Here is a 71038-nt window from a genome sequence, read left to right as displayed (position 1 = left end):
CAGGACCCTGGGGCCTGCTTAAGGGAACAGATAAGAATGGTGTGTAAGTTGCCCATCAGTGAATAATTCAGAGCCCCTCAAGTGTCCGAAAACCTCTTGTTCTCTTCAGTAACCTGATTTCTAATGTTTCCTTACTTTGCAAACCTTTAACTACTTTAAATTTTAATAAATGTGCATTTAACATAAAATAGTGCAGAGGGCTGTTTAGACATGGGCTGAGAGATGGTGGGAGAGACACAAAGGGGGGGAGGGAGGGTGTGATGGAGGAGTTAGCGAGAACACTCCCTAATAAATGCAGGGGCCAGTGCGGCTCAGCAAGCACAAAGTCTGGTGTGAATAATTGGTAAAGTGTAAGAAAGAAACACTCCCCAGACATTGGCACTAGGAACCTGGCCTGTGAGTGGAAGCCGTCCAACCCTGAGGCTGTAAACCTCAAGTGCACATTTCAGTCTCGCCAAGTAAAGCTTCCAGCCTTTAATCTCCTAGGATCTGAGGACAAGATCAATGCCCAGTCTAACACTTTAGTGGTCATCTACAGGAGACAATGTGTTGCACAGATGCGCTAATAATTTACACGCCTTTCAAAATATCACCTCCACATGGGTTCTCAGCAGGGGCAATATCACACCCAATGGGCAGAAATTGGTCCAGAAGCAGGTAACAATTATTCACTATTCCAAATGGTCTTTGACCCTGCAAAACTCAACTTTACCTGACAAAATCTTACTCTTTAATACTAATTTATCCCTGGTGAATACAGATGCTAAAACCCTCAACAAACGATTAGCAAATCAGATCCAGCAATATATTAGAAAGATCATACCAGATGTCCAAGTGGGATTTATTCCATGGACACAATAGATGCAGAAAAAGCATGTGACAAAGTATCATTGTTTGTGTATAAATATGCCATCGGTGCTTGGAGGTTAATTTTGTATTATGCTCTTATTTTCAAAGATTCATTAAATTGAGCAGTTTTGGGCGCAATCTTAAGGGTTTTCAGTGCACGATTTCATGTCATCAGTGCACAATGCGGGTTCTAGTCCCTCCTGCTCGGTCTGGAGGCCTTTTATGTTTCCTCCCTGTCTGATGGGGGTGGTCGGGCTTCCAGTTCTGTGTTGAATAAAGGTGGTGAAAGTGGACATGCGTCTTGTTCCTGTTCTTAAGGGAAATGGTTTTAGCTTTTGCCCATTGAGTCTGACGTTGGCTGTAGGTTTTTCATATTGGCCTTTATTATATTGAGGTATGTTCCCTCTGTTCCCACTGTGCTGAGGGTTTTAATCAAAACTGGGGGCTACTTTGTCAAATGCTTTTTCTGCATCTATTGTGTCCCTGGAATAAATCCCACTTGGTCATCCGGTATGATCTTTTCAATGTGTTGCTGGATCTGATTTGCTAATCTTTTATTGAGGATTTTAGCGTCTATATTCACCAGGGATCAATTAGTATTAAAGAGTAAGGTTTTGTCAGGTAAAGTTGAGCTTTGCAGGGTCAAAGACCACTTGTAATAGTGAATAATTGTTACCTGCTTCTGGACCAATTTCTGCCCCTTGGTTGCGATGTTGCCCCTGCCAAGAACCCATGTGGAGGTGATATTTTGAAAGGCGTGTAAATTATTAGGGCATCTGTGCAACACATTGTCTCCTGTAGATGACCACTAAAGTGTTAGACTGGGCATTGATCTTGTCCTCAGATCCTAGGAGATTAAAGGCTGGTAGCTTTGCTTGGCGAGACTGAAATGTGCACTTGAGGTTTACAACCAACTTTATTTTTTCTACACTCATTTCAAAAGTGTAATTTTTGAACTTTATTTTCAATAGTTCCTGCTGAGGCATGTATTTCAGAATCATAAGACTAGCTCATATTTTAAAAAGGAAAAATGGATTTATTTACAAATATGAACTTGTTCTTGGAACTGACGTCCTGGCTGGGGGATCTACAGGCTGGGGCTCCAGAGCCCAGCTTCTCCCACTTGACCTCGTGCCTGTTCACATTCAGTTATTTCGTCCCCCTAAACGCTGGATGCAGCTAGGCTGGATGGACTGTCCCTAGGGACAGGTTCCACAGCCTGTCTTCCCACCACTGACAGGCAGCGGGGAGGGGCCGCTGTGAGTCTGTGAGAACACTGAGTTCAGGCCGCAGAGCAGGCTCAGTGTCTGTGGGGGTGACCTCAGCACCCAGGTGGCCCAGGCCCATGCGGCCTCAGGGTGGGCTCCCTGTGGGCCCAGTGTACCCCCAGCACGTCTCCTCTTGGAGTCCAGGCCCCTTTCTCAGTCCTTCCACTAGAAGCTCTGGTTTCTCTCAGAGCTTTCGCCCCCCTTCCCCTGTGCACTGTGTTGAAACTTCACATAACGGGATGGTTTTCAGGGCAAAGTGACAAAAGAAAAACAACAAGAATAAGCAAGGTTTCCCCAGATTGTGGAGCATGGGCACATTTTTTAGGTCCTCAGCAGAGACGGGTTTTCCTCAGCGTTTCAGGAGCTTATGCCCCGGCCACGGCTGCAGCAGCATCAGGGCAGGAGCAGGGCCAGGCGAGGAGAGGGAAGGGTCCCTGCAGTCAGTCGCCACTCTGGCTGTGACAGGCCCCTTGTCCAGTCCTCTGTGTCCTTCCCATTCTGCCCGGGAGCCGTGCTGAGACTCAGCCTTCAGAACAAAGCTGAGGTCCAGGAGGGAGACAGCCAGCTCCCTGTCCTGCTGGCCAGTCCTCAGGCTCTGACTGCCCAGGCCGCCTGCTGCTGCTGCTTCCGGGGTCTGTGGTTCTGGACCTTTCTCTGCTGTCCTGAGTCCTGCTTGTCGCACTGGGGCAGGGCGGGTGTGGACCTGCTCCATCTCGGTGGCCCCAGAACAATGTGACCTCTAAGAAAGAGAAAGGGAAGGAAGTGGGTCTGGACACGAGTAGACTTTCTTTGGAAATAAGGGGACAGTTTCTTTTCTCATGGTCTTTGAAGGCTGTGTTGCTGGGCATGAGCTGCTTTTATTTTATTCTCTCTGGATACTCTTCCTGAAGGTGGTGACAGTGTAAAATGAACAAACACGGGGACGGAGGGTGGGCTGCTGCCCCGGGTCCCAGGGGCACAGTGTTCCTGCTGCTTTGTTTCCCAGCCTCTCTCTCCCTGTGAGGCTCAGGCCTGGCTGGAGGTGGGACCAGCCATTTGAGTGGCTCCTCCTGGGCTTCCTGACACCAGTGGTCTGTCTGTCCTGCAGGCCGTTGCTCTGTGCTCACTGCCAGCTGAATGAGGAGGGTCAGCAGGCCTCGGGGCATGTGGTGGAGCCTCATGTCCGGGAAGCCCTGAGTCCCTGAGTCACTGAGTGTGGGGTGGAGCCCCGGTGGCTGCCTGGCCCACATCAGGGCACAGGAGCAAGTAGATTTCACTGGGTCAGGCACTGAAAAGTGTGTCAGGACAGCTCCATGTTAGCGCCCTGAGGGGGACAGTCTTGCAGGGCAAGTAGAAGCTTCCTGGCGTGACCTCTGAGTGTGTGTGGGACTTTGGATGAGTCACTTTCTGTGTCATCTCCTTTTAACCCTCTGCGGTGGGGTGTGTTGAAGTCACCCACCAGCCTTGCTTGTCCTCCTGTCATCCCGTGTCCCTCACGGGCACTGAGCCTACGACAGCTGCCAGGACCCAGCCCAGGTACCAGGGTGAATCTGCTCCGCTAGCAGGACCCTGGCCCAGCCACCTGGGGACACACACCTACCTGTCTCTGTCACCTGTTGGATGTGGTTTAATTAAAGGGAAGGTCCCGGGTGGGGGGGACACTCTACCTGGGCTTTGACTTGTGAGATGGTCAAGACGCCTGGAATCTCCTTCAAGAAACCAGGTGAGGACGGGAAGGAGCCTTTCACCGAGTGATGACATCAGCGTTGGCAGAGACAGGGAGGCTTTGTTCAAGGTGGTGGCACCTTCATGATGGGAGGAGCAGAAAGAAGCTGTGGAGGTCAGGTCTCTGGGTGTGGCCTCGGCTCCCTGACCTCCAGGTCCCCTGGGCAGTTCCTTATTCCCAGCAGGGGCGCAGCCGACCCTCCTGGGCCAGAATCTCTGGGGCCAGGAAGGACATCTGGGTCCACCTGTTGTTCTTCAACTTTTTTTTTGGATATAATTGTAGATTCACACTGTTTGTGAGAAATAATGCAGAGGGGGCCGCATATTCTGACCCAGTTTCCCTCAGTAACAACATTTTATATAAATCTCACCATCAGGATGTTGACACTGACACAGACATCGATGTTGGCAGGTTTCCTGGTTCCCTGAACCGTTTGTGTGAGAGCATCTAGCTCTGTGCACTTTTATCCCGTGTGTTCTCCATGTGGTCCAGGTAGAGACCAGCCCCACCCACTCCCCAGCACTTTTATCCCGTGTGTTCTCTGTGTGGTCCAGGTAGAGACCAGCCCCATCGATGCCCCAGCGCCCAAATAGTGCCAAGCACACGGCAAGGACTCCAGAGTCAGCAGAATGAACCTTTCGGCCCGCCTGGGCATGGCTCCGCCGTTGGGCATGGACCTAGGATCCAGGAGATCACAGTTCCATTCCCAGTCAGGGCACGTGCCTGAGTTGAGGGCTCATCCCCAGCAGGGGCCGTATTGGAGGCAGCCGATCAACGACTCTTTCATCATTGATGTTTCTCTCTCTCTCTCCCACTCTCTTCCTTTCTCTGAAATCAATAAAGATATATTTAATAAAAAAAAAAGAATGAGCCATTCAACTCCCCCCTGAAGAGGCCTGTGGGACTTTGGTGCCAGATCAGGGAAGCGACAAGGAAGCATTTTGTCAACACACCTGGGACACTGTGGACGTGGTGCCAGCCCAGAGCTTTGAAGCGAGGGGCGGTCAGCTGGGTAGACGCGGCTGTTCTCTCCCGAGTGCGTCTGCCTGTGGAACATGAAGCAGGTGCAGGCGTGTCAGTCACCGCACATCACACCGAAAGACACTCAGATCACCTCCAGGTGTCTACCTGTAGCTCTAAGGGCCTTCTCCTCTGGAGTAGCTCTGATGTGGGGGATGGTTGTCACAAGTGTCCTCACGGTGCAGGGACAGGCTGTAGACACCGCAGGATTCAGTCCTGGGTTGCCCCCTCTCGGACACGTGTGAGGTGCGTGTGCTCCCACCAGCCTCATGTCCCTTCTACAAAGGACGGGACAACATTGTCCGAGCTGCCAGGGTTCAGGTGCTGCGCGGCCAGGAGATGGAGCAGGCTGCTCGGGGGCCCAGGAGAGAAGTTCCTGGGGGGAAGGTGCTTGCAGACTCAGTAGTGAGCTCGAGAGGGTGGGAAATGGGGGCCACAAAAGGAGGAGTTGAAGGACAAAAACACTGGCTGCTCTAAAGTTAGACAAGAAGTTACAGTTAGGGTTCAAGTATGGGGCTGCCGGCCAACAAGAGACAGCCTGAGAAACCCCCCCCCAAGCAGAGGAAACGGGGTGAGAGCGCTGTGTGCAGTGCACAGTATCCTGGGGATGGACTTAGTGTTTCTTCTGTCTCAACAAGGGGGGGGCTGTGAATCGCAGGTTGTTGCAGACACAACTGCAGATGCCCTGATGAGGGAGGTGCCCCGGATGCCCCGCATGCACGTGACGGTGGCCTCACGGTCACCTGCACTCCCCGTCCTCTCCTCTGCCGCTGACGGAGGCTGCCCCTAGTGAAGGTGGAGAGCACTTAGTCTATTTTCACTCACGGTTAAGTCCCCTGTGCTCTGCCTGTAGAGTCTAGAAAGCTGAAAGCCAGTTAACCTGAGTGCGTTAACAGGGCTGATCACTAGAGCAGATAAACCCACACTAAAGAGCGGCACCGACACAATCCTGTTTCCTGTGTACCTGCTTCTGAAGGGAAACAGGTGCGAGAGCAGCCGCCAGGGACCCCAGGTGCGAGGCTCAGCCACCCTGACCCATGGCCTCTCTGGCTGTCCTGTGTTGTCCCATTTCAGCCACAGCAAGGAAACCCACGCGTGGAGGCACCTGGTAACAGAGATGCCGCAGGAGGGGGGTCCCTTGGCAGGCCGAACCCCGCAGCTTGTCACACCACATCTGTGTGCCTGGACTGTGTAATTGATCTGCCTCAGGGACAGACCCCTTCCGCTCACAGGCGAGGTCCTAGTGCCAACGTCGGGGGAATGTTTCTTTCTTACACTTTACCAAGAATCCAAACTACACCTTGTGCTGGCTGGGCTGCACTGGCCCCTGCGTTTATTAGGGAGTTTTCCCCCTCCCTCCTCCATCACACCCTCCCTCCCCCCTTTCTCTTTCTCCCACCACCTCTCTTTCTCAGTATAATCGGCCCTCTGCACTGTTTTATGTTAAATGCACATTTATTAAAATTTAAAGTAAAGGTTTGTAAAGTAAGGGAACGTTAGAAATCAGGTTACTGAAGAGAACAAGAAGTTTTCAGACACTTGAGGGGCTCTGAATTATTCACTGATGGGCAACTTACACACCATTCTTATCTGTTCCCTTAAGCAGGCCCAGGGTCCTGGCCTGGGGGCGTCCCTGATGATAGTTGTTGGTCTGTGTCCTACCTTGTAATACTGCAAGCACAGTCCTCTGAGAAGACTCCTGATGTAGAGAAAATGGAAAAGGTGTATGCATGTGATGTCCTCTACTTGAAACCACCCGCCATCTATCTGTCCACCTGTCTGCCTATCTGTGTGTCCATCCCTTCAGCCAGTGATAGGGGTGCTGAGGGTGGGGCCTCATGCCGTGTGCCAGGGACGCAGGCCAGGAGCAGCTCCCTGGTCAGCATGGGGGAGACGGGAGGAAAGGCCTTCATCCGAGGTCCAGGTAGGAAGGGCCCGACTCACTGGCAATGGCGTGAGTGATCCCGGCACTGGTGGTTCCCATATTTGCTGATGGATGACAGAGTGGCTTGGGACCCAGCATTTTGGCTGCAGCGAGGGTCGCTCCATCATGGTAGTCCCCCAGGGACTCATCTGCCCCCTTGGGTGATGAATCCGTCCACCCCATGTCCCAGCATCTGCCCAGCCCTTGCTGAGCCCTGCAGGAGCTGTGCCCAGCAGCCAAGAGTCAGGCTCCACCCCACGCTGACCTTGACTGCAGCCTTACCACCTGAGAAGGCTGTTTAAGCCTCACTTTCCCCATCTGTACAATGGGGTGATGGTAACTGCAACACAGGCTGTATTGAGGTTTAAATGAAGTCAATTCAGGGAAATGTCCAGAACTGGTCTGCCTGTCTTGTACTGTCACTGATGCGTCAGTCTGGGTTGGCTAAGGTGGCACAGCACATGGATGCCCCGTCAGAAACGTGGTCCTGCACCTGAGTCTCCCAGCACTGACCTGTCCAAGGAAGTTCATGTGAAAGGAGATAGGGAGGGAGTCTGCTGGGGCAGCTGGGACTCCTGGGTACGTCCCCGAGGAGGGGGCCAGGCTGAGCCTTTCCCTCCCATCAGCCAGGGCTGGGATTGGGGCTCTGACTTTCTCTTCTCTCAGCAGGACAGCAGGACAGGGAAGGGAGAGAGGGATCCGTGAACAAGAGAGGCTGAAGCCTGAAGGCCCTGCAGGGCCCAGCATTTTCTGAAGAGCCCTGAAGGATCCTCTGGGGTGTGGGTGCCACAACCAGCTTTCTGTTCCGTTCTCTTTCCTTCTTTTTGCGGGGGACTGTCCTGCTGCTAACCTGCCAGAGTGGCCGGACAGTCTGGGGGAGGGGCACCCAGGTGTGCTCTGCTGGAGCTGGAAGGCTGCACCAGGAGGGAGTCTGAGGAAACCCAAGGACACTGCTCATGACCTTTCACAAGTTGGAAATGCTGATGTTGGCCCTGGTCTGAGGAGTGAGTAGGAGGAACGCCTGGGACCAAAGCCAGGTGCAGGGATGTGCCCCTTACAACAGGGGTGTGTGTGTGAGCGTGTGTGTGTGTGTGAATGTATGAACGGGTGGGACTGGGACTGTGAGAGTGTGTGAGTGCATGTGAGTGTGCCTGACTGGGATTGTGCATGTCAGTGTGATGAATGATTGTGAATGGGTGTGTATGAAGGTGGGTGCCTTGGGAGGGGATTGTTTCATTTTAACCTCAAGGTCGTAAATTTGGACCTTTGGTCTCATCTTTAGATGAAGTTAAAGTCAGGGAGACAGGGACAGCCTTGACCAAAGATTCCGCCTGCTTGTAACACGTGTCCCTTAGTGGACACATCACCAATGCAGCCCTGTCAGTCAGTACTTTAGAAGTCAAATTCTACAGTTTTCTAGGATAGCACCATTATCATATGGAATCAATTATTTGGGGTGAAACGTTTATTAATGTAAAGATTTAAAATAGGATCTCAGAGGAAAGGTGGGAAGGAAGGTCGGAAGACAACTTATAACCCAAGGAATTTAACAGCATAAATGAACAGCCCGTGGACACAGACAATGGGCAAGTGTGGGCCTGGGGTGGGGGGGGAGATGGGTGACGGGGGGTAAGAGGGGAAGCGGGGAACACCTGTAATACTCTCAACAATGAAAACATATAAATAAATAAAACAGGCCATCATTCTAAGCCCAGCTGGCACTTCTCAGCTGGCTCCTTCATGGGCAGCTCTGTGGCCCTGCTGGCCTGCGGGGTCGCCATGCGGGGTTCCCTCCGTCAGCTAAAGGTGGCTGTGCATCGGGCGGGGCTGCTCGGCTGTCCCCAGGCCTGAGAAGGCAGTGGCTGGCCTGGCTGTGCCCCTCTGCACACATAGTGGCCGCTCCCCACACACGGCGTCCTCTGCTTGTCTCATAAGCCTGTGAAGTAGACAGGAGGGAACTGAGGCTTGTCCAAGGCTGCTCAAGGCACCTCGGACCCCAGGCCCTTCTCATCACTGTGTGACCCGAGGCCTCCTGCGAGCAGGGGTTCAGGGAGCCTGAGCACGTCCCACCACTGTTCTGTTTTTAGGCCCCGGACCTCTCTCTGTGGATGGTTTGCTCACAGTAAAAGATACACAGTGACATTTACCATTTAAACTTTTTGATGCACAGTTCAGTGGTGTTAAGTACATTATACTGTTGTGCGGCTGACACCACCATCATCTCATCACTGTTCCCATCTTCTCCAACGGAAACTCTGCCCCACCAAACCCCCCATCCCGCTCCCCACCCCTGGTCACCTCCATCTTACCTTCTGTCTCTGACTCCGACGTCCCGAGGGCCTCAACTGAGCGGAATCACACAGTATTTGTGGTCTCGTGACTGCCTCTTTCACTGAGCATAGTGTCTCCAAGGTCCTTCCAGTTGCAGCGTGTGCCACTAGGTACTTCCTTTTTAAATTCAATATATTGGGGTGATATTGGTTAATAAAATTATGTAGGTTTCAGGGGCACAATTCTACATACATCACCTGTATATCGTATTGTGTGTTCACCACCTCACGTCCAGCCTCCTCCGGTCACATTTATTCCCCTTTACCCTCTGTAACCTCCCCCCATGGTAATCACATTCCTGTTGTCAGGTCTGTGAGTTTTCTTTCCTTAATCCCTTCACCCTTTTCACTCAGCCCCGCAACCCCCTCCCCCCTGACAGCTGACAGTCTGTTCTCTGTCAGCCTGTCTCTATTATGTTAGTTTATTTTTTTTCAGTAGATTCCACATATGAGTGAGATCATGGGATACTTGACTTTCTCTGACTTATTTCACTTACCAGGATGGTCTCCAGGTGCATCCACGCTGTCACAAAGGGTAAGATTTCCTTCTTTTTTACAGCTGCATAGTATTCCATGGTGTAAATGTACCACAGCATTTTTATCCACTCACCGACTGATGGACACTTGGGCTGCTTCCAGTCTTGGCCATTATAATAATGCTGCAATGAACACAGGGGTGCATCTATTCTTCCAAATTAGTGTTGTGGGATTCTTTGGATATATTCCCAGAAGTGGAATTTCTGTGTCCTAAGAAAGTTCCATTTTTAATATTTTGAGGAAACTCCACACTGCTTTCCTCAGTGGCTGCACCAGTCTGCATTCCCACCAGCAGTGCATTATGGTTCCCTTTTCCCCAGGTCCTCGCCAACACTTCTTTGTTGATTTATTGACGATTGTCATTCTGCCTGGTGTGAGGTGATGTGTCAATGTGGTTTTAATTTGCATTTCTCTGATGATGAGTGACTTTTTGCATCTTTTCATATATCTTGGCCATCTGTATGTGCTCTCTGGAGAAGTATCTGTTCAGGCCCTTTGCCTATTTTTTTATTGGATTTTTGGGATTTTGGTGTTGAGTTTTAGAAGTTCTTTGTAAGTTTTAGATGTTAAGCCTCTATCAGATATATCTGCGAATATGTCCTCCCATTCAGTGGGTTGTCTTTTTATTTTGTTGATGGTGTCCTTTGCTGTGCAAAAACTCATTAGTTTGATGCAGTATCACTTGTTTTTCTGGTTTCCCTTGCCCGAGGAGATATAGCAGAGAAAATATTCCTGCAAGAAATGTCCAGGATTTTAGTGTGTTTCCTTCTAGAATTTTTATGGTTTTGAGTCTAACATTTAAGTCTTTAATCCATTCTGAATTTCTTCTTGTGTATGGTGCGAGAAGGTGGTCTGGTTTCATTTTTTTGCACCTCTCTGTCCAGTTTCCAGCACCATTTATTGAATAGAATATCTTTACCGCATTGTATGTTCTTGCCTCCTTTGTCAAGTATTAATTAACCATAAATGCCTGGTTTATTTCTGGGTGTTTAATTTTGTTCCATTGATCTATATGTCTGTTTCCATGCTAGTACCACACTGTTTTGATGACTATGGCTTTGTAACATAGTCAGGTAGCATGATACCTCCAAATTTGTTCTTCTTAAGATTGCTGTGGGTATGTGTGTTTTTTTTTTTTGGTTTGTTTGTTTTTTGTGGTTCCATATAAATTTTGGGAATATTTTTTGCTCTGTAAAATACAGAACATTGGTATCCTGATAGCAATTTCACTGAATCCATAGATTGCTTTGGGTAGTATGGACATTTTGATGATGTTAATTTTTCCTTTCCATGAACATGGTATATGCTTCCACTTATTTGTATTTTCTTCAGTTTCTTTCTTCAGTTTCTTATAATTTTCCAAGTACAAGTCTTTTACATCCATGGTTAAATGTATTTTTAGGTTTTCTTATTTTTATTTTTTTCATGCAATTGTAAATGAGATTGTTTTTCGTTTTGCTTTAATCGTTCATTATTGATGTATAAAAATGCAACTGATTTTGGATATTTCTTTTGTATCCTGCTAAGGTACTGAATTCATTGATCAGTTCTAGTAATTTCTTGGTGGAATCTTTTGAGTTCTCTTCATGCAGTATCATGTCATCTGCAAATAATGACAGTTTTACTTCTTTTCTATTCAAATGCTTTTTTTCTTCTTTCTTTTTAATTGCTATGGCTATGACTTCCAGTTCTATGATAAGTGTGCTGAAAGTAGATATCCGAGTCTTGTTCCTGATCTTAAGGGTAATGCCTTTAGTATTTGCCCATTGAGTATAACGTTGGCTGTGGGTTTGCCATGTGTGGCCTTCATTATGCTGAGGTATGTTCTTTCTATACCCACTCTGTTGACAGTTTTTATCATAAATGGGCACTGGGTTTTGTCCAATGCTTTCCCTGCATCTGTTGATATCATTATGTCATGCTTCTTTTTTATTTTGTTTATGTAATGTATCACATTTACTGATTTGCTGATATTGTACCAATCTTCAGTCCCCAGAGTAAATCCCACTGAACCATGGTGTCTGATTTTTTTCATGTGTTGCTGGATCCAGTTTGCTAACATTTTGTTGACCAACTTAGCACCTATGTTCATCAGGGATATCGGTCTGTAATTTTTTTTGTCGTGTCTTTATCTGGATTGGGAATTAGGCTAATGCTTGCCTCATAAAATGAGCTTGGGAGTTTTCCCATGTCTTCGAATAGTTTGAGGAGAACAGGTATTCATTCTTCTTTGAATCTGTGGAAAAATTCACCTCTGAAGCCATCCAGTCCAGCATGTGTGTTGGGAGGTTTTTTTTGTTTGTTTCTATGTTTCTTCTTCTTTTTTTTATTCCTAATTGTCACCCAATATTTTTTCCATTGATTTATTTTTAGGGATTATGGAAGGAAGGGAAGTAGGGGAGGGGAGAGAAAGATGGGGAGGGAAAGAAGAGAGGGAGGGAGGGAGAGAGAGACAGACATCTATGTGGGATAGACACCTCTGTTGCTTGCCTCCTGACCAAGACGACAGATCAAACTTGCAGCCCAGGTACAAGCTCTAGACCAGGAATCAAACCCCTGACCCTTTGGTGTACTGGCCAGTGCTCTAACCAGTGACCAACACTAGGGCTGTTGGGATTTTTTTTTTGATGACTGCTTCAATTTCATTAGTTGTAATTGGTCTATTCAGATTTTCTGCTTCTTCCTTAGTGAGTTTTGGAAGGTTGTGTATCTCTAGGAATTTTTCGATTTTGTTCAGATTATCCAATTTGTTGGCATAACGTTGTTCGTTCTGTTTTCTTAGACTCCTTTGCACTTCTGTGGAGTCAGTTGTCACGTCTCCTCTTTCATTTCTGATTTTATTTATTTGGGTCCTCTCTCTCTTTTGTTCTTGATGAGTCTGGATAAAGGTTTGTCAATCTTGTTTATCTATTCAAGGAACCAGCTCTTGATTTCACTGATCTCTCTCTCACTCTTTTTTGTTGTTGTTGATCTTCAGCTGAGGATATTTTTTCCATTGATTTTGAGAGACAGTGGAAGGGAGGAGGGAAGGAGAAAGAGGGAAACATCAGTGTGGGAGAGACACATCGAATAGTTGGCCCTTGCACACACTCGGACTTGGGCCGGGTATTGAACCTGCCTCCCAGGTATGTGCCCTGGACTGGTAATTGTGCCCATTGCCCTTTGGTGGGTGTGCTGATGCTGTAACAACTTAGGCACACTGTCCAGGGCTGCTTTGATCCCTTGTAATTTTTTAAGACTCAGTTTCATTTAGTTCTGCTCTGATCTTCATTTTTTCCTTCCTTCTGCTCACTTTGAGCTTTGTTTGTTATTCCTCTTCTGGTTCCTCTAAGTGTAAAGTTAGGTTGTTCATTTGAGCTTTTCCTTGTTTCTTGAGGTAGGCCTGTAATGTTATGAGTTTCCCTCTTAGGACTGCTTTTCCTGCTCCCCATATATTTTGGGTTGTAGTGTTCTCATGTTCATTTGTTTCAAGGTATCTTTTGATTTTTGTCCCCTTAATCTCACTGTTAATCCATTCATTGTTTAGTAACGTTATTTATGTTATTTAACCTCCACGTCTTTTTCTGTTTTGCAGGTTTTTATTTTCATTTTTTCAATCCTATAAATAACAATTTTTCTTGTGGCAAAATGTACATAACATAAGATGTACAGTTTGTACCACATTTAAGTCTACAATTCAGTAGCATTAAGTACACTGATATACAACTGTCACCACACCATCCACCTCCATTGTGATGTATCTTGGGGTGGGTTTCTTTGGGTTCATCTTATTTGGGACTCTGGTTCCTGGACTTGTGTGTCTTTTTCCTTCTCCAGGTTAGGGTAGTTTTCAGTGTTTATTTATGTTAATAGGTTTTGGATCCCTTGCCCTTTCTTTTCTCCTTCTTGCCCTCCTGTAATGAGGTTGTTGTTATGCTTCATGTTGTTCCAAAGGTCCCCTAAATTGTCATTAAAATTTTTTTTTCTTTTTGCTGCTCTGGCTGGGTTTCCTCTGCTGCCTCATGTTCCAAACCACTGATTTGATGTTCTGCCCATCAAACCAGCTGATTATTTCTTCTAGTGTATTCATTTCAGATAGCGTACTCTTTATTTCTGACTGGTTCGTTTTTATGCTTTTTATACCTTTTTTATGGTTATCCTCTCTCTAAGTTCTCACTGATGTGATCCATTCTTCCCCTAAGTTCCTTTAGCATCCTTAAAGCCATTTTTTTGGAACTCTGTATCTGGTAGATAGCTTTTATTCTGGAGGTATCTCCTGTTCTTTAATTTGGGGCATGTTCTTTTGTCCCCCCACTTTGGCTGTCTCCCCGTGTTTGTTTCTCTATATTAGACTCCCAGTCTTGGTAGTGTGGCCTTATGCAGTAGGTGTCTTGTGGGACCCAGTGGCACAGTCTTCTTGATCACCTGAGCTGAGTGCTCCAGGAACGTCTTTTGTGTGTGCCGTGTGGGCCCTCCTGTTGTAGTTTAATCTTCTTGCTGCTAGTGGCCCGTTTGTGTGTGGTGTCGACCTTCAGGCTGGCTGACTGAAGCTCAACCCTGACCTCAGTGCACAAGCTGCTGTGCACGTGCTGACCACATGGAGCAGAATTCGCCTCTTCTGGTGTCTGTGGAGACCTCTCTATGGATATGCCGCTTGTGAAGCTCATTGTGTCTGATGTCATCTGAAGCTGGCTACTGGGTAGGTTGGCCTTAGGCCTCCTGGGAGGTACTCTGGTGCTGGCCAATGCCAGACGCTTCCTGTGACTGGCCCTGAACAACCTGTTTGGAGCTACAAAGCAACTCATTGTCTATGGCTGCCTCTGCTGGGCCTGAGTGAGCTCAAGAGGGTCCAAGCAGCACACTAAGGCTGGCTGCAGAGCTGAGCACTGCTGGGGCCATTAAGGCTTTTAGACACGAGAGTGACATGATGTGATTTATATTTTTTAAAGATCACTCTGATTTTTATTAAAAAATTTTTAATTTGTAATAATTTTAAAAATTCAATTAGAATTGATATTTAATATTAGTTTCAGGTGTACAACATGTTCAGTAGATTTTAATATAACTTACAAAGTGATCCCCTTGATAAGTCTAGTATTGAGTCTCTCTGAAAAGGAATTAACCCTATTCCTGAGGACTCCAACCTCATGATCCAATCATGATCAAATATCCCCAATGTTTATTTTTAATTGAATTTATTTGGTGTCATTGGTTAATAAAATTGTATTGGATTTTGGTGTGCAATTCTATAATAAAATATCTGTATGTTGTATTTTGTGTTCACCACCCCAAGTCAAGAATCCTCCCATCACCATTTATCCCCCCTTTACCTTCCTCTACCTCCCTCACCCCCCTTCCCCGCTGGAGATCACTCTGTGATTTGACATTTGAAATGATATTTGAGATATGTCCTTTTACAAGTAGGACTTAGCCAGATGAAGAGGGTGGGATACCTTCAGGTACAGACAGTGGGCATGCGGCCTGGAGGCAGGAGAGATGAAGACCAGAGAGACCAGAGCACATGCCTGTCAGATGCCTGTGAGTGAGGGCTCAGGGCAGGGAAACAGAAGACCCTCCACGGGGGCGACGAGGCAGAGGGGAAGGGGAGCCAGCACAGAGTGTTCAGAGCAGGGGCGATAAAGGCCCATCATGGGCTGGCAGGGCAGGGCGACAGGGGACTGTGGGAGGGGCTGGGCAGGGGGGACAGGGAAAATGGGTCTGGGCAGAGGGGACAGGAGACTCTGGGAAAGGGCAGGGCTGGAGGAAGAGTGGACCCTCCATGGGGGGACAGGGGATCCTCAATGGAAGGGGAAGGGTCCCCTGTCACCTCTTCATCTGCCCCTGCCCTTCCTCCCTTGCTCCTTTCATGGTGGGTCCACTGCCCTCCCTGCCCTCTCTCCTCAAAGGGCTGTCTCCAGGGTTCCCTGCATTGAGACCCCTACTAGGAGTCTCCCCTGTCCTTCATGCCCTGTACCTTCCATAGAGGGTCCCCTGTCCCCCTGTCCTGTACCCTCTTGGAGGGGCCCCTGTCCTTCCGGCCCTACCCCTTCCCAGGGTGGTGTTTCCCACTCGCCCTACCGATTTGCCCCCATGGAGGATCCCCTGTGGCCCCTGCCCTGCCCCCTAAAGGGGCTTCCCTACCCCCTGCTGATTCCCCTCCATTAAGGGTCCCCTGTCCTCCCTGCTCTGTCATCTCCTTGGAGGGTCTCCTGTCCCCCAGCTCTGCTCCATAGAGGATCCCCTGCCTCCCTGCCCTGCCCCTTCACTTGGAAATTTCGTGGCCCCTATGCATTCTCTTAATGGAGGGCCCCTGTCCTCCTGCCCTGTCCCCTCAAAGAGATGTCACCTGTGTTCCCTGCATGTCCCCTCCTAGGAGTGTCCCGTGTCCCTCTGCCCTGCCACCCCAGTTGGATATTTCTTGTTCCCCTGCCCATGTCCCTCCTTGGAAGCTCCCCTGTCTTCCCTCCCCTGCCCCTTCACAGGGTTAGTTCCCTGTCCCCCTGCACATTTCCCCTCATGGAGGATCCCGTCCCCCTGTCCTGACCCTGAAAGGGGTGTGCACTGTCTCCCCCTGCCCTCTCAACTCCATAGAGAATCCTTGCCCCCTGCCTTGCACCATCCATGGGGGGGTTCCCTGTCGCCCTGCCTATTTCCCTCCATGGAGGGACCCTTGTTCCCCATGCCCTGCCCCTTCCATGGGAGGTCCCTTGTCCCCATGCCCTGGCCCCTCCATGGGAGGTCCCTTTTCCCCATGCCCTGCCCCTTCCATGGGAGGTCCCTTGTCCCCATGCCCTGCCCCTTCCATGGGAGGTCCCTTGTCCCCATGCCCTGCCCCCTCCGTGGAAGGTCCCCTGTCCTGAATTCCTTGCCCGCTCCATGGAGGGTGCCCTGTGCTCCCTGCCAATTCCCCTCCACAGAGAGTTCCTGTTCCCCTGGCCATTCCCCTCCAAGTAGGATCCCCGCCCATGACTGCACTGCCCCATCACAGGGGCTTCCCTGTCCCCCTGCCCGACCCTGTCCATGGAGGGTCCCTGTCCTTCTTGCCCACTCACCTTTAAGGAAGGTCCATCTTCCCTGCTCAACTCCTCAGTAGGGAGATCCCTGTCCCCCTTCCCTGAACCCTCTATGGAAGGTACCTGTCCCCCAAGCCCTGCCCATTCATGGAAGGCCGTCCCCCTGCCCTGACCTCTTTATGGAGGGTGCTTTCCGCACTGCCCTGCCTTTTCATGGAAGGACCCCTGTCCCCCATGCCCTGGCCTTTCCATGGCAGGTCCCCTGTACCCCATGCCCTGCCCCCTACATGGAAGGTCCCCTGTCCCCCATGCCCAGGGGACAGGTCCATGGAAGGTCTCCTGTCTTCCCCGCTCACCTTTATGGAGTGTGCCCTGTCTTCCCCTCTCACCTCCACGGAGGTTTCCCTGTCTCCTGGCTTTCCCTCTCACCTCCATGGAAGGTTCCCTGTCCTGCCCTGTCACCTCCATGGAGCATCCTGTGACCTCCCCTCTCACCTCCATTAAAGGTCCCCTTACCTCCCCTTCACCTCAATGGAGGGTTCCCTGTCCCGTCTCTTCCACTCTCACCTCCATGGAGGATGCCCTGACCTGCCCTCTCACCCCCATGGAGGGTCCACTGACTTCCCCTCTCACCTGTATGGAGTGTTCCCTGTCCTGCCCTCTCAACTCCATGGAACGTCCCCTGACCTCCCTTCTCACCTCCATTAAGGGTCTACTTACCTCCCCAGTCACCTCAATGGAGGCCCCCTTGACCTCCCCTCTCACCTGCATGGAAGGTGCCCTGTCCTTCCTGCCCTCTCACCTTCATGGAGGGTTCCCTGTCCCGTCTTCCCTCTCACCTCTATGGAGGGTTCTCTGTCCTGCTGTCTCACCTCCATGGACCATCTCCTGTTCTCCCCTCTCACCTCCATGGAGGGTTCCCTGCCCTGCCCTGTCGCCTCCATGGAGCATCTTGTTACCTCCCCTCTCACCTCCATTAAGGGTCCCCTTACCTTCCTTTCACCTCAATGGAGGGTTTCCTGTCCCCTCTCTTCTCCTCTCACCTCCATGGAGGGTGCCCTCTCCTGCCATCTCAAATCCTTGGCGGTTCTCCTGACCTCCCCTCTCACCTCCATGGAAGGTTCCCTGTCCTGCCATATCATGTCCTTGGAGGGTCCCCTGACCTCCCCTCTCACCTCCACGGAGGGTCCCCTACCTCCCCTCTCACCTCCATGGAGGGTTCCCTGTCCTGCCATCTAGGTCCTTGAAGGGTCCCCTCCCCTCCCCTCTCACCTCCATAAAGAATCCCCTAACATCCCCTTTCACCTCCATGGAGGGTTTCCTGACCTTCCCTCTCATCTCCATCGAGGTTCCCTGTCCTGCCCTGTCACCTCGATGGAGTGTCCCCTGACCTCTCCTCTCACCTCCATGGAGGGTTCCCTGACCTCCCCTCTCACCTCCATGGAAGTTTCCCAATCCACCCCTCACATCTCCATGAGAGTTCCCTGTCCTGCCATCTCACATCCTTGGAGGGTCCGCAGACCTCCCCTCTCACCTCCATGGACTCTGCCTGTCTGTCCTCCTAGGTCCATCGAGGGTCCCTTTCCTACCCTATCACGTTCATGAACTGTCCCTTAACCTCCCCTCTCACCTCCATGGAGGGTTCCCTGACCTCCCCTCTCACCTCCATAAACAATCCCTAACGTCCCCTCTCACCTCCATGGAGGGTTCCCTGTCCTCCCCTCTCACCTCCATGGAGCTTCCCTGTCTGTCCTCTCACCTCCATGGAGGATCCCTTTCCTACCCTATCACGTTCATGAACTGTCCCTTAACCTCCCCTCTCACCTCCATGGAGGGTTCCCTGACCTCCCCTCTCACCTCCATAAACAATCCCTAACGTCCCCTCTCACCTCCATGGAGGGTTCCCTGACCTCCCCTCTCACCTCCATAAACAATCCCTAACGTCCCCTCTCACCTCCATGGAGGGTTCCCTATCCTCCTTCCCCCCTCCACTCCATGGTGGGTCCATTGTCCCCTCTGCTCTGCACTCTCCATGGAGGGTCCCCTGTCCCCCCCCCTCGTCCCCTCCATGGGGGTCTTCTGTTTCCCTGCCCTGTGTCGTCACTCACAGGCCCTGAGAGGTGTGTGCTCTGGTCCTCAGTGTTCATCTGTCCCGTCTCCAGGCCGCATTTCCACTCTCTGGACCTGAAGCGCATCTCACCGTCTTCAGCTGTCTAAATCCTACCCTCTCAAATATCATTTCAAATGTCAAATCACGAGTGATCTTTAAAAAATATAAATCAGATCATGTCATTCTCATGGCTAAAAGCCTTACTGGTTGTGAGAGCATTTTCAAGTCAACCAAGGGCTTTTTAATCACCCGCCAGCCCTCTCTGCACCCCAGCCACCCTGGCTCTCCCTACCCTGTTGGTACTTGCTGTCCCTTTGGGGGTGGCTTCCCCAGTTCTCCATGTGGCCAGCTCTGTCTCAACAGCCAATTCTGAATTGAAATATGACAAGATCTTGGGGAGCCCTTCCCGGAGCCTGCTGGAGAGCCACCCTGCTGAGGCTCAGTCCAGCCCTGTGGGGTATCAAGAGGCAGCAGGTCACAGAAGTGAGACAGGTCACATTGGTAAGATAGGTCATAGAGGTAACCTGGCAACCATTCCAAGTCAGCCAGGTGAGCCAAGGTATCCAGGTGTTCCAGGTGTTCCTTGTGAATGAACATTTATTGAGCACCAACAACCCCCAGACCCTCTACTGAATGCACAAAAGGTGTTTCCCCACCCTGAGGTCCTGACCTTCAGTAACCAGGTGTCTTGACCCTGGGAAGTGGGCAGGAGGCTTGGGTCAGAGATGCCTCGGGAGGGACGCAACCCACATGTCTCGCTTTGAGTCTGGAGGAAGGGACCAGGGGCCAAGGTTTTTGCAGGCCCCTCGAAGCTGGGAGTGACAGAGAAGGAAACTGTCCCATAAGGAGCTGATTCTTCCAACCCCCGATGGGCAGGGGCCAGGTGTCTCTGAGCCTCCGGGGAGGAGCGCACCCCAATGAACCCACTTCACATTTCTCACGCCCACCTCCTGGGATCACACACTTTGTGGTGCAGGTTACTCCATGTGAAATCACTTGTTAGAGCTGCAATAGAAAACTAACTCAGTCACTGTCACCCTGTAAGTCATGTGCCCTTGCCCTGGCGGTGGCTCGGGAGCTTCTCCTCCAGCTTCCGACCTGCCACAGGGGCTGTGCAGGCTCAGCTCCATGGCCTGACAAGTAGGGCTGCCAGACATAGCATGTCAGCACATGAAATATTGCATGAGGCATGATTGCTGGAAGACTACCTGTTTTTTATCTGAAATCAAATTTAATTAGGCGCCAATTGACAAGGCTCTTGACTCCAAGCTCCAGAAACCGAGCCTGATTTCAGAGGCTGGGTCGCTTACGAGAAGTCATGTGCTCCTGCAGGCCTCTGTTTCCATATCCGTCAAGTGGGATGGGACAGAAAGCTCCCTTATAATAATTCAGGCCCAAGCAGCTGGGAAACCAGGCTCTGGGAGGCTTTAGGGATCCACACTTCCAAGCCTGGAGGGCCCTCCTGGCCACAGCCATCTGGGGGCAGTGGCACCTACTGCTTGAGGCTCCTCTGTGGGTCCAGTGCCCTGATCCAGTTGTGGGGTCACTCAGCAAACTCTGGAAGAGCCAGTGGTGAAGAAGGGCTGCAGAAATGGCCTGAGACCTTGCTTGGTCACGTGGTTCATGGCAACCTTTCCAGGTAAGGAACAAAGGTAGTTTTCATGAAAGATGGCAAGAAAGGAGCCTCAAGACACCTTTAGGGACCTGAAGGACTTGAGGACTTGACCTAAACCTGCAGGTATTGTAGGCAAAACCTGATGGCAGCTATGGCTTGGCTTTTTTGCCCTGAGGGGCTGACTATAGCTCAATTTACAGATTCCTTGTAAAAAATTCCAGCAAAGCAAATTTGAAAGAGCAGGAGTGATTGATTAGGTTAGTTGCCATTCTTGTTGTGTTTATGTAAATAATCAGGTCAAATTAAAACCGGACTTAATACGGCCTCTTTGAAAATAAGGGTAATCTTAAAAAAATTATGTTTCAATGAAAATCACAATGCCCAATTATGAATATTGGGCTGCAGTGCAGTTAACTGTCTTCAAAGTTTTGTTTTTAAGGCTATGCCTGTGTGGGCCGTGCAGACCTCAGCACCTAATGATATCACCAGGAATATTCTAACTGTAAGGAATCTATCAGATTTCACTGCTCTCATTCCAGCAGAAGCCTTGCATCTGGAAGTCTCAAGTGGCTCAGGACTTGCTGTGTGCTCCAGCCTTTGTGTCTTGTGTTCTTCCTTCTGTTTGTATGGATTCTGTGCCTATGACCTTATTTACCTGACTGCTTGTTCGCACAGTATAGGCCTCACTTTAGAAGCCATCTGTACCCCCTTCTCCTGAAATGAGTCTCAATGATTGGGACTTATTTTGAGTCAATGAAATATGGACGGTCTATTGGCTTCACTTGAAACCGCTTTCCCTTTCCTGGCCAAATGGCTCAGAGAGAAAAGGCCCACAGTTTCTCTCAGGGAAAGTCTTAGACTATGCCCCTTGGCCTTATTTGACTAAGTATAGTGAACAGGAGGACTTCAACCAGGTGCGACACACCTGCCTCCAGGGAAGCCACTTCTCCAACCTGATCTAGAACATTGGGAAGTTCACCTTTCCCTTTATCACTTCGGTTTTTACCTCTCACTGGGCCTTTAGTTGCCCTAAGTCTCCTCACTTTTGAATTATGCCTTTTAACCTCTTGTCAAGCTTGTCACCTCTAGAATACCGCAAGGATGCCAGCTTGTCCATCTAATGCATCTTCCTCTGGACACCGCCTATGCCACCTCCCAGGGACATCAGACTGACCTGGACTTTACAAAATCCCTCTTCCCTGCAGGAAGACCCCTCCTTCCCTTTTGTTTCTCCTTCCTCTGTCAGACAAGGGAGAACCTCTGAGCCTTGGGATAGGCAGGCCTGTGCCCCTCGACAGCATGAAGCAGCTACAAGATGGAGACCTTCACCCATTCATTCTTTGCAGGATGACAAAGAGGCTCATTTCTCTCTAAAGGGGGGGACTGATACCGTTGTAATTAGCTAGCTATTAATAATAAGAAAGGAGCAAAAGAAAGGCCAGGTATTATAAGCATGGCCATTTGGGCAGCTTCACCAGGAAGCTGCAATCTCACATTCCCCAATGAACCACCGCCCAAATCTTTGCAGGTTACTGGGGGAAGGGACTGGACAAAGGGGAAGATGGGTGCATGCGCAGTGAGTCAGGGTGACATAGGGAAGATAGCTGTCTGCCAGTCAAGCCTGGGAAACCACAGATTGGCTAGAGTCGTCAGGGCCATTGCAAGCCCACAAAAATTGGGGGATACATAATCTCCCAAATGAAGGAATTTGAGCTCTTGGCTCACTCTTGGCTCTCCGATTCCTTTGGCTTTGCATTTGTCTGTGTTGCCTCCATAGCCACATGTTCCAGCCATGTAGGCCCACATCTAATGGACTGATGGTCTACAGCAGGAAACACAAACTAAGCCATCCTGATGCTGGATTGGACTGTGCTCTAACATGAAATGGAAACTCTGGACACTGGCTTTGATTTTAGCTCTGCTGAAAGCAAAATTGGACTTCTTTCTTGGCAGGATGGTGGGAGCGGGGACCTTGGAAACTCAGGGATTTGATTCCACAGAAATTAAGCTTTCTACAATATCTCACCTTCCTGTGGGACATCTGGAAATTCTTATTCCAGCGGAAGCCCAAGAACCCCACTGCCACTGATAACAATACTACATGTTAATAAATAGTTGCTTTTGCTAAGGCCAACATAAAGATTATACATATAGCCATTTTCTTATCTATGGGGAATATCAAAGACAAGGAATGAAAATGGCTCATCCATACGGATATTACTTTTGCTCTTCTGCCCATAAGTTAGCTTCTGCAGTAGAGGAGAATGGTAAAAGTAGGTGTGTTGGTTGACCTCTGGGGTTTGTCTGAGAGGCTACCTTGATGACTTGCACCTTCCCGTTGTAGACTATAGTCTTAGGAACACATTCTCACTTGCTTCTCATCAGAATTTTACAAGGTGAGGAGACCAAGCATTATTAATTCACTGTATGAAACTAGATACTGAGGCAGTGGACTCACTCATCCTACAATATTGATTGAACACTGCTTCCTAACAGAGTGAAAGGCTGGAGCAGCCACAGCAAGTAAGAAAGCAATGTCCCCGCTCTCATGAGGGGGAGAGATGGACACAGGACACATAAATAAACAAGACGCATAATTGCAGCCGCTGACCAATACTGCTGCTTAGGGCGAAATAAATGGGGTCCTATGATAGAGAGTAACTTTGGGAGGTGTGTGGGACGGGGCACTCCTTTCGATAAGGAGGTCAGGTGTGTGCTCCTGGGCAGGCGGCACTTAAATGGACAGTCGGGGCTGAGTGGAAGCTGGTCGTGGTGAAGAGCTGAATGAGGCGGCCTGCGGGCAGATAGCAAGTACCCAGGCTCCTGAATGGAGAGGAGCGGCTGGGTCAGAACACAAGGAGGCAGGGAACCAAAGCTTAGTAGGACAGCAGGGAGTGGGGGGAATGAGGTTGGAGAGGCAGGCAACCCAGAGACACGGGTCCTGTACACCAGGGTTGGGTCACCCACTGCCCACCAGCAGAACCTGGCCACAGCCGTGTTTGTATGTCCCACAAGCTAAGAATGTTTTTACAGCCTGTGTTTGTACCACCCAAAATTATAATGGTTGAAAAACATCAAAAGAAGGATATTATTTTATGACCCATGATAATCATATGAAATCCAAATTCCAGTGTCTATAAATAAAATTTTATTAGTACACAGCCACACTCATTCATGCACATATTGCCTGTGGCTAGTCCTAGGATACAGGGCAGATGTTAGTAGTTAAAGGCACATGGCCTGCAAGCCTGAAATGTTTGCTCCCTGGCTCTTTACAGAAAACTTTGCTGACCTCTGCTGTAGACCAGGATGAAGCCTTTGGAATTTGCTCCAAGCCAGCGGAGTCTGATACAGAAACGAGTTTACCTAGCATAACAGATTAATAGATCTCTGGTGTCCATGGCTGGCAGAGTGACAGCCAGCACTTTCCTTAAGTACTTCACATGTGTCAACCTCTTTAATCTCCTCCATGACCTTATTTGTAGATGCTATTATTAGTCTCAGTTTACCAAAGTCGAAGCTGAGTCTTAGAAGGATTCAACAATTTGTCCAAAGTCACATGGCTAGTAAGTGTCAGAGCTGAGATTTGAGCCTGTGAGCCTGGTTCTAGAGCCTGGATTAATAAAATTTAAATAAACTTTCAAGAAAATATTGCAGAGCCCTGAGGCCCCTGGGGGACACTCGGGTTCTTCTGAACGCAGCTTGGGAACCACTGCTCTCATCCAATCCCTCATTTGCAGATAAAGACACTGAGGGAAGTCACTTCTCCTGGGAGAGAACTGTGAGCTGAGGCCTGAGCTGGCGCTTGCTGTGCTGTGGTACCTTCTCCCAGACCAGGATGTCCTTCTGAAATCGGCTCCTACTGAGGTTCTCTTTTGATTGGCTGAAGCTCTAGGCATAGGCCTTAAGAGCAGAAGCTGGCTGCTTCCATCCCCCCCAGGCACGTCTCACCCCCCGTGGTCCCCGTGGCTGAGACGTGCTTCAGACGTGTGTGGGCTGCAGATTAAGGGGGCCTGTGGGCCATGAGCGGGCGCCTCGGGTCCTCCGCTTAATTCAGCCCCAGCCGCCCGTGCTGCGCTACTCTGCTCATTTTACAGGTGAGGAAGCTGACTCCAAGGGGCAGCAGCCTGCTCAGGGCTCCGCGGCTGCTCGTGACAGGTCCGGGCAACACATCTAGTCGCTGTCTCCTGCCCCCATACTCATCCCTCTAAAGCTTTGCTGCTCCAAGGAAGCCTTTCTTTCGACCAGTTACCAGCCACAAAGGCTGCTGCTCTGGAGTGGAAACTCCCTGCTCTTGGTGGAAGTCTACAATAGGCCCCAAATCCTGGCACTGGGGTGAACCAGCCCTTCGAAGCGGCTGCTGGGAAATGCAGGCCAAGCCCCCTCTTGCCCAGGCCTTGGGAAAGGCCGCGCACGCTTTACAGGAGCTGTGAAAGGGCCAGACGAAAGTTCAGGCCTCTCCTGTAATTGCAGCAAAAACCCAGCGGCTTCCACACATGGGGAAATCCCCTGTCCTCTGTGGCCCCTGAAACAGCCCAACTTTCACCTGCTTAACAAGTATCTCCTTTTTCAGCTTGTTTCTCTCCTGACAATCTATGTTGACCACGGGGATGATGGGAAATAAAGAGGATATATTTTATTTCTCTAAAACCTGTCCCCATGCCACCTCCCCATCAAATGTTACTTCCTATTAGTACTAAAACTGTAGGAGACTGTCAGGAAATGCTGATCAAAATGACAAATTGCCGTCAGCTGCCAGGCCTCCCACATTCAGGGTGGTCAGCAGACATTGTTCCACTAGGAACAGGAAAAGGTCACTGCTTGACCACTATGTGCCACCTCACCTTTTCCCCCACCCTGCAAGCAGCCCCATTGGCTGCTTTCCCCTGCTGAGCCCAGGATGGGCTGCAGGCCACAGTGTGGGCAGGAGAGAGTGGGAAGCACCGTGAAAACCACAAGTGCACGTCACTCACAACCCTGCCAGCAGCGTTTCCCCCACAGGAGCATCTTTAATCTCTGAGTCCAACAAACTCCCATGACATTTGTGAAATTTTCTGACCAGTTGCATATCACACCTGTGGGTGAAAAGATACACTTCTCAACGCCCAGTGAAATTTAAAGTAGGATTTCCTTTGATACTTGGGAAGAACTGTAAGTCCAGACATCCATTCGGTTTCAGAGCAAAAAGAGCCGTGTCTCTATTTCAAGGGAAAGTCCGTTCATTTTTCACTCACTCACTTGTGCTTCAAGAGCTGTTGTGAGTTGGGTTCCCTGGGTCCAATGCTGAGTGATCTGCACCCAGGGTTTATAGGGAGTGCTCCGGGGACAATACTTGAGAAGGAAGCAAGACCAGGAGGAGAGAAGATGGACTGAAATGCAGTCACAACAACGGCCTCAGCTGATCCTGTGTCGGGAGCGCTGGAGCTGGAACCCTTCCCTGCAGAGCTGCTCCTCTTTGAGGCAAGGGAGCAGGGCCTTTAAGCTCCATCTGGTGCCCATGGAGGGGTGTGATCTTCTTTTCCACTGAAGCAGTTTTCAGAAAGGAACCCAGATGACATGTCTCATCTTTCCAGCTGCCAGGGGTCAAGAGAGAACTGGGTGGTCCATCAGAGTGTATACCCCAAGAGCCTGCTAAGGACCAGCATTTGATTAAACTACTCCTGCTAACTTTGAACTTTCCCTCTGAATTAGGAGACTATCATGAAAAGCAAATGTGGGAACACACCAGTTTCCCTTTATTTAAAGTTTTCCTACACTTGATTCAATTTAATAAGCAAGCATTAAAAACTATACTATGGTAAGCAGCCTAGAAGTGCATCTCCAGGTGCCTGGGCTGTATTCATACACTGATCCGACCCAGCAATAGAAAAGAAGGAACTTTACCTGCGGCATCAGAGAGGAACCTTAGGATGATGCTGCTGAGCGAAGGAAGCCAGACAAAGGAAACACACGCTGTATGATTCCACTTACACAAAGTCTACAAAATTAAAACTAACCGACAGTGACAGAAAGCAGATCAGTGGTTGTTTTAAGAAGGGATGTGGGGCGGGACAGAGAGAGGACAAGAAAAGGCCACGGGGAACTCTTGGGGTGACGGGTGTGATAGGTGTAAGCACATGTCAAAACTTACCAAACTCTACACTTCAAATATGTAGCCCTTATGTGAGTTATATGTCAATAGGGCTATTTTAAAAACAACTATCCTATGCAGGTGTCTGCGCCCGGCCTCAGGAACACAAAGGTAAATAAGAAACAAACTCTGCTTCCACGGAACTCAGATGTACATTCAACTAAATAGAATGCAAATCAAAATAAAAACTAGCATGATATAAAGAAAGAAACTATTATGGGGGCAAAGAAAAGGAGAGAATTTTTTTCTGGGAGTGTAGAGGATAGGAACAGCTAACTCATACAGGATTTACGATGTGCAGGGCACTAAAGTACGTTCACATCTTTAATTCTCACGACAACCGTGTCTGGAGGTGCTGTCCTTCCACCCGCTTCACAGGTGAATCGGTGGCTCCAGAGTCCCTGTTCGTGCTCACTGGTCACCGCTCGCCCTGAGAAGCCTCGCTCGGCCCGGGCCTTGGAGGGTGCGTAGAGCCTCCCCAGAAAGAGGCTGTTTCGTCAGAGGTCCGTGTGCATTGTGAGCCGGTGGGCCTCCAGCTATGCTTGAAATACAGCAAGAATTTCTACGGGGATACACTGGGAGAGCCGCAGGGGAGAGGAAAGGGAGACTGCGGCCAGGGTGTGAGCGGCCTTGAGTGATTTGCTAAGGAGTTTGGACTCTGACCTTCCGGCAAAAGGAAGCCACTGAAAGTTTCTGACCAGAAGAATAACATCAAATCTGAGCTTTAGAAAGAGAGTGGAGAGCAAAGAGAAAGGCTGCCCGCCTGCAGGGAAATGGACACCTGGCAAATCTCATGTGGGTCCATTCACAGGCATTGCACTAGGACCATAGTCAATCGATAGAGCTGGGATCGATCGCACTGTAAATTTAAGTTTCAGTCTCAGCATATTTCATTCTCTGGTTACCTGAGTCCTGTATTCTTTCTGTTTTCACCTGTGTTTCTGTACATTTTTTACCCAACAGAAAATTACAGACAACCACAACTGGAAAATAAAGTGACCCTTTTGCAGGCCCTTTGCCTAAATTTAGTTCAAAATTGGTTCAACGTTGTCCCTACGCTGGCTTAAAATGAAAAGTCCCATGATGACATTTTAACTTTTTTTCATGTGAAAGTGATCTTTTACCTCCGCATAAGTTCAAGTTGTCTGATCAGCTCACGGTCTGAAAAATCAAGCAGCACCGGTGTCGCTGACCCCAGGACGTCACCTGGCAGCCTGGAGGCAAAGCCCTGTCCTGAGCCGTGACCTGGCGGGTAGAGAGCCCTGAAGAACAGCCTCTTCGGGGGAAAACGGGAGAAGCGGGTAGCTAGCAGTGGTCGCCTGTCGCCTGCCAGGAACACGTCATGTGGGCTTTCCTCTTAAGGGGGTAGGAGACGGGCACAAAAAGAAAGCCTCCCCTGCAAACAAGGATGTGGCATTGCCTGGAGAAGGACTGCCACGGCTGAGACACCATGGAGCCGTAACTGGAAAAACTAGAGTCCATGGAGGGAGCCTTGTGAGGAAAAAACAGTAATCAGACCAAAAACCCAAGTGTTGCCTTGTGTTCTTAGTTCTGCCACGGACACCATGTCTGCTCAGGCAATCTCCTTGATTCTTTGTTTTTATTTTATTCCCCGCTCGAGGATATTTTTTCTATTGCTTTCCAGAGAGAGAGAGAAAAAGGGGGGAGAGAGACACACACACACATCGATGGGTTGCCTCCTGGATCGAGCCTGCAACCAAGGTACATGCCCTTGGCCAGAATCGAACACAGGATCCTTCATTCCATGGGCTGATGCTCTAACCACTGAGCCAAACCAGCTAGGGCCTTAAATCATTATTTTAAAAATGGTACACTGCAACACTCACTCCCTGCTTCCATAAGCAGTCAGTATTTTTCAATACAGTCAACACACACTTAGGAGACCCTTCTCTGGCCCCAGCCACCCCAGCTGACGGCAGAGTCAGGGCTGGCTCCCGCTCTCCTGGTTTGTCCCAGAGCCCTCAGTGCTGCTCAGACCCCCTTACCGTGTCTGGAGAGCGTGGTAAGCATGCAGGAGGCTCCTCATTCCTGTGAGATCTGGTTTAATCAATTTGGGCTGACTCTAGCAATCTGCATTTTAGCTGATGGCCAAGGCATTCATGTCACCATACAATTTGAGACATATTAGGTCGCACTAAACTGCTTAAGAAAGATCTATTTTCTCTCCTCTTCTTATTCTCTTTCTGCCTATTGAAATAGGTAAAATATTTGAAAGACAGTTTTGATGGATAGAGTTTTGCCTACCCAAACTATTAACACATTTACAGAATATTAACACTCATGTCAGTTAGAACTAGTAAATATTATTTCCTTTACAGTTTTCCAAACATTAAAGACTAGCTTCTATCTTCTAAACATAAGTCTATTCATATGTTGCTGTGTGTCCTTGGAAAAATGAAATCAAATCTATGTCAACTTGTACAATTTTTGAGGATTAAATACCAAAATTGTTCATTTATATATTGTCACCCCCACTAGATCACAACCTCCTAAAAACAAGGATGTATCTGTCCTATCTGAATACATCTTACAACAATACCTACTAGATGGATGAACAGATGAAGGGATGGATAATGGATGGATGGATGGATGGATGATGGATAATGGATGGATGGATGGATGGATGGATGGATGGATGGATGGATGGATGATGGATGGATGGATAATGGATGGATGGATGGATGGATGGATGGATGGATGGATGGATGATGGATGGATGGATGATGGATGGATGGATGATGGATGGATAATGGACAGATAGATATACAGATTTTTTAAATGAGTAAATATGTGAAAGAATGAATTCTGCTTCTAATAACCATTATAAATTGCTGCCAGAATTAGAAATATAAAATATTCCCAAGGGTTCAGCAAAACTTGTCTAATTATAATTGTTTAATAAACTGGAAAAGAAATGTAAAGAGAAGGTGACCGTACTGTACAGGACACTTTAATGCCTTTCCCACGCTTCCTCTCCCCCAGCCTTGCAGCTGGTTGACTCACCGGCGCTGCCCACGGGGCAGAATGATCTGTGCCACCAGCACATCGCGCACCTCTCCCACCGCGATGACACATGTGGCCCACTCGGGTTCCAGCTGGAGGTGTTGGGGGGAGCTAACTGCAGGGGGGCTTCCAGAGCTGGGGAGGAGCCGAGACCATGAGGTCACAGCCCCCCTGCCTCTCCCCCTTCAAAAGCCGCCACCTGCTCCAGCTGCTCAGCGCCGGGAGGAAGCAAGGGCATTTCAGCAGCGCAGGATGTGGTGGGCCCTCTGCGGCCTGCTGGGCTGGCTCCCCCTACAAGGTAAGGCCTCAGGGCTGGCTCCCCCTACAAGGGAAGGCCTCAGGGCTGGCTCCCCCTACAAGGTCAGGCCTTCCCCCTACAAGGTCAGGCCTCAGGGCCGGCTCCCCCTACAAGGGAAGGCCTCAGGGCCGGCTCCCCCTACAAGGGAAGGCCTCAGGGCCGGCTCCCCCTACAAGGTCAGGCCTCAGGGCCGGCTCCCCCTACAAGGGAAGGCCTCAGGGCTGGCTCCCCCTACAAGGTCAGGCCTCAGGGCCGGCTCCCCCTACAAGGTCAGGCCTCAGGGCCGGCTCCCCCTACAAGGGAAGGCCTCAGGGCTGGCTCCCCCTGCAAGGGAAGGCCTCAGGGCTGGCTCCCCCTGCAAGGGAAGGCCTCAGGGCTGGCTCCCCCTGCAAGGGAAGGCCTCAGGGCTGGCGCTCTGGGCCAGCGACCTGGCATCTGGGCAGAGTCCCCGGGGCGCTCCCGCAGAAGGCGGACCAGGGGGGTCTGCGAGTCCGTCCCGCTCACGCCAAGCGCAGCCCTGCGGCGTCCGCGCGCTGACGGGACACGGAGTGTAGTGAAGGCCGTGTCCTGTGGGCCCTGTGGGACCTGTCGGGGACACGCGGCGAGCTTGCTGGGTCCGCCTCTTCAGAGTGTGCCCGCCGGAGGAGCGGCAGCTTTGGGTTTTCAGATTTCCTTGCTGTGTGAGCCTTAGCCAAGCAATGCGGCTTCCCTGAACCCCAGTCTCTGCATCTTGAAATGAAGAGGACAGTGTGACCCACCGATGCCCGGGCCCCTACACGGGTCAAGCTCAAAACGCGGGAGCGCTCTGGGCGCAGCAAAGCGCCGCGGAGCCTGGGCCAGGCAGAGCCGGTCACGGGCGGCGGCCCGCACGCTGTGTCTTAGGGGCCAGCCCCGCTCCGTGCTCACCATCATTCTCAGTTTTACTCTTGGTTTTTAATTCGAATGCAGCATTATGCAAATTAAAGGAAGACTCAGCCGCCTTTTGAGCGCAGGTGCAATTATTCCTACCCCAAGTGGGGGCAGGGCAGCGGGTGTCCCGGCTGACTGCGGCTTGTGTGGGATTCCTGCAGAGGAAACGCTCAGAAAGGTGCTGCTGCTTGTGTGTGTGGCTTGTTTCCAAACATTGAACCTGGGTACACGTGACGTCCCCGTCCCCCTGAATCTGTACCTGCCATAGAATTGATTCGGAAAGGTTCTATTTAAAAAACTAAATTTCCTACTTTACTTAGTATTTCAACTTTTTATTTCATACATTTCAATTTGTGCCTTCTAGTTTGATCCCTAAGGACTTGATAAGTATGCAATTTTGGTAATAAACAATATTAGTTCCTTTAATAAGTGGCTCAAAGAATAGCTACTACATTCAGAAAAACCCTACATTAGACAGCTAAAATTAGAATGCTTTAGATTATGCTGAAGTTTAAAGCCTCTAACTGATCTTAACTTTGTCAGGATTCCAGTTATTATCTCATCAAAATACCTCACAAAAATAAGTTTTTAAATAAAAACAGCAATAATCATGTTTTACGGTAAACCTAAGATGGGTCATTTAGAAATATGCTCAAATACTGTTTATAAAGAGGAGAGAAAAAATATGTATTGTGTAATGCACAGCACTGGGTACTTTCTGTTAACTAGATTTAATTCTAGCAAAGATACTGAGGTAGGTATTAATATCCCCAGTTTACATAGGAGAAAATTTGAGGATAAAAGAAGTTAGAAAACCTGCCCAGGTTTTCACAGCTAGTTAATGACAACATAAATATCAGCCTACAAAGTACATAGTAAAAGTATTTTCTCATGAATCAATGTATGTGCACAGGTGTGTGTGCATGTGTGTGTGCGTGTGTGAGTGTGTACTGGGTTGTGAGAGAAAATGTGTTTCTTAATGTGGAGCAAAAGTTTGAAAGCCACTGATTTACTCAGTTTGGAAGGTCCATTATTGAAAAATCCCGATGTGAAAACTTGGCAAAGGGCCACCCAGTGGGCGTCTAGTCCCACTGACATCTGAGAACTGATTGCTCTCTCTGACCTAAGCTGGCTCAGGCCCACCAGAGTCCCAAATAAGAAAGGGGTTGACTGTGTCCTTTCGTGTTGGTACAGAGGCAGGAAATCCACTGTGGCACCACTATAAATGATCAGCTGTGCTTAGCTAATTGATTACAGGGAGATCCCTCTACCGTCTTCTAGTGGCAACTTCTAAGGCTGCCCAAAGTCTACAGGCCAGAAAAGCCTCACAGTCTCGGAGCCCACACTCCTTCCAAGGTTGTCGTTGGCATAACTAGCTTCGAGGGCTGCTAATCAGTAAGCACGAAGGGTTTTTCAGAATCAATCCCATTGGCCTCTGTTATGGATGGTGACAGTCCCCCAACTTGCACCCTCTCTGCTGGTCACTTGGAGGAGGGTAGGCTACAGGAAACCAAAGGAACAGCTGCAATTGAGTGGGGTCCTGTCGATTCTTCTGACCAGGGAAAGGTCATATGCTTGTTGGCACATATTTGAGGCAATTTCTTTAAAGTTATACTAGAAATAATTTGATTTTGCCAAAGTCAGATTCTTTTTCACACTCATAATTTTCTCTACTGATTCTATCTTCAGAATAATAATCATTCCTCTTTGTGAAGTTCTGATGGACGAAAGTGCATTTCGTCTCCCACCTCACAATAGTCTTGTAAATGAGGCCCTGGCTAGAGAAGTAACTCACTGCATGTCTCTGGTTTTAACTTAGCTCTAGTCTTTATTTTTCAACACAACAAATACAAAGTCAGCATCTTATTACTGAATTGTGCATTTACTCATTTTTAGCCATTAATTCAACTAATACTTAAAATCTTACTCTGTGCTAGGCCCTGGTAATATAAAATGAATGAACGGCAAACCATTTTTCCAAGAGGAGTTTGTAATCCATCCACAGAGACTTACGTGTAACCACTTACTTATAAAGTGCTGTGCTAAGTGCTATAGCAGAAGCCTGTTGAACGCCTTTGGGGACCTGGAGGAGAGAGTAGGTAGGTCATTGTGGGGAAGACGGAGCAGGTAGGGCAGGTTTGACAAAAGTGGTGTAATTTGAGTTTAGTCTTGAAAGAGATAAGAAAGGTCTTCCAGGCCAAGAGAACAGCATGAACCAAAGCAAAGTATCTTCATGAGCCTGGACTTTCGGAAAACAACTGGCCACTTGCATGGAGCATCTGGAAAGAAGTATCAGCCAGTGATATGGGACAAGAAGATAGGAATCAAGGTATTTGGGATTTTGGTCTCATTCTTGCGAGTAACAGGAGCCTTAACAAGTAGTCTAGTAGAGGAAACAGGTGATCAAATTTATGTTTTTCAATGGAACTCTAGAAGCAGATCAGGATGATCAATTCGAGGGAGCAGAGACCAGAAGGAAGTTACTGCAGTGGCCCAGCAAAGAAACACTGAGTGCCTCAGCTAAAGCAGTAATAGCAGTAAAAACGTAAAATAAAAAGATGCAGAAGGGGCGGGGGGACAAATTGATTACAGAGGTGTTTAGGAGATAGAAAGTGGTTCCCAGTATCTGGTGTGCAGTGGCTGGTGAGGGCATTACTGAATACAAGGAAACACTGGAAAGGAGCAGGAGGCGTGCTCGTGCTAGGCGTGCCCGCAGCAGAGGGAGCAGGAGAAATAATGGGTTCCCATTGCCTGTGTCCAGTTTAGGGTCCCTGCAGGACAGGCTCTGTTCTGGAGCTTTTAAATTTATCACATGCAAATCTAACCCACTAAGGTAAGAAAAAGAAAGGATACTAATCCTTTCCTCAGCCGACGGTGATGACCTGCAGTAGAGGCGGAGATCACACTGCAACTCCCAAAACCTTGGGAAAAAGCAAGGACTCTCTAGCAGTGCACAGGTTTTGCCTCTGTGTGCTTCGGCAGGGGCTGTGCCTGCTGCCTGCCGTTTGCCTTGGGAGTGGATCACATGTGCTTTGGCATGAAGTCGTCCCACCGTTGGGACAGTTAGGTAATGGGGTTGGAGGTGGAGATGGTGAAAGGTCACAGGTTCCAGTTCCGTACACAAACCAGTCACAATCAATAGCCCTCACAGACTCAACAAGCAACCTCTTGACACACACTATGCATGGATGGATGAATTCAGTCATGGAAGTAACAGCCAAGCCCAGAAATCAACAGTCACTGAGTGAGCATGACCTGCCAGTGGTAACTGGCGACACCAAGAGAGACAAGTCATTCATTGCCAAGCTCTGCACGCTCAGCCTCTCAGAGCCACAGGGAGCTAATCTGCAGCTGGAACTCCTCGCTCAGACAGGGAAGACTAAACGGGCACACAGCACTCAGGTCTGCCCGAGAAAGGCTGAGTAAAGACGTACATGTTTGCGAGCTTGCAGAGAGGAAGTGGTGAGCGGAGGAGATGCCCCACACCCCATCCATCCCTCTGATGAAGACGGTGAAAGTTTGACTCCAAGCTTTGGTGAAAACAGTTTAAAAGAGGAGTTCCAGTTTAGTTTTAAATGTCAATGAGAGGATCATGGGGAACTGTTACTTAGAAGATGTGCCACCAAAACTTAGGCACAGCCATCCTCTCCCCCCTTAACATGTGCTAGACGCCGTGTGCACATTTCAAGCACTGCAGCGAAGCAGCAGGGGCCAGGGCCTTCTCAGCTGGTGCTCTTGCCTTCTGCAGTGGCTTCCTGCCTCCGAATCAAGCGTGGGGTCTGCATGATAGCCCTGAAGGATAAACAGGCCTGTACAGCCCGAAGCAAGGCTTGGAGCACAGACAGAGTGAAAAACAACAACTAATTTTCTATGCCTCAAACACAGCCCTTTCCATCTAAACTCAGGCACCTGCAATGTGGGCAGTCTGCACAGCAGCCTGGTCCTGCTTTCTCAACAGCAAGAGCAAGCACTAATCTCAGGAGATGCAATTCTTTAGCATAGGCTAAAAAGCCGTACAATTTAATTCATAAGCATGTATCCCAAGAAAAAGACAATGATATACACATGTTTAAAATGAGAGGCATTTATTCATAACCAGGCTGCCGATAAATCTTGCCACTCCCGTCTCCCCAGATGCAGGCTTCCTGTCTGGGCAATCATTTACCAAGGGGAAGAAATTGGCAAAATTTCTAAGTATCAATTCTGGCCAGAAGGATGAAATCAGGGCATGCTGATTACAGTAGTTTCTGTTCTATTATTGATTCAATGCAGCATGTCCCTCCTGCCTCTCAGTGCTCTTATTAAAAACAGGAGAACCTAGATCTCTGCCCACTTGCCTGTGTTGTTGTGCCAGCACGAGGCTGGCATTAAACTATTGCTTTCTAAGCTTGCACCGTGATAGTTCCTGTAAGGAAGGAATGTGAAACATACTCACTGCCCTCCAGAAACTTCAGTCTGTTTATGGGAAGCAAGGTAATGCACAAGAACTAGAGAGCAAAGCAGGAGTCACAATGAAATGGCTGTGGACACAACCATTGGAAGCTCTAGATCAAAGTCTTGGCTCAGAGCCGTTTAACCTTAGAGAAAATTCTGTTGTCACTTCAAAGCCTCTCTGCTAACACCCTTATTACTCAATTATGGATCGGTTTTATAGATTGGAATGTTTCCAAATGACCGGACCGAAGCAGAATTGTGGCCTTATGCCTCAATGCTTTTGTGAAAAAACAATCTTTTTATTGACTCTCTGTTGTTCATTGTAACATTGGCTGATGATATGGGTATTTTCCCTTGGGACTCAGGGAAATTTTTCCCAGGAAAGGCAGAATGAATACAATACAATGACTCTGGGTGGTTACTGCCAGAGGCTCGATTGAAATTAATGACCTAGGAATGCAACAAACGAAAAGGTCTGCACCAATTAATTTCCAGAGCTCTCCAAAGTACCTTTCTTAATACTTGAAATCTGTCACAAGCAAATAATTCCTTTCTTATTTCTCTTTTTGAAAATTTAAAATAATGCAGTAAAACTGATTACATTGTCATTCATAATTTCTACCCCACACAGTATTCTTATGTGCACCGAAGTGTTTTGTACTCTCCTTGATAAGAATTGTCATCCTCAGAAAAAAAATTTAATTTAAAATTTGAAGAAGTAAGAGACCGCAATAAGTGTGCCAATTTATTTTTCTGTCACTATCTTTTTGGGAGACTCAAGTTACAGGTGCTTCAGATCAGTTGTTTTCTATTCTCTGGGGACTGTGACTTGGGGAGTCAGACTGCACGCCTGCTGCAGGGGTGCTGCTGTGGATGCTCCACTGGCCTCCTCTGCGGACGCCCTCTCGGGGTAGGAGCTCTTCTGCAGGAGCCAGCTGGTCCCGCCACGGGCGGCACCACAGTTCACACTCTATCTCCGGGAACCGAGACTTGCACTCGAAGGCTCAGGGGCTGGTTTCACAGAGCAAGGCCAGAGAGGCTGAGGCTCCTGGGTCTCATCACTTAGTGCAACCAAGTTACCTGGGCCTGGAGCTCGCGGCCTATAGACCTGGGTACGGACCCCAGCTCCAAGGCTGTGTGACCTTGAGCCTCTCTTCCCTCAGCTGTAGAGCGAGCCAAATAGTTCTTGCTTTGTAGGGGTAGTTCGAAAGTTAATCTAAATGAAGGTAACATGACCTGTCACAGTTCCTGGCACATGACAGAACAAGTGCCCACAGATGCTCTTCAACTGTCCCGTTTTCCTATCCAGACCCCACCCCTTCACTCAGACCTTCAGGAGCATCTGTCCTGCTCCTGCGCACACATTGCCCACTCCCTGCCTCGCGTTTCTTGGTATTGACTTACGTTTTGTTTCTATAGAAATGTATACGAAATGCTCGAAGAAGTGAGGGAGGTTTGTTGGGGCTGAGTCCCTGCCTGGGCTCAGGAGCGGCCCGGCTCAGGCCAGCCTGACCCTCCCCGATTCTCTCGCTCCGCAGAGGCCTTTAGGACGGGGCGCACAGAGACGGTGACGGTGGAGGAAGGCGAGGCGCTCACCCTGGACTGCATGGCGCCCCAGGCCAAGGCCGCCCCCCTGCAGTGGCTGGCCCCCTCGGGGTACACCATTTTTTTAAATGAGCATCCTGGTAAGTGAAAGAAAAATAAACTGCCCCAGACCTCAACTGGAGGGATTTTCCAGACAGACAAGTGGGTGGGACAGAAAGCCAGCATGAGTCACCCAAAGGGTGGGCTTAGCCCTGCCTACTAATACCCCAGAATCACCCAGAAGCTTGTTATTTCACACCTGGCTACCTTCCGTTTTGTGACAGGAAGTCTGAAATGGAAACCTCACCAGAATGGTTGGTAAAGGGGATTCAAATTATGAACCATATTCTCATGATCCGCCTGGCCCCTCATCCCCACGTCACATTTCCAGTCTCGGTGACCATGAAACAAGCAGCTGCACACAGACACGTAGCCACTAACTGCTCTTCCTTCTCATGCAGCCAGCACCACCCCCACACATGCAGCCAGCACCCCCCCAAACCTGCAGCCAGCACCACCCCCCACCTGCAGCCAGCACCACCCCCCACCTGCAGCCAGCACCATCCCCACACCTGCAGCCAGCACCACCCCCACCTGCAGCCAGCACCCCCCACACCTGCAGCCAGCACCCCCCACACCTGCAGCCAGCACCCCCCCACCTGCAGCCAGCACCCCCCCACCTGCGGCCAGCTGCTTCATTGTCCCCCTGAGCAATCCAGTCCTGTCGCATGCTATCTCCTTCAGCCTTAACAAAGTCCAGATGGCTGAGCTACAGCAACCGATGGGACACACTGCCTTGGAAAGGAGGCCATCACTCCTCTCTGCACAAACACACCTGAGTGTGTCCTCAATGCCTGGCATGGAAAGGGAGCCATTTCTCAGTTTTACTGAGATATTATTGACATATAACATATTAGTTTCAGGTGTACAACATAATGACTTGCTATGTGTGTATATAAATTCAAAATGACCCCCATATACTTACATCTCTTGTTTGCAGGATTCTTAAGCCTATTTAATTCATCTCTGTGAGTAGGACTATAGTAACCCCTCCCCCCGCCCTTCACAATAAGTCATCGTATATCTCCACTCAGTATTTCCAACTTGGAAAGTCTTCAGAACAGCAAATTTCATTCTGCTCTTAAAAAGCAGAGCCTCTGAAAAATGTAACATGCTTTGAAAACATTATTAAGTGTTGATATGTTAGGTGTAAAATAACTAAATATAACTATTTCAAGCTAAATTAACTATTAAGACTAGATTCCAATAGAAGAAATAGATATTAACTTTAAAAACTCTGACAGAAAAACTTCACATAAAGATAATTCTGTTACATGATGCTTTTGCTTCTTTGTGTTGGGTTTTTAAACTCGATGGTGATGACGTCATCAAATGTCAGGCAGGAAGCCTGAACTGAGCTCCCTGGTTCCCAAGCAGGGCTACGTTTGCCTCCAGGGACATTTGCAGGATCTGCAGAGAGTCTGTGGCAGCGATGGAGAAAGGCGGGGGAGCAGGAGGGTTCTGGCATCAGAGGGCAGAGGCCAGGGGTGCAGGTAAACACCTTACAGTGCACAGAACAGCCCCAGGCGAGGAACTAAGGACTCAAGTGTCAGTGGTGCTGAGGTGCGAGTTCCTGCATTCAGTCCAGGTAGCATCAGGACGCAGCCCTGGTTCCAGACAAGAAACAGTCTTCCTTCTCAGCCATTCAAGGTTTAGCAAGTTTAGGCTTGTTCATGTGATAAATCTTAACAGAAGGAAAAAAGAAAGGAAGGGAGGGAGGGAGGGAAGACAAAGCGACTCACTTCAGGAGCCTCTGGTGAGCGAAGGGACCTTCACTTGAGATGGGCTTCCCAGGTCAACAAAGAGTGAAGAGGAACGCTTGCTACTGGCTGGGATTCTCCAGAGTTTGATTTTTTAAACCCCCATTGGCTGCACACCTGGAAAGACTAAGTCATAATCCTTGGGGAACTTCAAATAATAATGAACTATTAAAAATTAAAAATTAAAAGCACCCAGCTGGAGCAATGACTCCCAAAGCTTTTATTTTCCATTCTTCACATTTATTCTGACCAGACATCAAATGAATCAGACCTAAAAAAGGTGGGGCATTGTTGTTGTTTTAAAATATATCTTTATTGATTTCAGAGAGAGGAAGGGAGAGAGAGAAACATCAATGATGAGAGAGTCATTGGCCAGCTGCCTCCTGCACGCTCCTCTTGCTGGGGATCGAGTCCGCAACCCGGGCATGTGCCCTGCCCGGGAATCGAACTGGCAACCTTTTGGTGCTCAGGACAACGCCCAACCTACTGAGCCACACCAGCCAGGGCTAGTGAGGCCTTTTTCATCATGTAGAAAATAGAATTCTTTACAGTTCTTCTGCCACCTGAACCCTCCACCAGCATAGTGTTCTTAATTTCCTACAAACAGAAATAGAGCAAATGGTTTATTTCGCAGACTAGTATCAAAACATTCCCTAAACTAGCTTCCAGCTATTGACAGGCATCCAGCTGGTAAAACTAGAATTTGCAAGTCAGCTCCATTCAAGATGTGATGTTTGTTCCTCTCGTGTGGAAAGCAAGAGCCGCCCCTGCGAGGAGTCGACCCGCTGAGCCTGGGCCTGTGCGGCCCTTCTCACGGCCGCTCCGCCTCTGCCCCGCACAGGTCTGAGGAGCACCAGGTACCAGCTGCTTCACCGCTCGCCCGGCCGGCTCGCCATCCGCGTGGCCCGCGTGACGGCCCAGGACGAAGGCGTGTACAAGTGCCTGCACTACGGGCGCGCCGTGAGCACACAGCGGGTGCGCGTGGTCGTCCTGGGTGAGTGGCTCCCAGCCGGGGCACCCGGAGGCGGGCAGCCTGCGCAGGCACCTTACGGGTCATTTCGGTTTTAAAACGTTGCCTCCAGCGAGCTATCACCTGGGCCCCTCGGCCCCCTTTTGTGGAAAGGAAACAGAAAGGAGCATTTTGAGTGGCAAGCCCTAGATTAAAGTGCGAATTCATGAAACCCATCTTTGGCAGCAATTAACTTTTCTCTCGGGGAACGAGAAAAAGAGCATTAATATTTGACGACCTGAGACCCTGTGTCAGGCACTGCACTAGGCTCGGGAATGAGGCGAGCTAGGCACAGCCTCTGCCCGCAGGAGTCCGCTCGCTAGCTGAGAAAGGCAGCACGTGTGTGTAATGAAGTAGGACATCATGGCAGCGGGATTCGGACGTAGCTGCCCTGGAAAATCAGCTCGCATCCTCTGCCAAAGTTCCCTCTCTCGGTTGGGGGTGGGCTGGGGCTGGGGACACGCGTAGGTGGCAGCCCCCCGCTCGGCTGGGACTTGCTCGGTTCTCTAGATGGGCACTTTGGTTCAGCTCAAGTCTTACGACCTTTACAGTTTTGCTTTCTGTGGCAGAACAGCTCAGTTAAAAACTTAATTCCACATATCATACAAATGAATTTCTTAAACTTCCCTTATTGAGGAACCACAGTGTGGTGCCCTCCATAAAGGAATGGCACAGTGAGAGTGTCAGGAAAGGAGTGGCTCCTGGGGTCTCAAGGACCAATGTGACAGCTCAGGTCTGTCTCGCCCTCACCTTGCGGCCACCCCGCACTCGGCTCAGGCTGCTGTGTGCCCTCGGCAGCCCCACGCCCATGCCCACCTCCATCACGTCGTCTTCTAACGAAGGGTCTAGGGGCCGAGTCCCAGCAGCCGCTGTTCCTTACCGGCCTCGTCTCCCCCATATCGGAGCTGCCAGCACCTAACACATCTGGGGGTACTTGGAGCTGGCTTCGCGCCGTCTGGGTGGCAGCTGGGATTCAGTGTGAAGGGGCAGGTCAGGGCCAACGTGCGAAGCAGAACGGGAAGAGCGAGAGGCCTGACTAAAGCGTGTTCCCAAGACAGGAGTGGAAGGGAAAGGGACCAGCGAACCCTTCATAAGACCCGCGTGTCCTTGACGCTGGGGGAGGACAGAAGCAACTTACCTTGAAGTGAGTGTCAGGCCCAGGAAGTTTAGAGCTGAAACCGTCAGCTCATAAACCAGTCTCTGCCCGTCACAGGCAAGGAAACTGATAAACCAAGGAACTGGGGGCCTAACCCGGGCTCTTACAAGTTGGTGGCTAACGTGGAGCTAGAATTCCGGCCTCCATTCCTGACCTAGTGCTCAGCCAATCACATAACAGTCATATATCAAATGTAAAAATTGTTTTTGAAACATAGTCAGTTTGGAAATTTTTAGGGCCTGATCACGCTCTGGGTGACAAACATTCTGACTATAGCCAAGTAGCTTTCCAGGTACATAAAAGCCCTTTAACTATATTCCTGGAAAAGGTCAGGTAAAAAAATTTGCCCATGATTTAGACCATAACCCACACTGATCCCTGTAGATTATTAGGCTCTGTGCTTTGCTGAGATATGTAGGCCAGCTAATTAAGCACAGAAGAATCTGTTTTTTTCCTAGCAACTCCTTTCAAGTCAACCCTGGAAGCTTCAGTCATCAGAATGCCAAATAGAGAAGAACAAGTTATACTTAAATGCTCCACCGTGAGAAGCAAGCCCCCTCCCCAGATCACTTGGCTGTTAGGGAACCACACGGAGCTCCATGGTAAGTGGAGAAACAGCGCTCTTTCCTCCTTTGTTTTCCTTCCTAAAGTTCCAAGGGATTTTTTTTTTTTTTTTTTTTTAATGTTCTGGCACCCTCTGATGGCAGTGGGTGCCAGAAAACACCATCCAATAATTATTAGTTCTTTTCCAAATTATCCTTATAACCAACCAGTATTACTTTTTAATCTTGAAAGGCTAATCACAAATACATTATTACATGTTCTGTGTAAAACAAGGCAGAAATCTAAAATGTAATGTTTATTATAGCGTCTTAAAATTTGACAAAATTTCATAAAATAAAACAAAATAGAGCTATTACCTGAGAGCATAAACTTTTTATTAGGCATAAAATTGAAAATCCATTTAACATAATACATGGTCTTCCTTATACAGTGTAAGTACCCTGTCATACCCTCAAAGACAGGTGAAAATTATGGAAGCTTGGAGGCTTTTGATTGAAGCAGATAAGTAATTGTCATGCTTAGAACTATTTATAGTTTGTTTATATTTCAACAAACATTACATTTGATTTTACATAATCATAGATTCTTAGAGATGGAAGGACTCTGTATTGTTGAGGAAACCGAGGGTCAAGTGGAGTTCTAGAGAAAAAAGACCTAGAGCCCAGATGTGATCCTCAGTCCAGGGCCAAATGTACAGCACGAATGGTTTCCCCTTTAATTTGCCCTATTCATTAAATGGAGAAGTCTGTGTCTTTGTATTTCACCACATTCGGGCTGTCCTTGCACCGTTACAGGCTCTGGATTTTTCAGTAGTGAAGGGTTTATAGAAGCCCATCCACCCTGTTCCCTGGCCTCCCTGTGTGACTAGGGCCAGGCTCACGGGGCAGCAGCCTGTGGCTGGAATGAGGGTAGAAATGGAACAGGTTTGCCAAGATGTCAAGGCCCCAAGTCTCTGAGAGAACCAAACTCATCTGGTAACATTAAATAGCCCCAACCTCACACACGCCTCAAATGCCGCACAGGTGAAACCTACCATGAATTTGAAGGTGACGGGAAGAAATGTAACAGCAGCAGCACACTCCGAGTGAGCGCCGACGGCAGAAACTCCACCGTGGGTTGCGTGATCCGGCACAGGGGCCTCCGAGGACGAAGGCTGGTAGCCTCCTTCCGCTTGGAAGATCTGGGTAAGAGCTGATGTCTAGAATCATTTTTAATTTCCCTCCGTATTATTCTCTCAAACTAGATTAAACAGCGGGAAAAGTCTTGCAGAGCCAGATCGCTGTCCCAAAGCTCTCCTAATCGCACATTCTCTTAATGATTGAGATTCTCCAGCTGGTGGCCACTGTCCCAATGTTCAGAAAACCCCCCTCGCAAGAAAGCCTAGCACAGCGTCCTAGGCATTTAGCGTCCTGCTAGCCTTTTGAGGATGACAGCCAGCGTGACTTAACCTTGCTTGGTTTCATTGCAGTCACGTTCTCCGAGAGGTCACGGAGCAACTGCACCTTTACATCTAAGCTTGTCTGTATCATTTTATGCGAATAGAAAGCACTCACTCAGTGACATGACATCATCATTATTCTTTACATATGTTTTGTTAAAACTGTTTTAAAGATTTTAGCTTAATCATGTTAATATTCTGAGCAAAACACAAATAACCATAAAAATAAACAAACATCAAATATTAAACACGAAGAGAAGTTGCTTCCGTTGTGAGAATCTCTGTTCCCTGATTCCTTCACCCTAAGTGGAAGAAATGATGTTTAAACTATGTAAAACTTTTTAGCAAAGAAGGACCCTATAAGAAGTGGCGTAAATCACACATCTGTAATTAACAGGCCTCTGGCCTGATTATTTTATACGGCATTTCCCAGTGTAAAAAGAGATTCCTGAAGTACAAGGATTCCCTCACACTAGTGAAGGAGGAGATTGCAGGGTGCAGTGTGTTGGAGAGAGAGCTCTGTATCCGGTGAAAGAACTGATCATGAAAGACGTCTGCTCACGAGAACTTCACTGGGAAAACCGCCGGTGCTGCGGGCCCAGTGGCACTGTTGCTCCGGTTAGTCGGTCCCCTCTCACTACCACATGCTTTCCACCTGCTGCTTTCTCATCAAACCGAAAGCACTTCTTGAGGCAGCTGCATTTAGAAGGCCCAAGGACCCACAGACTGGGCTGTCATCTGACGCAAATATTCCTGCCCTGCTATGATTCAGGCCCCCAGCCTCCACCCCATCCCTGGGAGGGAGCACAGGCCATGCAGGGGATACGGGAGAACTGCCAAAGAGAAATGAGAATTTATCTAATGCTTCTGAAAGACATTCAGATTCTTAAATCAGAGAACCAAAAACATTGACACCGTACCTGGGAGGTCTGAAAAGAGACATGGGGAACACAGCAGCAGGATAAATGAGACGCTCTTCAAAGTGACTTATCTCATCTCTGTAGTATTCCAAATGAGGAATCCTGATTTCCTGTTACTTATTTGAAGATGAGATAAAAACAGAAAGTTGAGCAACTGTGGAACTAAATTTTCAATATTGTTTAATCTTTACTAATTTGAATTTAAATAGCCGTTGAAGCTAGTGGATGCTATATTGACCAGCTGAGGGCTGTGACAGTCTGACCAACTGGAACAATAAACAATGCACCAGCACCCACCCAGTCAAAACCAGTCTAAATGCGTCCATCCAGCAGCTTGCCAACTGAGAGGACAAATCAAAGTGAAGACAAACTCTGCTTTTATATCTACATACTATAGTTTACATATATTTATGCATAAAACAGGTTTTATATATACATACACATATAACATATAGAATAGTATAAAATATATTGTATTTGTATGCATACGTGGTTTTATGTACATATATACATACATTATTACATAGCCAACAAGATATGTAATGTATGTATATACATAACCTGATTTGTACATAAATATATAATTACTAAATTTACATAATATACATTATTCTAGATCTTAATCATTGATAAGTTTTATTCTATGTGTCCCCAATATTTCTCATATTATGTTCTTCTTGTCATTTGCTTCTAGTACTTCTAGCTTGAAATATTCCTGTGCTGCTATGATTCAGGCCTCCCCAGCCTCCACCCCATCCCTGGGAGGGAGCACAGGGCATGCAGGGGATATGGGAGAACTGCCAAAGAGAAATGAGAATTTAATTATCTGATGCTTCTGAAAGACATTCAGATTCTTTCAAGCGTTTTCCTCTATTCATTGTCAGTAACTCTCTTCCTTCAATTTTCTCTGGTATCTTTGTGGCCGCCAGGTTCACTTCAGCCTTATACTCTGTGTTACTCTTTTTCTAATGTTTTCTCACTGGCGCTTCTTCCTTTCCTTGGAGCTCTTGCATGCAATTCAGGCTTTTTTATAGTTTTCAAAAAACTTTAAAGTTTGATTAAGACAAAAACATGTTAAAACCACAGAAATTCTTTGATTAAATAAAAAGTGGAGAATACTCATAGATGTTTATAAAGACATTACCCACCTGTCACACATCAGTATCAATATTTGCAAATTAGCAGACGCCTTTTTTATATGCTCCTTGGTGGCAGGCTGTTCATACACTGCTCAGACCTATGCTAAGCGGAACCCTGGAAACATTTCTAGATATTGTTTAATATTATACAATAACAGTTAGTAAGCATTGTGCAAGCATGTTGTGTGACTGGACTCCTTCATTCTCACAAAAAATCCCAAGAGTAAATGCTATTAGTACCTTCATATTACAGCTACTCAAAAACGGAGCATTCCCAACGTTAGGCATCTTGTTCAGACTCACTGAGCAGCAAGCAAGTAACAGCCCTGGGATTGTACCCAGCCTGAGCCTGGCTGCAGGGCCCCCCAGCAAATGAGGACTTAGATGTGTGATGGGAGGATGTGCGATGGACGGGGGTGAACAGGTGGAGGCAAGTGGAGACAGTGAGTGCCCTTGGCCCGGGACTGCCAAATGCGCCTCCCCGCAGCGGTCCCGCAGGCTGCACCCCAAAGCCCCACAGCGGGCAGATGGCAACCGCGGGACACAGATCCGCAGACCAGCCAGAGCTGCCAGCCACAGGCCTGAGGCTCCTGCAAAACCTCCGCGAGCAGGAGCCGCCAAGTGCATGCTCCAGCCTATTGCACTGAGCACAGTGTGGGCAAAACTGTCCTCCGCAGATGCAGAAGTGTGTTTGTCCCCCTTTCCTAGTTACTGATCCAAAGACAGCTCCAGAGGCCCCTGGGAAGAGCTCTCCACCCTCTCAAGACGCCCAGCAGTCCACCAGCACCGGTAAGTGTCGCAATTGCTAAAACTCTAAAAGATCCTCTCTCTTTGGGAAGTCAGTTTTCCAATGATAACTCTTAAGAACATTTTTAATTTTAACTTGTAACAACACCATGCAGGACCCCCTCCAGCTTTGTGGTGACCTGGAGAAATGCCAAAGTTAACCATCCAGTGGGCTCAGAAGTAGCTAACAGCTTGTAAGCTCCCCCTCCCACTCCCCTCCCCTCTCCTTCCTCTCTCCCCTCTCCCCTCTCTCCCTCTCTCCCCTCTCCCCTCTCTCCACTCTCCCCTCTCCCCTCTCCCCTCTCTCCACTCTCCCCTCTCCCCTCTCCCCTCTCTTCCCTCTCCACTCTCCCCTCTCTCCCTCTCCCCTCTCTCCCCTTCTCCCCTCTCCCTTTCTCCCCTCTCCCCTCTCCCCTTTCTACTCTCCCCCTCTCCCCCCTCTCCTCTCTCCCCTCTCCCCTTTCTACTCTCCCCCTCTCCCCTCTCCCCCTCTCCCCCCTCTCCTCTCTCCCTCTCTCCCCTCTCCCCTCTCCCCCTCTCTACTCTTCCCTCTCTCCCCCCTCCCCTCTCTCCCCCCTCCCCTCTCTCCCCCTCTCCCCTCTCTCCTCTCCCCCTCTCCCCTCTCCCCCTCTCCCCTCTCCCCCTCTCCCCTCTCCCCCTCTCCCCTCTCCCCTCTCCCCCTCTCCCCCTCTCGCCTCTCCCCCTTTCCCCCTCTTCCCTCTCCCCTCTCCCCCTCTCCCCTCTCCCCCTCTCTCCCCTCCCCCTCTCTCCCCTCCCCCTCTCTCCCCTCCCCGTCTCTCCCCTCCCCGTCTCTCCCCTCTCCCCTCTCCCCTCTCCCCCTCTCCCCTCTCCCCCTCTCCCCTCTCCCCTCTCCCCCTCTCCCCTCTCCCCTCTCCCCTCTCCCCTCCCCCTCTCCCCTCTCCCCTCTCCCCCTCTCCCCTCTCCCCTCTCCCCTCTCCCCTCTCCCCTCTCCCCTCTCCCCCTCTCCCCTCTCCCCCTCTCCCCTCTCCCCTCTCCCCCTCTCCCCTCCCCCTCTCCCCTCTCCCCCTCTCCCCTCTCCCCCTCTCCCCTCTCCCCTCTCCCCTCTCCCCTCTCCCCCTCTCTCCCCTCTCCCCTCTCCCCCTCTCCCCTCTCCCCTCTCCCCCTCTCCCCTCTCCCCCTCTCCCCTCTCCCCTCTCCCCCTCTCCCCTCTCCCTCTCTCCCCTCTCCCCTCTCCCTCTCTCCCCTCTCCCCTCCCCCTCTCCCCTCTCCCCTCTCCCCTCTCCCCTCTCCCCCTCTCCCCTCTCCCTCTCTCCCCTCTCCCCTCCCCCTCTACCCTCTCCCCCTCTCCCCTCTCCTTCTCTCCCTCTCTCCCCCTCTCCCCTCTCCCCCTCTCCCCTCTCCCCTCTCCCCCTCTCCCCTCTCCTTCTCTCCCTCTCTCCCCTCTCCCCTCTCCCCTCTCCCTCACACACACACACAATTGTGACATTTGCATTTCCAATGTGGTAAAGGACAAGGTAGAATTCACTTAAGGGGAGATTCATTTCTTTGCTTTTCCATCTGGAATAGACCAAACACAAAATAAAGACTTGGTATCAACAAGGAGCAAAGAAGCAGGACTGGAGAGTTGCTGTTTCTGTCATTGAGGAACAAAATCACCTCCTAAGGTTCCTCAGTTAGCTGGTTGTTAAGAACTTGGGTAGTTTTTAATGATGGCGTTGAACTAGAAATGCAGAACTTAGAAAGCCTGGATTAGACAGTGAGCCCACCACTAGGTGGTTAACTCTGGACAGTGATCATATATTTAATTATATTTACATTTAACTCAGCATAACATCAGGTAACAGCGGTGCTCAGCGAATGAATGGACGCATGCACGCAGTCCTTGTGGCACCCTGAGTGACACCGGCCTCGTCAGGGGACATGCTCCCGCCTCCCCCGGTTCAGACACTGTCTCTGTGACAGAGCAGCTTGGTGGGATAAGTGCTTTCAGAACAATACCATGTTCATAGTTCTGACTAGCAGACCACACTTAAATTTTTTATCTTGAATAATATTTAAAACTAGATGTTTGGAGGTTTTAAAACTGATCAGTACAACATGTGCTGTGTAGTTTCTTTGAAGGACATTGGAGAATGAAAATATTGTGAAGTGGGACGGCCACATTACTTGCTTTAATAATCCAATATTTTTACAATGTTTAGAGTCTACTTGTCTTTAAATTGGCTCACACCACTAGTAAACAACTCCATTTTCTGCTCTGCCTCTTCATGTATAACATGAGAGTTTAAAAATATGGTCTGAAATCCCTTTGAGCTTTCAATTTCTACAGTTTTATTACTGCTAATGACACCCATTTTCAGTAGAAGATGGGTGGTTTCGTTCCCCTCTGGAATGGGCTAAAAAGCCGGAGACTGCAAGGGAAGAATAGGGAAGGCACAGCAGCACCCGAGACAGACCTTTATGGCTCTATAAGGCGCCTTCCCCAGCAGAGGCCCAGCACAGCCCGCTCCTGGGGGGCGCGTAGGTCTGAAGGGCGGGGAGCCTGCTGTTCCCAGCCTCAGGCTGCAGGCTGTCTGCCCACGGAGCCCGGCCTTCTGCCGCCCGGCTGCGGCCTGGGGCGCCTCACGGCCTCCGCCCTCGCTGGCCTGCTTCAGGGAGGAAGCATAGGGCAGGTGCAGCTGTGGCTCCTGAGTCTCAGTGCCGACTCTGCCACTGACCTGCTGCAGGACCTGAGACGCTTCACTCAGCTTCTCTGGAGCTGTTGGCCCAGAGCTGTGCTGAGGAGTAACGTGCCAAATGCTCAGTTTAAGGCCTGCACAGAGTAAATGTTCAATAAACAACACGCACCTTAAAAAATGAGGCAAAGAGCCTGGCTGGTGTGGCTCAGCAGCTGAGCATCGACCTAGGATCCAGGAGATCGGGTTCGATTCCTGGTCAGGGCACATGCCCGGGTCGTGGGCTCGATCCCCAGTGTGGGGCGTGCAGGAGGCGGCCGATCAATGACTCTCTCGTCATTGATGCTTCTATCTCTCTCTCCCTTCCTCTCTCTGAAATGAATAAAACATACTTAAAAAATAATAATAAAGCAAAGTAGGTCAGACGATTTGCAGCTCGTTTTGGAAGATGTGAGAAGTTCCAAATGACCTGTGTTTTTCAGTGAGCATCACTGAACTTGGTCTCCAGAGCCGCTTCGCTGCTTCTGGGTGGCCGCGTGTACATGCGCACTGTACGTGCACAGTGTATGCACACGTCCCGTGTTTCTCTCGCCTTAGTTGCAGGAACGGAGGGTTTTAGTACAACAGAGATTGACAAGGGAGAGGAAGGACGAGCCACTCAAGACCCGGATTTGACCACTGGTGAGTGTCTCCCACCACATGGAGGATAAGCAGTCGGCACTTTAACCTCCCAGTCAGTCCAGTCGTTTTGTCCAGCCCTGCCGTCCATTCCCCTTGACCTCCCTGCTGGTTAGCCGCTCCCTCCCCCTGGCGTGGCCGCCGCCGGCTCCGACAGCTCTCCCGGCCCTGTTGGTTTGCTGCCAGTCCTCCCCTGTGCCTGTTCGCCGACTTCCCTCTTCCCTCCCGCCTGCTGCTTCTCGTGTGTAGAGATGCTCTGATTTTGCGTCCCCTCCTTGGTTCTTTCCTTAATTCCTAGACAGCTTACCGTTCCCAAGACTGTTGCAGTTGCCACCAGGCAGATGTCGTACCTGTGTCTCCAGAACATTCTCTTGAGCACTAGTCCCTGTACCTACATGTCTCTACCTGAATTTTCTGCCATATCCTCAAATTCAGCATTGCTAAGAACTAAACACACCTTCTTCCACAGAATCAGCTCGTCTGAAGTGTCACATGGGCCCAGGCCCTGGTGTCCTCACTGTGCACGCGCGTATGTGTGCGTGTGTGCTTCAAGTGAAATCAGTTTCCAAGGGCTTTCGAGTCTTTCCTTTCAGGTGTTTTGCCCACTTTCAGGGCCACCACCCTGATCCAGACCCTCACCATCTCCTGCATGCAGACTATAACTTCAGGTTCTCCTTCTGTAGCCTATTTTTAGCACCTTCCTGCCCAAGCATCCCTTTGTGCCTTTTACACCTGTGTTCAGAAAGCCTCTGGCTTCCACAGTCTACAGCGCAGACCCTGAGCCCTGATCTGCCCAGAAGGTGCGGGGACCAGCTCCCTCTGCAGTCCGCCTCTGTCAGGTCCTTGCAGGACGAAAACATCCTCTCCTTTTGGTGGCCCTGCCCTCACGTGTCCTAACTGGCCCCGAGGGAAGGAAAGGCTTCACTCCTTACTCCCTTTGCAAGGTTAATGTCGCCACTGAACACTTTCCTGACCACCTCAGGGACGGCGCCTGCCTCTGAATCCCTGAGCACACAATTACGTTAACACACGTGGATCTAAAATTCGGCACAGATAGCTGACTGCTCTTTGTTTTTATTAATCTATTTGTTTACGTCTAGAGAGAACTATCCCAAATAATAGGAACCCTGTCTCACTCAGCCCCAAGTGCGATGCTCTGCAGGGGGCTGGCCCTTCCTAACTGCCTGTTGGCTGAGATGAGGGCACCCGGACATTTAGCAAAGCTGGGGCCCGTAGAAGCAGAATTCTAGGTTTAGAAAGGCCTTTATGGCTCATCTAGTTTCTGGGCAAATGCCTTGATTTAAGAACACATTTATCCCAGCCAAAGTCAACAGATACTCATTTTATTTGCATAGTTTTCAAACTCCTTAACAGCCTCTCTTGCTAAACCACACTTTGCTAAAAACAAATGAAGCCTACAGCTAATTTGAACCCCCTGACTATAATTTAAGTCAATATTCTCACGTTTTCTCTAGGAATGAAAAAGAACTACTTCAATATCGATATAACCTAAAATCCTCTTTTAAATCCTCCCACGATGGCGCTGGTTGCGTTCTTGTGTTCAGAGGGAGCAGTATGAGTCTTTCACCTTCAGGGCAATGCCCGTCCTGGTCTCGCCTGGCTCTTAGCCTGCACTGCCTTTCAGAGGGGCGTGTGCCCCCCCCCCCCCCGTGGACAGCAGGCCCCTCCGACGACCCCAATCCTTTCCTTTCCTTCCAGGCGCAAGTCCACAGCACATGGGGTTGGCAAGGAGGAAGAGCGGCATCCTGCTGCTCACCCTGGTGTCCTTCCTCATAGTCACCCTCTTCATCGTCGTCCAGCTCTTCATAATGAAGCTCCGCAAGGCGCACGTGATATGGAAAAAGGGTGAGTGGGCAGGGGGCCCAGGGGCTGCGACAGGCTGAAAGGAGAGGCCTGCAGACAGGCGAGCTCGCCAGCCAGCGCTCTGCTGCTAGAGGGCGGGCTCATCCATCCACTCGATAAGTGTCGTCACTTAGATAAGCAGCTGTTAGCTTCCCAGGAAACAAGGACTGTGCACCTCCAGGAGCTGTAGGCAAAGACAGCAAAACCCAAGGGGAACTAGAGCAGCGAGGAACTGGAAGTATATTATAGAGGCCTCTGCTCACAACAGGATACAAGACAGAGAGCTCACCCTTCCTTCCCTCCCTCCCTCCCTCCCTCCCTCCCTCCCTCCCTCCCTCCCTCCCTCCCTTCCTCCCTCCCTCCCTCCCTCCATCCCTGCATCCCTCCATCCCTCCATCCACACATCCACCCATCCCTCCATCCCTCCATCCACCCATCCCTCCATCCCTCCATCCACCCATCCCTCCATCCCTCCCTCCATCCCTCCCTCCATTCCTCCCTCCATCCCTCCATCCACACATCCACCCATCCCTCCATCCCTCCATCCCTCCATCCACCCATCCCTCCATCCCTCCCTCCATTCCTCCCTCCATCCCTGCATCCCTCCCTCCATCCCTCCCTCTATCCCTCCCTCCCTTCATCCACCCATCCTTCCTTCCCTCCCTCCCTCCCTCCCTCCCTCCCTTCCTCCCTCCATCCCTCCCTCCATCCCTCCCTCTATCCCTCCATCCCTCCCTCCATCCCTCCACCAATCCCTCCATCCTTCCATCCCTCCCACCCTCCGTGCAATAATCATTCACTGAGCAGCTACTGTGTGCCATGCATTAGGGACACATCTGTCAACAAGACAGACCAGGCTCCTACACTCAAAGAGTTCTTATTTTAGGAGTGGTCAATCAAAGGTTGAGTATAGTAAACTTTTTTAGTCCCATTTCTACTTTGAAAACATGCATTCAGCTTCCCTCAAGCATAATATGTTAGTAATTTTTTTCTAAGCATTCTGATTAAAAAGTTATTATTGGAAACAAAAAATATATAATTAGCATAGAAAATACCTATTAAAATACATAGACTCAACACCTGTCAGAGCTAGAAGGGACCTGAGAAATGATCCAGAATAACCCACCTACTCAATTCATTCTATAAATGTGTGTCAGGACTAAAGCCCCTTTATTTCTGACAGTTATATAGCCTGTGTCATCCAACACAGTCGCCACAATATGGCTATTGAGCACTTGACATGTGGCTGGTCCCTTCTGAGATGTGCTGTGAGGATAACACGCGCCCCATTTTGAAGGCTCAGCGCGTGCACGCACACACACACACACACACACACAAGAATATAACATACCTAGTCCTGATATATTGGGTCTACTAGTTAAATGATACTAACTTAACCTCACCTGCTTTGTTGTACTCTTTGAGCATGGCTACTGCAAAGTTTAAAACTACACGTGGGACTTGCATTGTAGTGCTGCTGGACAGCACCGACTTAGCCACTTAGGGCTCACACACCTCCAGTGACAGAGAACTCATGTCTCAGGGCAAAATACTACACCTTTGGATCGCTCTGCCCCTCTTAAAAGTAGCACTTCTCCATGCTAGAGATCAGCCTCTCTGGGTACGCAGATGGACTAGCATTCTCATGACGGGTAGACTTGGCAGCAGGTCTGGTTTCCCGTGTAGCTGAACAACGGGAAATGCCCGAGTCTTGTTTCCAAACCTCCCATAATGCGCCACCCCCCAGTCCTCTCAGGACTGTTGGAGTGGTTTCTTCCCAAAGGAGCGCGTTTGATTCTAAGCTGCTTCGTCTGACCTCTGAGTTCTTACACTGCGTGCACACACCCGTGGGACTCATGGTAAACAATGAAACATGATTTGTTGAATGACTGACATGAGGTATGGGAGGGGGACGGTAACTCCGTATTATACAGAGACAGAGGTATTGTATCACTCACACATATCTGTGTACATATAGATGATGTCTGTGGCCCCTGAAACTAATAATTTTCTTTTCTTGCAGAAAATGAAATTTCAGAACACACTCTAGAAAGTTACAGATCAAGGTCAAATAATGAAGAAACATCATCCCAGGAGAAATATGGCCAAAGTAAGTCTACATGTGACCTGAGGTTTGAACACTGAGGTTCATTGATTTGTTGCCTTTCAAGGGGAGCCTAAAAATAAAAATTTGATTTTTAGCAGTATAAAGCCGCCTGCCTAAATCGTCGTGTAGAACTTAAGGAAGCGCACCTTAAAAAATGAAAGCATCAGTTGAGTTCATGGGGCTGGCGATGTTGGGAAGCCTTGTGGAGTCCTCGCCGACACACGGGCACAGCTCTGGACTTGTCCCTCCCGTGCCCCAGAGTACCCAGTAGACTCTGCCCTGTCCTCATTTTGGGTATATTGATTTAGCTACGACAATACTCCTGCAGGCGGTAATTGGATTTGCTCTCTGTGTATCCCCGGATCCCAGCACAGGACTTGGCACAAATGGAGTGTTTAATAAATTGTATTGAATAAATGAATACAGGGCTTAACTCAAGCAGAAATGCGTCAGATTTTTTGGATGACTTCATTGCAACTCCTCAAAGTATATAAAGAAAAAAAATTCATTTTAAATGTATCTTTATTGTTAAAAGTATTACAGACGTTCCCTTTCCCCCCATTGACACCCTGCACCCAGCACCCCCCCCCCCCAGGCCTTCTCCAGAGTATCCTCTGGGTCTGTAGGTTATGCATATGTGCATATAATTTCTTTGATTAATCCCCCCCCACCTTCCCTCTGAAATTTGTCTGACTGCTCCATGGGTCTACATCTGTTTGAAACAGAGTCTAAAAGGAAAGGTGGGGAGTGAGGGGGGGGGGAGAGAGAGAGAGAGAATTCCTGACAAAGATCCAGTAGAGAGAAGTAAATGTAAAGCAAGCACCTTATACCTCCCAGCATTTTGCTCCTCGGTGCACATGCACTTACTCTGCCCACCAGGAGGAGCAAGGACTGCAGTGAGCTTTGCAGCTAGTTTCTGTCGGTTTCGTAGGAAGTGTGTCTTTTACAATTCTGCTTTTTCTTTTGACTTAACAGGGTGTAAAATGGAAAGAAAGGGCTGTACTAGCAGGGAAGGGGCACAAGTGAGGGGACTGTGTGGGGATGGGGGCGGGAGGAGAAATGCCTCTGCTGCGGTGCGGGACTGCAGCCCACGTTTCCCTGACATGAGCTCCCTCGAACCGTCTGGCACGCAGAACGCTGCCCACGTATCGTATCGTGTGAGTGGGGCTTCCTGCGCCCATCCTCCCTGGAAGGCAACCCCAACAGGAGAATTACAGCCTTTCAGGAAAGAAACACCCTCCGCTTGGCTGCTGAACAAGCAGAAGCCCCTCCAGGCCGGCTTTAAGAAAATGTAAAGTGAGCGCCTGCACTCAGGCCTGCTCCCTAGCCAGGGCCAGCCAGGGGCCTGCCGGCCAGGGCCCCGCTTTCTCCTGGGCTCCCGCACCCCCTGAGCCCTCCAGGCTCTGCCAGAGCGGCAGGGCCCAGAGCTCCTTCTCCCATAGCCCCGTTCCTTCCTGAGTGAAACTCGGCTGAAGACAGTGTGGTTTTCCCAGCAACACATGCTACTTTATAGCAGAAATGTCCATATATTTTATTTCAGCTGTATGAGTATAATTTTTATTTAAAAAGAGCTTTTAAAAGTTAGACTATCACATGTGTTCAGATCACTTATATGCATCCGAGAACTTCAGATTCAATTTTTAATACCTTAACATATGGACCTAAAAATACCATGTACAGTGTTTCAGATAAAGGGGTGCAATGCTGTTCAAGATGAATCCTTATCTTCGACATGTTTCTCTTTCAGCTTCCCGTTCGAAGAGCTGCATGGACTACATCACACAGCTGTACTCAGAAGCAAAAACACACAGGAAGAAAAACACCCAACATACAAAATTAAAAGGAAAGCAGGCCTGGATACCAGAGAGCATTGTGTAGAGCTCCCTGCAGCAGGAAACAGGACTTCAGGGCAAGCTCAGGGCCACCGCAGTGGACAGCTTGTGGGCAGGGGCCCGGTCACCGTGACAGGAAGAATGTGCTTTGAGTGGGACGCAAGATGGTGTCCTTCATGGCAATCAGCTCTGACCCAGAGCAGCCAAACAGGACTAAACATGGACATGAAGCTTCTTAGTTAAAAGGATAAATTACCTAGTGTGCCTGACACTACTTCAGAGCAGGAAGACGCTACTGAGCCTGGGGGCCTGGGTCACTGTGACCCGCTGACATGGCGCATGGCACTGTGGGGCACAGCCTTAGGTGGAACTCATGGAACTACTTAAACATTAAGATTTTAATCTTTCCTTCTGGTCTCCAAATAAGGAACATTGAGATGAAAAGGACCTAACGGAGGTCTCTAGTCCTGGGAGCTTACCTTCAAGAGGGGCTCTGAGCTGTAACCAGCAGGCTCACCGTCAGGGGGAAGAGGCACCCGAGGACCAGTGGCTGGGTGAGCACAGCAGCCGGAGACAGGAGTGACTCCAGGGAGGCCAAGGAGTCCATCTCCTTAGGTTTTCTTGCTAAATCACAAAAGTTGACCTGGTGACAGTTTTTTTTAATGACATTTCCTTACAAAAACATGTAAGCAATGAGTTTAATTCACTGAGTATTGACCTAATGGATGCTTTTAAAAAGTATTTAACAGAGCACAGAGTGCTGGACATTTGTTTTTCTAGCATTTCCTAGTCTCGCCTTCACGTGTGGAGGTGACATTGGGCATATCTTTCCCCCTATCATTTATTTAAAGTAGAGTAAAATCTGGCATTTATTTATAACATTTCTCATTGCTTGGATCTGAATACGCTAATTCTAAAATAACGTCCCCCCGTGCCCTGCCCCAACCTACCACACACACTCATATAATGAGTTTGTAATTTGTTACAGGGTCAGATCCAGTTGTGCTACTTATTCTCTTGATAACATTTTTCAATCCTTACCCCAGGATATGTTTCCATTGATTCTGAGAGAGAGAGAGAGGGAGGGGAGGGGGGGGCGGGGAGGGAGCCACGAGAGAAATACCGATCAGTTGCGTCCTGCAGGACCCTGGCCAGGTGCTGAACCACAGCCTAGGAATGTGCCCTGACCAGGAATCGAACCCGCCACCTTTTGGTGTAGGGACGATGCTCCAGTCAACTGAGCTGCCCGGCCGGGGCCTTGATAACTTTTTTAACAATCACAAAATTACTGAAAGATGTAGAGAGAACAAAACACCTTGCCCTCTGAACCGCCTGAGAGTAAGTGGACATGATGCCCCCTCACTCCCCAAACGTGCGTGTACTTCCTACAAATGCGAGCACTTTCCTCCATCACCCCCGCGCACCATCAGAATCAGGGAAGGGACACTGACCTCCTTCTGACAGTCCCGACTCCATTCATGGTTCCCCAGTTCTCCCAAAGGACCCGGTGCAGCCCCATGTTGCACGTGAGGCTCACACTTTTCAGTGCAGCTCCTCGACGTTTCCTTCGCTTTCATCACAGGGGCGATTGGGAAGGTCACAGGCTGGTTATTGTGACCGCCCCTCAGAATGGCTTTGTCTGATGTCGCCTTTGATTATAATCAGGACTGTTGAAGAAGTGATGTTTTACCACATTGCATTTTATTTATTCCATTCTTGATGATGTTTAATCAGTTGATTACGGTGATGTCTGCCAACTTCTCCACATAAAGTTACTCTTTTCTCCTTTCTAAAATAACATTTTGTGGGGAGATGCTACTCAGATATCCTATTTCCCATCAGACTTTCCAAGTTACTCATTTATTCACCTGTCTTTATGGGCTCATGGTCCCTCTGCTATTCAGTCTGTTACCCTCCCAAGTTATAATGTTACTAGCACATTAATCTGTGGCTAATTGATGATCAAACTGTGGAAACAGGCTCGTGTCCTTCTTGTCCTTAATTTTCGAGCACTTTCTTGCTTTCTGGTATAAAATATTCCAGGCTTATCTTACATTTTCCTTCCCAGCCCTGTAACCCTCCATTTCTCCAAGGACCCCTGGTTCCACTTACTGGAAAGTGGTGTTTAAAAGCCAAGACCCAAGGGCGAGGTGTACTCATTGCCTTTGGCATATCTATTTTCAAGTCATCGGGTGGGGAAAACTGGGAAATGTATTTATACATATGTGTATAAATGTGCCTGTGTGTATGTTTAAATCTGTGCACTGGACACCAACAAGTTCTCTTCCGTCCTCTGTCACTGCCCTTCCTGAGAAGCCCAGCTTTCACTGTTCGTAACACACTGACTGACTGCTCAGCCTCCTGCGATGAGCAGCCGCCCAGCTCTGCCCCCCCCCCCCCCCCCCCGGGTGTCCTTCCTGCTGGAGCTGGACTTGCTGCGCCCGCCTGCCCTGTGGGTGCTTCCCCACCACCCCGGGGCTCTGACACCCACACGGCTTGCCCCCGCCCGCGCACATACACACACGCTGCTGCGCGGGACCCCACGTGCCGGGCAGCCCCCCGGGAGCGCTGACTCCTCGTGGGGTGCGGCTTGGACGCCCTCTCCAGGCTCCCAGCTCCCCACCAGGACTGCTGCGGGACCTGCTCTGCTGTACGCCACCCAACAGCTCCGGGACTGACCTGCCTGGGAGGAGCAGGAAAGTGAAGGTTAGCAGGGCAATGAGCCAGACGCCCTGATCTCTGAGAGAGCTTTAATGTAGAAGGACATCAAGTGCTGCATATTTTTATAGTTTTGTAGCAGCTCCGAGACACAAATCATTCACCAAGCAATTCGTGTTCTGACAAAAATAAACAGGGAAGACGTCTAGAGGGTGCCTGTCATGACCGATCAACCTCACTCCTGCATGGTGCCCCTTCAGTCTAAGCTGCAGGTCAGGCCTCCAAGGGGTGCTCACGGGACAGCCTCCCCTGCTCCAGGGTCTTCTAAGCAAGGGGCCAAGGCCTGTGCCAGCGCTGCAGCACTGTGAACAGCAGCAGCAAACAGCCCCGGGTCGGAGCCGCTGAGACAGAAGACAGGCAGCCCCAGGCTCTCCCCAGAGACTGTCTCAGCAGACCTGAGGCAGGGCTTTGGAATCTGCATTTTTAAAGCTCCTGAGTGGTTCCAACAGGTTGGGTGCCCTGATGTGGCACAAACCAAAATTCTAAGTCACAGCTAAAGTGGAATATCATCACTCAACCTGAATTAGAAATAATATTTAGAAACGTTGTGTTCTCCTGGAGATGGGAACTTGAGAGCCACGCAGGGGTCTCTGGTGTGGAACTATACCAAGTCCATAGGCCAGGCACCCTCTGTGGGCAAAGAACAGCCAGTGGGCACAGTGCCCACCTGTGGTGCTTTCTCAATTTATATTCAGCAAGTAGCAGCAGGAAGACAGGAAAACAAAACATTTGTAGAGGACCTGCTATGAGCCAGACTCTTTATGGGTAATCTAATGTAATCATCCTAACAATCTTGCGAGGTGTTGTTACATCAGAGATGCTCTGAACTCTACGAAATGGCTTAGGGAGCCCACATGCTGATCTGGGTCTGTTGGGCTTCAGTGCTGTGCCCCTTCGACTGCTGCAACAGGATGGCTCCAGGAGACATTTAAGAGAATGAGATGTTGGACAGCTGTGCTCAGTGTTCTTCCATTGCCCTCCAACTCTCCTCCCTCTTCCACCTGCCCGGTGCCCTGGGACACTGGCACTTTGGGCTACATCAGGAGGGCTCCTTCTTACTCTCTCAGGCTTCCAGTGGGGAACATGGAGTCCCAGCAGGTGAGCAGAAAATGTGTGTGCCAGGTTGCTGGGAACTGAGGTGTCCCCTCGTGGAGGCCACAGCTCCTGTCAGGCAGTTCTCTCCAGCTCTGGTTCTGGAATCATCTTGCTTCCTCCACCCCACCCGGCTCAGAGGGATCCTGCACTCTCATTGTGGTTCCCACAAAGCTTTGTAGCTAGTTCATTCATTATATCTCCTCAAATTGTCCAATCTGAGTCTATCTCCTGTTTCCTGCAGAGACCCTGACCAATACAACAGCTATCTATATTCACAGATTTCTTACACTTAACAAACCTGAATCAAGTTTTATAGATAGTTGTGGAACATTATGATTAGAAGGGATCTTAGACTTCACCTCAAGCTTTTCCTATGATGTATTTTGGGGAACACTGGTGGACTATAAATGCTAACAGGTGTTCTGTGGGGAAAAACAAAAGTTTTGAGAGGTTAAGTGAGTTTGGGAAATGTTGACTACTACATCTCTCACAGAGGTGATCCTCATTAGCCAGCAAAGACTCTCCGACCCACAGGAATCTGTTGAGCCTTCTTTAACCCAGCAAAGCTCAAACTTGATCTAGAGCAATTCATGGTGGCTGCCCACCCATGGCCTCTGCCAATGCCTCTCTCCTTCCTAGTGGGTTGTGGGTTCCTTCTAGCATCTGCCCCCCACTGCGGTCCTGTGCTTCGGGGGAGAAGGGCCTCATCCCCAGCCAAAGGGAGAGGCCAGGATTGGTTTGAAGCGGTCACGGTGCCGTTCCCCTGCTGGTGGTCAGTTTGGGCCGGCGCATGGAGAGCAGGGCCGGCCATTGGGACAGGAGCGGGAGTTCCTAGCAGACACCTGCGAAACACGCCTCCTCACGGTGAAGAGGGACACTCCGGTGGGAAGCACCCGCTTCCCTCACGCTGCGGTCATAGCTGCGAGGGCGGCCCAGACGGCCACTGCCGGTGTCTTCCCATCCTGGAGTCTGAGCCAAGGTGGTGAGGGGCCACAGAACAGAGACAGTGACGCAGAATCCTTCAGCTTCCAGTCAACTGCTGGGGATTTCAGAGCTTCTTGTTAAGTGGAACAAAGAGCCCAGGTGGCCGTTGCTGGAGACAGGTGCACTGGATTTTCAATCACTTTCAACTCCTGAACTATAGACCAGCTGTATGGGGAACTCTGGTGTTCTGAGGAACCCAGTTTGGGAAACACTGATCTAGAGCAGTTCCTGTGGATTGTAGACGAGGGATCTGAGGCCCATGCAGGCTCCATCAGCCATCAGAGACCACACAACTACTTATACAGATTGGTAATAGTTCTACCAAAACCGACGGCTACACTCTTATTTTAGAAGCAAAAGGGAACTAGTGCTTTTATATTAGAAGCTTTATCGCAAATATCCAGTAAACATTTTCATGGTGCTTTGGGTATAACTGCTCCAAGAATAGTAGGAGGTCTGCACCTGAAACCGGGCTCCACTACTTCTGACTTATGTGATCGTGGGCGAAATAAGTTACTTACAAACTTACAGAAAAAGCAAAAACAAGCCAGTATGTAAATGGGGGTAAGCGGGGAGCTCCCACAAGAAGTTCCTAAGACGCTCCAGGCTTCTGTTTCCCGCGGTGAGCCCCTGGGAAGTCTCTGAGCATCACCTGATGTTCCTGCCAGACTTACTGATAATTCCCGCAGGTGGGGAGGGAGCGCCGCGGGAGGCGACCGCACAGCGCCCCGGGGAAGACGCTCTGGGGGAGGGGGTGCGGCCCGAGCAGCGCGCCCACGCGATCCCCGCCCCGGGGCACCCGCGCCGCGCCCACGCGCCCACCCCGCCCGCGCGCCCGCCGAGCCCGCCCCGAGCGCGGGGACAGCCAGGGGCTCGCGGGGCGCAGCCCGGGGGACGCGCTGGGGCGAGAAGCGCGACCCCGACCCTCGGGCCGCTGCCCGGCCCGTCCCGCCCGTCCCCGCATCGGGCCCGTCCCAGCCCGAGAGCCCGGTTTGGCGGCACCGGGGCACCAGCGGGTGCGGGCGCGGGCGCCGACCGGCGGGGGGGGGCGCGGGGCGAGCGGGGCTCCGGCGCCCCGTCTCCTCTCCTCTGCCGCGACCTCTGCCCCCTGCGCCCCCGCCTTTGCTCCTCCGACCCCCCGGGACCCTCGTCCTGGGGCCCGGACCCCGTAGCGCCCCCTCCGTCCCCCTCGGCGGACGCGCCCCATGTCCCCTCCCGGGGCGGGGCGCGGAGGGAGACTCGGGGCGGCCCCCAGGGCTGCGGCCCTAACGCGCGGACCCCACGCGGGTCGGTCTGCGGCTCGCCGTGGAGCCCGCGGAGCTCCTGGGGCCGCGCCCCGTGGCTGGAAGGGCGGGGTCCCCGGGGCCTGGGCCCAGCGGGTCGGGGCGCGGATCCTCCGACCCGAGACCCCGGGAAGGCGGCGCTGCGGGCCGGCGCTCGCTCCTCCCGGGGCGGCTGCGGGCGAGAAAAGCCCTGTGGGAGTTTCTCCACTTGCCTCGTTGATGGTCATCAGGGGCGCCTGCGGTTAAACACGCTCAGAAAATACCCGGAGGAGGAGCCTTGGGGTCCGGGGATACAGGGAAAGCACCGGCCTCGGTGCCTCTGGAGTTTGTGGTTAAAGGGGTGTCTTGACACCTGTCGGGTGGGAACATCAGAGTTACCAGTAGGGGACACGGGGTGAGGGGTAGTCCTGTATTTCCTGGCAGCTTTTCTGTAAATATAAATCGTTCCAAAATAAACATTCTTTATAAAGAGTCAGTCGCGGGAAACCAGGTCAGTGTGTCTGAGATGAGTACCCCAGGACGCAGAGGCGCCTCGGGCTGAGTGACTTGCGGGATCGCTGCGTGTGCGCCCCCTCTGGGCGCACAGCTCAGGCCGCTACTAGGGAGAACCTCAGATAGCTCCGTCTCGGGGGAGGATGTGCAGCTGGACTCCCCTGCGCTGAAGGAGGGGAGTCTGGGAGATCGCCCACGAAGGGGCTGGGGCGCCCCAAGGCAGAGCTGAGCCCCGGGCGGCAGCAGCCTGTCCTGTGAGGAACGGGGCACAGCAGCCGGGTTCGTATTTTTTCTCAACGTCCGGCTTAGATAAGGCAAATTTCCAGAGCTGAAATTTTGGCCTTAGGCACACTGGAAATGCAAGATACCTGAAGGGTGATCACAAGTAAAACGATTTGCAAAAAAATACTTTATTTTCTGTTTCCTGTACCGACTCGGGCTGGGCGAGGGAGAGGAGAAGCCTTTGAAAAGCTGGCGCTGTGGGAACCGAAGGAGCCAAGGTCCTGCTTTGGAAGCAGCTCCTGCGCCTGAGGACCAGCTCGGCAGAGACCAGCAGGTAGGAGCCTGAGGACCAGCCCGGCAGAGACCAGCAGGTAGGAGCCTGAGGACCAGCCCGGCAGAGACCAGCAGGTAGGAGCCTGAGGACCAGCCCGGCAGAGACCAGCAGGTAGGAGCCTGAGGACCAGCCCGGCAGAGACCAGCAGGTAGGAGCCTGAGGACCAGCCCGGCAGAGACCAGCAGGTAGGAGCCTGAGGACCAGCCCGGCAGAGACCAGCAGGTCAGCCAGGAGCGGGCTGGGCCAGCGGCGGCTGCGCTCCGCCCCTATGGCCAGGGAGCCCTGTGTACAGGTCTTGTTTAGCTTTTAATTTGAGATTTGTGTACTCATTTTTTTGTTAAAGGACATTGCAGAGCAGATAATAGCATTGTCAAGTGAAATTATGTGAGAGCAGCTATTTTATTATATTTCTAATCCTTACTCAGGATATATTTTTTTAATTTTTAGGGAGAGAGGAAGAGGAGAGAGACACAGAGAAACTTCAATCTGTTGCCTCCCGTATGTGTGCCCATGGGTTCAAACCCGAAACCTAGGTGTGCCCTTGACCAGGAATCCAACAGGCACCCCTTGGGTTTCTGGGCCGCTCTAACCACTGAACTGCACTGGCCAGGGCAGAAATGAAACTTAATTTTGACTGAAGATAAGTTAAGTTGTTGGATGCCCCCAGCGCCTTTTTCAAAGATGCTCTCCATGTTTTAAAACCTGTATCTGTTTTTCAAGGGCCTGGGTGACTGCCAAACCCTACCCTGTGTTGATTACTTGAAAAGATAGTCTTTCTACATTCACTTGTAGAGTGGGTAGGTCACCTTTAGGCAATTTACATCTTTCACTTGTGGGTTGAGATGAGAACTGATCCTTAAATTGTTAGAATAGTGTTAATTCAGAGTATTTCTGATCATTTATTTTTGTTTCATTTAAAAAAGTGCTTCAGCCCCGGCGCATGAGGCTCAGTGGTTAGAGTGTGGCCGGCAGGCTGAGGGGCTGGGGTTCGGTCCTGGTGAAGGGCACCTACCTCTGCTGCAGGCTCAGTCCTGGCGCTGGTCGGGCTCCCGCGGGAGGCAGCCAGTCGCTGGGTCTCTCTCATGATCTTTCCCTCTGCCCCCCCTCCCTTCCACTCTCTAAAAAATCAACCAGGTGAGCATTAAAAAAACAAAACTGCTTCCTTCGCTGGAGGTAGGGTTGCACTTTCCCTTGTTCACTTGCTAAATGGCACCAGCTGAACAGTTGTTTGTCAGGAACCAGCCTGAGAGAGGAACAAACCTGAGCTGAGGGGGGAGTGAAAGAGGGAAAGTTATGGGCTCAGGAGGAGGCCCTGGGGCAGGAGCAGAGCAAGTAACACACCAGAGGGAAGGGTGAGGGGGATACAAAGTAGCTCCTTCAAGCTGCATAAACACAGAGTAAACACCCCGCCTCCTGCCTGGGCCCAGACCCTGGTAACTTCTTTATCTGGGCTCCTCATGGGAACTTGTGGGGAGGGTCGGGTCCTTGACTTCAGACCCTCAGGTGACGTGGACCATGTCCAGACACATCACGGGCTCCCAGTAGTTGTTGAGACTGTTTGCATTTCAAGAGTTTAGAATCAGAAATGTTTGCTTTAATCTTTTAAAATCCTCACTGGAGAATGTATTTGATTTTAGAGAGAGAGGAAGCGGGGGAGGAGAGAGACTTCAATCTGTTTCCTCTCATACAGGCCCCAACCAGTGGCTGCTGGGGAAACTGAGGCATGTGCCCTGACCTGGGATTCGAACCTGCAACCTTTTTGGTGTATGGGACAACGCTCCAGCCAACTGAGCCACACAGGCCAGGGCTTAGTAAACTCTTAGAGAAGATTTGATTTCAAAGATTAAAGCAGCCCCGGCAGGTGGCCGAGTTGGCTGGAGCGTTGTCCCATATACCAAAGGGTTGTAGGCTCGATTCCAGTTCAGAGCACATACCCAGGTTGTGGGTTTGAGCCCCCTAGGGCTTTTCTCTCTCCTCTTTATAAAATCAATAAAAACGTGTCCTGGGGTGAGAATTTTAAAAAATCTTTAAAACATAAAAAAGAATGTTTGAAAAAGGAAAAAGAGTTTACTAAGATCCAGGTTGATTTTTCTGGATTTTCCCCACCAAAGTACATTGTTAAAATGAAACAGTTCTTGCCCAGTTAGGAAAACTGGTAAAGATTTTTTTTATTCATTAGTTCTTCTGTTTTGTTTATTTTTGTGTTGACAGTAATACAGATATCCCCCATTTTCTCCCTTTGCTCCCCTCTACCCAGCCCCCACCCGTGTCCAGGCCTTCACCATGTTGTCGTCTGTGTCTATGGGCTGTGCATATGTATATACATGTTCTTTGGTCAGTCTCTTCCTGTCCTTCCCGAGATCTGTCAGTCTGTTCCACGCTTCTATACCTCTGGACCTATTTTGTTCATCAGTTTATTTTGTTCATTAGGTTTCACATATAAGTGAAATCATGTGATACTTGTCTTTCTCTGACTGTCTTATTTCACTTAAAATCATGCTCTCCAGGTACATCTGTGTTGCAGCAAAGGGTATAGATCCTTCTTTACAGCTGCGTAGTATTCCATGGTGTGAATGTCCCACAGCTTTCCTATCCACTCATCTACTGATGGGCACTTGGGCAGTTTCCAGATCTGAGCTATTGTAAATTGTGCTGCTATGAACATAGGGGTGTGTATATTCTTTCTGATGGGTGTGTCGGGATTCTTAGGATATTTTCCCAGAAGTGGGATCGCTGGGTCAAAGGGCAGCTCCTTTTTTAATTTCTTGAGGAAACTCCACACTGTTTTCCACAGTGGCTGCCCCAGTCTGCATTCCCACCAGCAGTGGGCCAGGGCTCCCCTTTCCCCACACCCTCGCCAGCACTTGTTGTTTGTTGATTTGCTGATGGAGCCATTCTGAAAGCTGTGATGTGATACCCCATGTCTTTTTAATTTGCATCTCACTAAGTTTTCCCTTAGCTTTCTTATAACCACTGCCTTGAAGGCTATGTCTGATAAATTACTCACCGCCATTTCATTTAGCTGTTTTTCTGGAGCTTCCTCCTTTCATTGGGAGGCTGTTCCTCTGTCTCCCCATTTTTGGGGACTCTGTGTGTGTTTCTGTGTATTGGAAAGCACTGCTCTGCCTCCCAGCCTTGGCAGGGTGGCCCTATGTGGTAAGTGTCCTGTGGGACCCAGGGCTGCCGCCTCCTGAGCGGGATGCCAGGATGGTCCCCGAGTGGGCTCTGCTGCTGTAACTGGGTCTTGTCTGTTGCTGCCCCTGCGTGTGGGCTGTCCCCTCGGCTGGCTGCTGTGGGCTCAGCCTCAGCCACGCGGTGTGAGCTGCTGTGCAGGTGCCGACGGAACAGAACACTCGGGACGTACAGAAGACCCCAAGAGCAACAACAGAAACACCATGACAGAGAGGAGGGGAAAGAGAAAGAGAGGGGAGGGGAGGGGAGGGGAAGGGAGGGGAGGGGAGGGGAGGGGAGGGGAGGGGAGGGGAGGGGAGGGGAGGGGAGGGGAAGGAAAACATAGGAGGAGAGAAAGCGGAGGAGCGAGGAATGGGGAAGGAAAGGAGGGAGAGGAAGCATAAGAATAAAGGGCAGGGAAAGGGAAACCGTATAAAATAAAAGAGGAAGGAAAAAAATTATGAACAGGGAAAAAGAAGTGAAAGAAGAAAGAAAAAGTAAGGAAAAAAGAGAAAGGAGCAGAAAGAAGTAGAGTAAGAAAAAGAGAAAAATGTGACATGAAAGGAAAAAGAGAGACAAAATAATAACCTATAAAAAGAAAGGAAAAATGCAAAAAATCTACAAAAATGGAGAAGTGAGTCTTGTCTCCGCAGAGCTGATTGCCTCCTGGCGCTGCCTTGGGTCCTGCTCGCATGCGGACGGAGGCTGACGGGGGCTGAGGGAGGCTGACTCGGGCTGACGGAGGCTGAGGGAGGCTGACTCGGGCTGACGGAGGCTGAGGGAGGCTGACTCGGGCTGACGGAGGCTGAGGGAGGCTGACTCGGGCTGACGGAGGCTGAGGGAGGCTGACTCGGGCTGACGGAGGCTGACTCAGGCTGACGGAGACCAACTGTTTCTCTGCCGTTCCTGGGCCTCCCAGGAGGGACTTGGGGGCAGCCACTGTCAGAAGCTGTTCCCGTTTGGCTCTGGGCAACCTGCTGGAAGCTCAAGTGATCCAGCTTGTTGCGGCCTTTACAGGGCTGGGCTGTGGGAAGGGCCGAGCTGCACTCTGGCCAACGTGTGAGCAGCAGGGGACCCAGGGGACAGTCGGCAAAGGTCCCAGGGCATCTTCGGGTTCTTCTGCTCCGGCCTCTGCCTGCCGGCCAGCTGCCAAGCTTAGTCACTGCAAAGGCTGTTTCTGAAAAGGTTGTTCGTGGAACCAGGAGGATGAGCCCTCTGGGTGTCCCTGAAGGTGAGGTGCCGATCATATTTCAGAGAAGACGGTGGGTGTGTTCCCCCACCCCAGGACCAACGTCTGAGTCTCCCAGAATACTTCCCTGACCTGGGCAGGGTGGAGGCCGCATGTGCCGTCCAGTGGGGTTTGCTGGAAGCCGGAGTTTCTATGAGCTCTCCTGTGAGGGGGAAGCACCAGCCAGGTTCCCAGGACAGTGTGGGGATCACCCCACCCCACAGCCAGTCAGGATGCGCCCTGAGACTGTCCAGACCTGTAGGCTTGGCCTCTGCTGCAGCTTCCTCAGTAGGGGTTGAGCTGCAGGGTGGGGCAAGAGGTATTTCTGAGGGTGGGGTGAGCTCTGTCCCCAAGGGTGGGCTGTTTGCCTTTTCCCAGGCTGTTGCTCCTGGGAGTGGCTTGTGCCCCTCAGGAAAAATGGCTGCTATGGTATTGGGGGGGGGGGGGGAACGACCAATTAATTGCAGGTCCCCGGGCAGCCACGTTTGCATGCCTCCCCCAGTGCCTCCCACCCCAGCTTCTCCTCAGGTGTCCCCACCCCTCCCTCCACCAAAGCCTCAGTTGAGTGGCTGCAAACGAAAGTCCTGTGTGTTTTTTTTGTTTTTTTAAAGAAAGTGGTGTTATCTTGGACAGGCTGTTTCTCTCCCTGGCGGACAGAAGCCCCCACTGCCTCTCATTACTGGGTGTCACAGGAACTGCTGTTCTTGGCTCTGGTGCTGCGGGCTCTGGGCCTGGCCTGGGTTGGGAGAGATCCCTCCTCACCCTCCCCTGCTGCCTGGGGGAGCTTGACCTTGTCCTCTCGTGACCCCACTCTTCCTCCCAGTCTCTGCGTGGTCCCTGCCCTTCCCTGTTACAAGTCTCCTCTTCAGCTCGACCTCAGTTGGTAACTCAGGGTGAATTTTCCCCAATTTAGTTGTATTTCCAGTTTGGTTCTGGGAGGAGGTGTGAGAAAGGTCCACCTACTCTGCCACCGTCTGGAAACCCCAGAAGCTATACCTTTTTGAGGCTGTTTGTCATTTTTTGGTGTTTACTGAAGGTTAAAAGAAGAAGTAGATTATATTTTCTCAGGGGTAATACAATTAAATAATACAGTATAGGATTTTAGATAGCTAAAGATCTGCTTTAAGGTAGTTACAGAAAAGATAAAGCTTAGTTCTCAAAATATGGCCTAGAGCTGGTTTCCTTTGAATAAAAGGGAAAGAAGTTTCTTCCGTCAGGTAAACTGAGTAGATATATTCACATAATACCTGAAAGTAAATTTAAATATTATAATAAAGCTTGAGTTCCTTTAATGCCATATATTATAGTGCATATAGTCGATGTGTAATTTTGTTTTATTCTTGTATGATATGGAATATCAGGTAGGTTAAGTTTTCTAAGTTGGAATTGATTGGCCTTTTTGGACAAATAGATTATTAATCTTGTTTGCTTTATTTAGTGAGTGTATTTTTGGTTTCTTGAAAAGAATTTAGAATAAGTAGAAATCTTTTTGTTATTTTCTGGTTTGTGATAAAAAGGAGAAAGGTGAAAATGTGTGAAACATTTAAACTTATTTTGACATTAAATATGTGAAACTTTTAATGCTGGCGACTTGAATTTCTATGAATTTTTGACCTTTGCCTATGAGTTTAAGGACAGAAGATTTAGCTAGTAGTGGTATTCTTTGAGAACATATCCAAGTGGGCACCAGTTTGGCTGATGTTGATTCAGGGAACATTAATAAATCAGTAAGTTTGGTAAATATTTTTCTACAAATATCTTTTTTTTAAAGGTCATTTCTTATTTCTAAAGCAACACACAATGAAACTAGAAAATGTAGGTATCACCATGATTTGTGTTTTCATGTCTGTATTTCGGAACCTAGCTTTCCAGTCACATGCGACATTTACTCAAGTTTTCCCTTTTTCCCCCATTTCAAGGTTGCTGGGGTACATGTTGAAAATGGTCAGGAAGGGAGGCCGAGCCCCATGAACCATGATGAAGCAGTGGAGTATTGAAGCCGCTGCTTGGGTTTCAGGATCAGATTTGCATGTAGACAGACCACTCTCTATGGTGTAGTTAGTGAGTTTGAGGGCAGCAAGGCTGGCATTAGGGAGACTGGTTGGATGCAGTTGTAGTCTCGTAATCTGGAGTAATGGTCACGGTAGATAGACAGTAACACTGGGAAGAAATGGCAGATGGACTTGACAGAATTCAGGAGAGAATTTAGTATGACAGAATTAGGTGAATTTAATTGTTTTTAGGGAATGAGGAAGACACGTTGAATGTATTACCCAGGTTTCTGACTTAAGTGACTGGGTGTGCTAAGGGATAGCTTCATTCTCTGACTTAGGGGACATAAGAGAAGGAATGTGTATTTGAGGTGTGAAGATGATTTATTAGTTACAGATATTTTAGGTATCTGTGACACATCACAAATTGAAGCAACTTATAGGAAATTGGTTATTTAGTTTTAGCATTAAGGAGAAATATCTGGGCTAGAAATTCAGATACCAGTCACCCATAGAAAGGTAGTTGAGGTCACTATGGAAAATGCATAATAGCACCCGGGAAAGTACGTGGCGTGAAAAGAGAGACAAGACTCAGTGGACGTGGTAGGTTCTTACTGTTAGTGGAATCTTTGTTGGGGGTACTGGGAATGAAGTTATTGCACAACCAAGAATGCATTTCATTATTTTTTCTTTGTTCCCATAAACCTTTCTATTCAACATGATTTAACTGATTCTCATGTGAGAGACTTATCAAATGGAGTTGTGTATATATTTGAAAATGAAATGTTAGCTACCAACAATTTGAAGTCATAGAGGATAATCTTTATTTTGTTAGTGAGGACCTAGGACATTTCAGAATCTCCTGTCCAATAGTTTGCATTCTCAGAGGACTTTACATATGGACCTTTGCTTATTTGGTTTACTAGCACCTGACTCTGTCGATTCTAGTCAATTTTAGGCATCTATGCCAGTCAAGTAGACTAACTTATTTCTTTAAAGCTTGATATCATATGCAAGAAAACTTAGCTGCCTTTAGAGTGTTTGTTATTTAGACACCATATGTGTTTTTCTATCTTACTTATGTGTTGTCTATCACAGTAATATATTCCTTGTAAGCCATTTTCAGGTGCCATAATGGAATAAAGAAGCAGGGAAGGAAATCTCTTGAACCATGTCAGAAGCAATCTCTATTAACATTTTGACAGTAGTTTCTTCAAGCATTTTCTCCGACAGGGTATCTGAATTTACAGACTGTTTTAGTTAAACTGTCAGGGGTGGGAGGGGTATCCCTGCTGCTTGTTGTGCTAGATCAGTGTTTCTCAGATACTGTTTCATTGTTGTCCTCTACGGACAAAAAGTAAATTCCTTTCGGTTTGGATAAATTAGTATTAAAGAGTAAGATTTTGTCAGATAAAGTTAAGATTTGCAGGGTCAAAGACCACTTGTAATAGTGAATAATTGTTACCTGCTTCTGGACCAATTTCTGCCCCTTGGGGGTGATGTTGCCCCTGCCGAGAACCCATGTGGAGGTGATATTTTGAAAGGCGTGTAAATTATTAGGGCACCTGTACAACACATTGTCTCCTGTCGATGACCACTAAAGTGTTAGACTGGGCATTGATCTTGTCCTCAGATCCTAGGAGATTAAAGGCTGGTAGCTTTGCTTGGCGAGACTGAAATGTGCACTTGAGGTTTACAGCCTCAGATTCGAACCCCTTCCACTCACAGGCGAGGTTCCTAGTACCAAGGTCAGGGGAATGTTTCTTACATGTTACCAATTCAAACCAGACCTTGTGCTCGCTTAGCCGCACTGTCCCCTGCATTTATTAGGGAGTTTTCTCCCTCCCTCCTCCATCACACCCTCCCTGTGCCAGGGACACGGGCCAGGAGCAGCTCCCTGGTCAGCATGGGGGGAGATGGGAGGAAAGGCCTTCACCCGATGTCCAGTGTGGGAAGGCCTCGACTCACTGGTGATGCAAAAACGTTGTGTCCAGGAACTCAGCTGCCCCCTTGGGTGATGATCCATCCACCCCACGTCTCAGCATCTGCCTGACCCTTCCTGAGCCCCTGCAGGAGCTGTGCCCAGCAGCTAAGAGTCAGGCTCCACCCCACACTGACCTTGACTGCAGCCTTACCACCTGAGAAGGCTGTTTAAGCCTCAGTTTCCCCATCTGCACAATGGGGTGATGATATCTGCAACAAAGGCTGTTTGAGGATTAAATGAAGTAAATTCGATTCAAGGAAATGTCCAGAACTGGTCTGCCTGTCTTGTACTGTCACTGATGCGTCAGTCTGCGTTGGCTAAGGTGGCACAGCACATGGATGCCCTGTCGGAAACGTGGTCCTGCACCTGAGTCTCCCAGCACTGACCTGTCCAAGGAAGTTCACATGAAAGGAGATAGGGAGGGAGTGTGCTGGGGCAGCTGGGACTCCTGGGTACGTCCCCGAGGAGGGGGCCAGGCTGAGCCTTTCCCTCCCATCAGCCAGGGCTGGGATTGGGCTGTGACTTTCTCTTCTCTCAGAAAAGATGCATTTCACAGGACAGCAGGACAGGGAAGGGAGAGAGTGACCCATGAACAAGAGAGGCTGAGGCCTGAAGGCCCTGTAGAGCTCCGCATTTTCTGAAGAGCCCTTAACGATCCTCTGGGATGTGGGTGACATGACCAGCTTTCTGTTCCGTTCTCTTTCGTTCTTTTTTTGGGGGGACTGTCCTGCTGCTGCCCACCTGCCAGAGTGGCCGGACAGTCTGGGGGAGGGGCACCCAGGTGTGCTCTGCTGGAGCTGGAAGGCTGCACCAGGAGGGAGTCTGAGGAAACCCAAGG

At 49.7% G+C, this 71038-nt stretch overlaps 1 protein-coding gene across 1 annotated transcript; it reads left to right on the top strand.

Moving 5' to 3' along the window:
• The first annotated feature begins 29756 nt into the window (after window positions 1-29756).
• On the top strand, window positions 29757-54744 carry LOC148090770 (cytotoxic and regulatory T-cell molecule-like). The gene is made up of 10 exons (XM_087828417.1): window positions 29757-29802; window positions 36684-36830; window positions 39391-39543; window positions 41173-41316; window positions 42301-42462; window positions 45484-45564; window positions 48816-48899; window positions 50616-50762; window positions 52783-52869; window positions 54614-54744. The coding sequence occupies exons 1-10, from the start codon at window positions 29757-29759 to the stop codon at window positions 54742-54744; spliced, it is 1182 nt and encodes a 393-aa protein (XP_087684543.1).
• Window positions 54745-71038: the final 16294 nt, after the last annotated feature.

This window comes from Miniopterus natalensis, chromosome 20 (genome assembly GCF_054644295.1).
Source record: "Miniopterus natalensis isolate mMinNat1 chromosome 20, mMinNat1.hap1, whole genome shotgun sequence".
In the NCBI taxonomy this organism is placed as follows: Eukaryota; Metazoa; Chordata; class Mammalia; order Chiroptera; family Miniopteridae; genus Miniopterus; species Miniopterus natalensis.
Note: the sequence above shows the minus strand (reverse complement) of the source record. Positions and strands in the feature narration are given on the sequence as shown.

Coding starts and splice junctions, on each gene's coding strand:
- LOC148090770 (XM_087828417.1), top strand. CDS start 29,757: ATGTGGTGGGCCCTCTGCGGCCTGCTGGGCTGGCTCCCCCTACAAG. Junction 29,803..36,683: donor GGGCTGGCTCCCCCTACAAG/GTAAGGCCTCAG, acceptor CTCGCTCCGCAG/AGGCCTTTAGGACGGGGCGC. Junction 39,544..41,172: donor GGTGCGCGTGGTCGTCCTGG/GTGAGTGGCTCC, acceptor TTTTTTTCCTAG/CAACTCCTTTCAAGTCAACC.